The 72,089-nt window shown below is 35.4% G+C and overlaps 1 non-coding gene across 1 annotated transcript; it reads left to right on the forward strand.

Annotated features, from left to right (window-relative positions):
• Positions 1-33,763: 33,763 nt before the first annotated feature.
• Positions 33,764-33,888, forward strand: LOC132537907 (small nucleolar RNA SNORD22). Its single transcript, XR_009549319.1, has one exon. It is a non-coding gene; the product is annotated as a small nucleolar RNA SNORD22 (small nucleolar RNA).
• Positions 33,889-72,089: the final 38,201 nt, after the last annotated feature.

Consider the following 72,089-nt stretch of genomic DNA (forward strand, 5'->3'; position numbering starts at 1 on the left):
GTGTACTATAAAAGGAAAGGTCTCACCTGAGTAATGAAGCTGAAGGGTTGTCATTCCACACGTGAAGTCTCTGGACAGTCTGATGTGAAGCATGTTGAGATGGCAATCGTTGTGTTGGTTAGGTTGTGATCGGCGGATGCAGTATTATTTGGTTTGGATTGGGAGATGCATACAGGAAAGTGGGCCCTACCCAAGGGTTCCAGGACTGGGGGAAGTAGGGGCTCTATAGTGAAGATGTGAGGTTCCTGCTGTCTTAGGGTTCAAAAAGACAATCGATAGTTAATGTTATCATCACATTATTTGTTAATTGGGTTAACTTTGAAAAGTCCTTTTGTTATGGTTTGCTGTACAGTACCCAGTATCTTGTATATAGCTGTGCTATTGGAAGCTTCTAATCTACTTGGTCTAGGCTTTTGAGAGAGTCCGCATATCAAATACGTAGCCTATATATTAAAAAGATTCAGTTTGTCTTTTGAGAAACTTTGAGACATACAATTGATTTCCCCCTCTCATATTAATTAACTACTGATTTATATGTCTACATTTTGCTAGGAGTGTACATAAAAACCATTCCCACCACCAAAGGACTGTGACCCATCCCTCCCGCCCACTCCCACCCCCCACTGGCCCAGGAAGCTACATGTCTACCCCTCACCACTGGGTTTTTACTTTGGTGCCCTACTTACAATTTGATCAGGTCCTGCTTTTAGTTTCCCTTTCAGATCTTCTTAGTCAACTTCTGTTGATGAGTGGGATCATCCCATACTCATTTTTATCTTTCTGACTTAGTTCACTTAACATAATTCCTTCTAGCTCTGTCCAAGATGGGTCAGAGAAGGTGGGTTCATTGTTTTTTATAGCTGCATAGTATAGTTTTAAATTTCACAGAGCTATGTCTTCTGTACAAAATGGCCAATAGTTTGCGGGACCCTCCCTGAGGCTTTTATTAACACAGTTCTAGATCACTGTAACTACATAGGGAGATGCTGCCAGTGGTCCAGCTGGTCAATTTATTGAAAGCAGGGCAAAACCCTAGCTTCTATTAATTATCTTTGACATTGCTACAACCCTAAGAAATTGGGTTGCCTGATTATTTTGCTGCATTGCTGAATCTGTTACACGGCAAAAATGGTGAATTCACAAAGTTCATTGAGTTACAGGCCTGGAATGAAACTTTAATGCCTGCTTCATTCATCTCCCTGCCTTAATCCTGGGTCTGAAGCAAAGTAATCCCAAGAAGATAGACATCTTATTTTTATCCTTAAGGAATGAGAATCTGCAATCTTATTTGGGCCCCAAGTCTCACAGCTCTTTATCTTCTCAGCCAAAAACTCTTCCCAAATCTCTATGAGATTTAGCTGAATTACTGTTTGTTATTCCTCATTGTAAATGGATTGAACTTTCACTCCTATAGCATCCTGAAGACTTAATATTTATTACCAGTTTAAAGGTGAATGTGCTTATTATTTTTTCTGATAGTACTTTTATTTACATTATTGTATCTGTGGTGTGGAGAATTTCTAAACCCATTGATTCTCTCCTGAGCTATGGTGCCACCAAATAATTGCTAAATGTTAAAATTATTGGCTAAATTAATCTAGAATGTATAATTTGGAGTATTCCCTTTTAATCACTATATAGCACAACAGTGCTACACCTGCCAGAATTTATCCCACTGGATAAAAGTCACCTCATACATATGTTGGAGACACTGTAAGTATGCACTGTTTTAGTTTTATCTGGTCATTTAACCTCACCAAAATTATTAATGGAACTTTAAAAATGAAAAAAGAAAATAGAATACAGTAGAACAACAACATTAATTTTTCTTCTAAGTATCCTTTTTTCCCCTAAACTTTATTTATTCTTGGATAGAGACATAGAAATTGAGAGGAGAGAGGGAAGGAGAGAAGGAGAGACAGAGAGACACCTGCAGCTCCACTTAACCACTCCTGAAGTTTTCTTCCTACAGGTGGGGATCAGGGACTTGAACCCAGGTCTTTGCTCACTGCATGTACTCTTAATCAGGTACACCACTGCCTGCTGCCCATAAGTGTCCTTTTAAATCTGTTGTGTTTGAATGGTCCCTCTCTGAGCCTTGGATCATATCTGGGATAGGATCTATGACTCTTCTGCTCCCTCAGATAATAAAATGTTGCCTGGTTACCTTACTTATAATTAATTCTTATTTCTGTATAAGATAACACAGAACATATTACTATACAATATGAGTCTTGACATGTTGAATATTTTAAACTGAATTCAGCTGGAGAAATGACAGGTGCAGGAAAGACTCTGACCTCTCCAACCTCCTGAATGTATGTCATAGTACTTTCAAGTGAAAGGTACCTGCCCTATGCCCAGAAGAAAAGAACAACTTTTTTTTTGAATTTTCAAATACTGAAGGATGCTGAGTAGCATCTAAACAAAAATATTTCTGCTGTTCCTCCCCACATTTTATGACCCTTGACTCATATTCTTTTATCAAATGTTCCTAACACTTTCTATTGACCATCAAATGTATCATAAAATATCCTTAGATTTAACAACTCTTTAGGGTCTTATACTATTTATGAAGTTATTTTTTATACATTATACACCCTTTCATGTTCATGTTTTGGTTATATTGACTTGTGCAAGAGACACAAGTAAGAACACCATTTTTTACTTCTTTTTGTTTAGTATTAATGGAATATGGTGGAAAAGGATCTGAGTTGGGAGTGAGAGCATTTATATTTGTTTTACAGTTGTATTATTGTTTATTAATTATTATTTATGTATTTATGATAGAGTCAGAGAAACTGAGAGAGAAGGGGAGGGAAAAGAGGGAGAGAGACACCCATATCACTTTTCCACTAGTGAAATTTCCCTTCTGCAGATGGGGACTGAGGCTTTGAACCTGGTTCCTTTTGCATAGTAATTTATGTGCTCAATGACATCTGACACTACTTAGCCTGAGGCAATGAGAGTGTTCTTCTTCTAGCATTTGCCCTTCTTCCGTAGCCAGTCAACAGCGTCAGGTTGAGCCTGATCTAGTTTCGAGACCTCCTTTGAATCTGGAGAGGTGGCAGTCATTGACTATGTGGGTCATAGTCTGTCTGTAGCTGCAGGGGCAGTTCGGGTCGTCTCTGGCTCCCCAGCGATGGAACGTAGTGGCGCACCGGCCATGGCCTGTTCGATACTGATTGAGGAGGGCCCAATCATAACGTGCTAGGTCAAAGCCGGGTTGACGCTTGCAGGGGTCTGTGATGAGGTGTTTGTTCTTTACCTCAGCTGACTGCCAACTCTGTTTCCAAGAGTCTGGAACAGAGAAGTTCAGTGTAGGCATAGGGGACCAGACCAGATTGGATGACGAGACATCAAGCGTTGGACAGGGTGGGCGAAGATATCTGCGTATATTGGCAGGTCTGGTCGAGCGTAGATGTGGGAAATGAACTTAGATGATGCCGCATCCCGATGAATATCTAGCGGGGCGATGTTGCTAAGAACTGGCAGCCATGGAACCGGGGTGGAACGGATGGTTCCAGAAATTATCCTCATGGAGGAATATAATTTAGAATCGACCAGGTGGACATGGGGGCTACGGAACCATACTGGGGCACAGTATTCTGCAGTGGAATAGCATAATGCCAGAGATGATGATCGTAGTGTGGAAGCGCTCGCGCCCCATGAGGAGCTGGCCAGTCTTGCAATGATGTGATTCCTCGCGCCCACCTTTGCTGCAGTTTTTATGAGATGTTTGTGAAATGACAGAGTGCGATCGAGAGTAACGCCAAGATAGACTGGCTGGGCTTCATGCCGGAGTCTCGTATCGCCAAGCTGCACATTAAGCTCACGCGAGGCCGAGGCATGGTGTAGATGGAAAACAGATGATACCGTTTTTGCAGTGATAGGGATTAGTCACCATTTTTTACAGTAATCAGATATCAGAGACATGTCTTTCGTGAGTGTTTCCTCGAGGATGTCGAACTTGGATGCCTGAGTTGCACAGCAGATGTCATCGCCATAGATGAACTTCCTTGAAGAAGATTCTGGGAGGTCTTTGATGTAAATATTAAATAGCGTAGGAGCCAGAACAGAGCCCTGGGGGAGGCCACTTGAGACAAGTCTCCATCTGCTAGACTTGTCACCCAGATGCACCCGGAATCTTCTGTTTTGGAGAAGAAACGATATAGTGTTGGCCACCCATGGAGGCAGGCATCTTGAGATCTTGACTAGGAGACCACGGTGCCAGACCATGTCATAGGCTGCTGTGAGATCAACAAAGACAGCACCCATCTTTAAATTCTTCTGGAATCCATTTTCAATGTAATTTGAGAGGGCCAGGGCTTGTTCGCAGGTAGATCTTCCTGGGCAGAAACCAGCTTGGGCGGGTGATAGGAATTTCTCTGTAAGAGGAGAAATACGTGACAGAAGCAGCCTCTCAAGGAGTTTGTAACACACAGAGAGGAGAGAAATTGATCTGTAGCTGGTGGCCAGTGTTGGGTCTTTCTTTGGTTTCAAAACCGCTTGACGCCAAACTTTGGGCATAGACTCAGATTCCAAGAGGTGGGACAGGAATGAAGCGAGCCACTTCTTTGCCGCAGGGCACAGGTTAAGAATGAGTTCTGGGGTGATGTTATCATAGCCAGCAGCTGTTCCCGGTTTAACCCTCTTCAAAGCGTCTTCCAGTTCAGACAGTGTAAAGGGAGAGAGTTTTGGAGATGGACAAGATAACTGGAAGTGGGATGACCACTCATGGGAAATTTCTCTTTTCCAGACTGGGTCGATCTTAGCACGTCCAACTTGAGTTAGGTGACTGGCCACTGAGTTTGGAGATACGGGAAGATGGGAGATGGGAGGGGGTTGGCTACCGGCACCCAGACTGTGAAGAAGCTTCCAGGCCTTCCTACTTGAGTGGGTGAAGTTCAGACTTTCCGTGAGTTGTTGCCAGCGGGCTTGGCGTGCTGCATCCAGGGAGGCAATGAGATGGTCAGCCACATCTGGGTCGCCCGACTCATCATACTGCTTTAGTAGTTGCTCGCATTCAGCATCAAGACAAGGCGTATAGTTAGCACGTCACCCACAAGGAATGGCTTGGGAAGCTGCTTTGAAGATGGCTTGGCGGAAGCACCTGTAGGAATCTTCAGAGGGGATAGAGTTAATTGGAATTGCAGGAATAGATTTGTTGGTAAGATCACTGAACAGACGCCAGTTTGCTTTCCGAAAGTTCCATCTTAGTTTCTCCGAGCACAGAATCAGTGGGAGCTGGAGACCAATATGGATGATAGCTGGGCGGTGAGAGTGTTCTGCAGACATCTGTCACAGAGATGAGAAATTGTACCACAGACCAACAACTGCACTGTAAACCATTAATCTGCCAATAAAGTTAGTGATAAAGGAAATGAGTAAAAATTCAAAAAAACATCTTTTATGAATTAATATACACATGCCTTCTCCATATCTTAGATACATGCATGTAGTGGTTGGAAATAGTTGTCAAACACTTTCATATTTATTTTGTTTCTTTTTTATTATGGAGCTTTTGTAAAGGTGTATGAATGTCAAATAATTTTATAGTGAACACTCGTATATAAGTGAACACTGTAAGATTATGCCCGATGGACTTGTCTTGCTTCATCAGATGGCCATGCCTTTATTTATACCTCTACCTATCTGTAAATCTCTTATTATTAATTTCAACCTAAGCTATTGATATTGGTGATTCTAAATCTTAGAAAACATCAGTAATTATAGTTAGATTTTAACTTATTCATTTATTTATTTTTTAATATTCCCTTTTTGTTGCTCCTTGTTATTTTACTGTTGTAGTTATTATTGTTGTTAATGTGATCGTTGTTGGATATGACAGAGAGAAATGGAGAGAGGAGTGGAAGACAGAGAAGGGGAGAGAAAGACTCCTGCAGACCTGCTTCACCTCTTGCAAAGCGACTCCCCTGCAGGTGGGGAGCTGGGGGTTCGAACAGTGATCCTTAAGCTGGTCCTTATGCTTTGTGCCGCCTGCGCTTAACCCGCTGCCCTACGCCTGCTCGACTCCCTATAGTTAGTTTTTTTAAAATCAAATTTTGTTGTTACTAGAGCTTCTCTGCTCTGGGACAACTGTTTTGTATAGGAAGAGAGACTGAAACAGAGAGGCACAGGGAGAAAGGGAAAAACCCTCAACATTCTGCTAGGTGTGGTGCCAGGAATCCAACCAGGAGTCTCAGGCATGCAGGTTTCCTGTTTTACCAGTGAAACTATTTCCCTTGTGACTGTTTCTCAACCATAAATACCTACATCTGTCTCAGAACTTGAAATAAACCAAGGCAAACAGTATGTTCTCTTTGTATTGGTGAGCAGCATTGCATGCATGTCTAGTATGCTAATACAGTCAGTAGTTTGGGGAACTCAGCTGCTTCCACTTTGCAGCCATTTTGAGTAAAATTGCTTTGGAACATAAGGTCATGTCTTGTTTTGGGTACAGATAAATTTTCATTCTGAGGAACAAATACCTACGGTTGAAATTAGTTACTCTATTGGTAACATGCAATTCAGTTATATGAGATGTTACCAAGATCCTACCTAGAGTGATTATATAAGAGCATGATTCCTTCAGAGTCTTAACCAACTTTTGTTTATTATGAGTCAGCTGAATCAGGTGGGCATATATTGGTTCTCTGATTTGTTTTTCACACTCCTAATGATTAATGATACTGAACACCTTTTTTTGCGCTCACAGCATGCTTTGCTTTTGTGGATTAGAACACTCTGCAGGGAGTCGGGCTGTAGCCCAGCTGGTTAAGCTCATGTGGCACAAAGCACAAGGACCAGCTTAAGGATCCCTGTTTGAGGCCCCAGCTCCCCACCTGCAGGGGAGTTGCTTCACAAGCAGTGAAGCAGATCTGCAGGTGTCTGTCTTTCTCACCCCTCTCTATCTTCCCTTCCTCTCCTCATTTCTCTTTGTCCTATCCAACAACAATAATAATAACAACAACAATAATAACTAAAACAAGGGCAACAAAAGGGAATAAATAAACATTAAAAAAGAACACTCTGCAAAAGTCAATTGGGGAAAATAGCTTATTGTTTTCTAACATCTGTCATATATTGGTGTCTCCTTCAGACGATTATGTTTTCAGAATTTTTTACTTTTCCTGGTACACACTTGGCAGTTTTTTTTATTGGATGTTTGAAATGATATGTAAGACAGGAGATGTAAATATCTTGTTTCATTTTTAAAACTGAACTTTCTTTCATCTTGCTAGGTGTGGATGTGTGTATTTCCTGGAACCCAGTCAGGAGGTTATCTTGGTTCTAGGTCCCTTGCTATTATGATCGTTATTATTAGCCACAGCCTTCAAATTCCATTGATGATAACTTGTTTTGGGGTATGTGCTCTTTGCAGTCTTTTTCCTTTTTTTTTATGTTGTTTTTTGTTCCCTCAGTTTGTTCAGAGTCCTTGTCTTTGTGTTTCTTCAGTTCTGTGACCCAATAAGAATCTGTCCCAGCTGTATTCCATCAGTATGTTAGATGAGTGTGGGGGTGACCTAGATGTTCTGATAAAATCTCACTTTCACAGCAGCTGCGTCCCTTCCTGTATCTTTTAATGATTATATTTCAGGGTAAGTAAACTTTTAGTTTCCTGTTTTCATTTGTGTGAGAAAGACTTTGTTTTTCATTTGCTGAGGGTTGTTTTACTGGAAAAAGACTTCTAAGATTTTTTTTCTACACCTTAAAATATATGTTACTTTATTTCTTTCTTTTCTTAAATGTGCAGTCTTTGTCCTTCTGCAGTTTGTGAAAAAAAAAATGGAGTACCTGTCAAACACGAAAGCAAAGCTCAATAAATTGGATGGGCTGTGCTTGTATGAGGTTCTGTGAACAATCATGTAGATTTTTGTTTTTTTTTTTTTTGCCTTTTTGTGAATGCAGCTTTTCGTTTTTTCTAAAGTACATATCTGGGCATTCATAAACCATAAGAGATTTGTTGGTTTTTATATATTCATGCACATATTTACATAAAAGTTGGAAAACACTTTGATCATTACTTAAGTGCTTTCTTATATATTTATTTTTTGACTTTTTTTTTTTCTGTGCTGCCACCAATATTATCTCAGGGGAAAGGTCCTGACCAAGATCTACCCTTCCATATGATCACTTTTTTTCTCCATTATATTTCTTTTTGATGGGGGGCATGGCATAGAAATTTTGAGAGAGACAGTGAGAAGGAAATACATCTGAAATTCTTCTCCACTGCTTAAGCTTCTAGCCTGTAAGTGGGTTCTGGGATTTGAACTCAGGTCCTTGCAGATAGTGTCAAATACATCCTACCAGTGGAGTCTCCACCCAGTCTTTTGATGATTCTAACATACATATATTTGGAAACTTGAAGTTGTTTCAGAGTTTAGTGGTGCTTTCTGTTTTTTGAGACATTTTTCTGTAGACTGTTGGTCATTTACACTGTTAAGTATTTAAATATGTTAGATAGTTGTAGACATTTGTTGAGTCTGTTCTGCTTGCTGTTACTTAATGACTATACCTTCCAGAAGTCCAAATATATTAATAATTGATATTTAATTTGATCTTTATTCCATTCAGTGCATTTTTTTTGTCTTAGACATTGTGTTTTCCTTTGTAGGATTCATATTGGATATTTATTTTTTATAATTTGTATATCTCTACTTAATATGCTAAAAAATATCTGAATTCCCTTGCTGACACTATCATTTCTGTTTGTTAAGTTTATTGTATTATCTTTTTTGTATTTTTACTTGATTTTTAATATCATTTTATTTAGGGCTTAACTGGTATACTACAGTTGTTGAAACATGGGTATAATTTTCAGTCTCCTCTCCTCATGAAGAGTGTATGAAAAATGCTTTCACCCCTCCCAACGTTATATTCCTTTATTGAGATATGTGTAAAATATTTCAAAATATTAAGAATTCAAAGTGTACTGGTTAGTGGAGTTTTCAAGATTTACTTGTTTGTTTAATAAGGAAAGGGGGAGAGAAAACCAGAGCATCGCTCTGGAAAATTCAATGTCAGGGAAAAAACTCAGGTCCTCATTTACTGTGCCACCTCCTTGGTCCCCAATTTAATGGCTTTAAATATATTCAACATATGTGAATGTTTTTATTATTTTTGATAAATTATCAGCACAATCTAAATCTATAACATTTTCATTACTCCAGAAAAAAACCTATATATGTTATCTGTTGTTTAAGACTTAGATATATTTCAGCCTTAGCAAACCACAAATCTATTAACAACTTTCATTTTCTTGCATTTGCCAATATTGGGAATCAGACCTACCTGTGTTCATAACAGGCACAATATTTTGTTTCTAATTTCTTTTACTTGGCAAATTAATGGTTTCAAGATATATCCATGTTTTAAATTATTAATAATTTCCTTATTGCCAAATAACAGTTCATTATAGATATGTGCAACATATTTTATTTCATCTGTTTGAAGAACTTGTCATTCTCTGTTACTTGGCTTCTGAGTATTACTGGCATAAACATTTGGTACGTGTGTGTGTGTGTGTGTGTGTGTGTGTGTGCGTGTATGTGTGTGTGTGTACATGTATCTTCATTTCTATATGTATACCTAGAAGCAAAATTGCTAGCTAACTTGATACCTTTCCTGATATTACTTAGGGAAATCCTGATTGCCAGATAGTTTTTCAAGTTGCTTTGCCATTTTAAATTCCCTTCAGCTTTGACTGAGATTTCTCATGCTCCTCACACTTTCATTAACATTTGCTTCTATCTTTAATTTTATTTATGCCATCTTAGTGCGTTTAAAGTGAAATTTTGCTGTGATTTTTATTAATGAATAATGATGCTAAATATCTTTTCACATGACCCACTGCTCAAAGGAAATGCTTCCTACATTGTTTCATTGTCTTTAGAATCTTTTCCCCTGATTTTTATTTGTTTATTCTAGGAGACAAAATGTACCTAGTTTATTTTAATGTCATTCTTCCCCAAAGCAGAATTGTGACATTAGATAAAATTATTCTAATAATTCATAAAGATCAACTGGATTGTATTACCTTTATAATTGCTTCAAAACAAGATAAACAGTTATAAATTGGGCTGGGTGGTGGCACACCTGGTTGAGTGCACATGTTATAGTGCACAGGGACCTGGGTTCAAGCCCCTGGTTCCCACCTGCAGGGGGAAAGCTTTGTGAGTGGCGCAGGTTTGCAGGTATCTCTCTGTCTCTCTCCCTCTCTCCCTTCCCTCCTCCTCTCAATTTCTGGCTGTTTCTATCCAATAAATAAATGAAGATAATAAAATTTTTAAAATTATTTTAAAAAATTAAAAAATAATAATAATAAGTGTATCTTGTGGTACAAGTTACCAGAAAAGTGTTATCCTGATGAGTGACCTGAATTGTAGATTTAGGAAAATAAAATATAAAATAATCAGTTCCCTGATATTTTCCTTTAAATTCACAGTTATGCATATTTGAAGATATTACATTTCTAAATACTGAGGTTATAATTTAATCATTTTAACTTATGTTTAATAAATTTCTAGCTGTAGTTTTCTTGGTTACTTAAATCACATACATCAGGTAAATATAATGGTAATACTGACCATTTGAAATTGTAGGTTCAGGAAATTGAGTAGTGAAATAACTTCATTTAAGTGTTGAAAATTTCTACATATTGAATTTTATCTTCACAAAATTCATATGTGGAAGATCTAACTTCTAACCTTGTTACTTCAAAATGAGATGCTACTTAGAGACAGACTTTTTGCAGAGGTAATTTAAAGTGAGTTTAGTAGGGCTAGCCTTCATACAACAATGACTAATGTTTTTATGAGAAGGAAATACTTGGATGCCGAGAAAGGTCTAAGGAAGGTGATATGGAGACAGAAGGAGAATTTGTCTATCAAGAAGCCAAGGAGAGAGGCCTTAGAGTCTTCTTTCACAACAGTTATATGGAAAGAAAGAGAGAGAGAGAGAGACAAGAAAGAAAGGAAAAGATGCCAGGTTAGCGTGAGGGTGTTTCTTCCCAGAATGTGCTCTCTGGGTTGGAGAGAACTCAACCTGAGCCAACCTAGGCTGCTGCTTACTCAGTGACTTGGGAGAAAAGGAACTCATGGTGGAGTGGGAATGCAATGCAATGCAATACCTTTATTGATCAGAAACAAGGCCTTAATATCTTAGAAACCAGAAGTGGCAAATCGGAAAATGAAATGGCTAGGAGAGGGGGTGGAGAAAAGAGCTGGAAGGTAGAAAGCTTCCATAGCAGCTGTTGTGAAGGTTCTAACCAGTGGGATTAAACAGTACTCTGCAGGCAGGGCAGGTCTCAGGCAAAGCAATGATAATGTAAATAGACCACAGCATCAAGCAATGCGGCATGGAGCAAGGGGGGTGCTGGCGTAATGCCCAACAAAAAGAAAATTGTGTTGACTTCTTGATCTTAGACCCATAACTTCCAAAATTGTTAGGCAGTAATTTATTGCTGCCTTAGTCAGTCTGTGGTTTTCTGCAGTGGCAGCCTAGCAAACCTTCATGAAAGAATACAAGATGGTTTTATTTCTGGAACCCAGTCGTTCTTTCACCTCCATTACTTTGCCCTTTGCTATTACTCTATTAGATATTCCTTAGTCTTACAGTGAACTACAGAACAAATGTTGACTTTTCTACAATGCTGACACCATGTTAAGCCCCATCTGCACTTAGCAGGTATTTTCTTCCCTAGAAAAGAACATTTTACCCAGTGACAGAACCCGACACAAAGCAGCAGCCTCCTAGAAGCTTTAATATATCTATAGCAACAAGATTGGAGTGTGGTTTACTGCTAAAGTTCAAATCAACAATTCTAGAGGGAAGACAAAAGGCAAACATCTAAAAAACAATTTTATACATAGTATACAGGAAACCAGTCTTTTTCTTTTGTGATGAATTGTTTTTAATAACTTTTAAAAATAATTTTTAAAAAAGGCTGTATAGTAAGATAAATCTTAAACTGTCAGTGTGCCTCTGCTTACCAAAATAGAGACATCTATTTGATTTTTCAAAAGGAATGATTATAAAAAATAAAAGAAAAGGGGAGTTGGGCAGTAGCACAGCTGGTTAGGCACATGTGGCGCAAAGTGCAAGGACCAGCATAAGGATCCTGGTTCCCATCTGCAGGGGAGTCACTTCACAGGCGGTGAAGCAGGTCTGCAGGTGTCTTTCTCTCCCCCTCTCTGTCTTCCCCTCCTCTCTCCATTTCTCTCTTAAAAAAAAAGAAAGAAAGAAAGAAAGAAAGAAAGAAAAATAAAAGGAATTAGAGAAATAAGTCATTTCATATTTTTACATATCTGTATTTTTACTTACCTTTCATATACATTTTTGCTCTTAAATAATAAAAATATTATTTTGCTGAGCATTAGGATTTAATGAATCAGAAAAAATTGATTACTACCTCTTCATTGTCATATGTGTTAATTTTACTTGCTATATTATGAATTTAGAGTTTTATATATGTTCTTGAAAACAAGTAAATATGGCAAATAAGTTACTTGAAAATCCAAATACTTTAAGATATACTTAAGTATATGTTTCTTAGACAAGAATAAAGTTTTCCCATATCTGAAAGTGAGTGCTGGATTCAAAATGCAGGTTTTACTAAGTCACTCAGTAAATTCTGTGTGAATATCCTACATTTGACCTTATTAACACAGTAATTCCAGTCATTATCTATCTAATAGAATTGTAACTTCAAAATAGTCTAAAACTGAAGAAGGTACATTTACAGATATTATAGAAGATATAAAAGTTCATGTCAAAGTAAAATATTTTGAAGTAAAATAATTTGGTTATGTTTTTATTCTTCACAATCAAGTAGCTATTCTAGGTATTTTGAAATTTCCCATGGATACATTGTATTTGGTTTGCTAATACCTACCAAATAGCAAAAAGAGATTTTGTTTATGATGTGTTTGTTCCGTAGACAAATTTGAGAAAATTGGCATCATAAAATACTGAGTTTTCCAATCCATTACCATGGAACATTATTTAATTTATTTAGGCCTTCTTTGTTTCATTTTATTATGATATTGTAGTTTATAGCATAAAAATTCTGTACGTACTTTGTTAGATTTATAGATATTTGACTCTTGCTATTTTAAATATTTATTTTATAAGATGCCATATTCAAAGTATTTCTAACTCATTCTAACATGCTTGAGAACCCAACAAAAGGAGGAAAGCTTCAAGAGCAGTGAAACAGTGCTGCAGATATTTCTCTTTTTTTAATATTTATTAATGAGGGTAGGAGGAGAGAGAGAGAGAGAAAGAGAGAGAAACACCAGACATCAGACATCACGGTGGTACATGAGCTGCTGGCAATCAAACTCAGGACCTGACACTTGAGAGCCCAATGCTTTATCCACTATGCCACCTCCCAGATCACTTTCATATATGTATCTGTCTCCCTCTACCTTCCCCTTTATCACCATATTTCTCTGTCTTTATCATAATAAAAATAATGGATACTGAGAGTGGTGGAGCACTAAGTCTAGTGACTAAAAAAATAAATTATTAAAAACAAAGTATTGCTTGTTTATAGGACAGCAATTGAATTTCACATGTAATTTTTTTTAAATATTAAAACCTTACAATTGTACCTTATTATCTCTTTACCTGCTATGGAGTCATCTACAGTAAGGATCATTCATTTTTTTTTTTATAAAAGTAGAGAGAAATTGAGATGGGAGGGAGACATAGAGAGTGAGAGAAACAGAGACACAGCACTGCTTCACAGCAAGTGAAACTTCCCTCCCGCAGGTGATGACCAGGGCCTTGAACCTGGGTCTTTATGCAATGAAGCATACACACTCAACCAGGTATTCTGTTGCCCAGTCTGTGATCATTCAATTAGTTAACTCTTTTTATTTCTTCTTTTTAAATATACACAGACATTATTTATTTTTATTATGCTAGTTAGAACTTCCAATGTGATGATTAATAGTAATGTTGACAAAGTGTTCCTTCCTTTTCCCTAAACTTAGAGGAAAAAAAATGTTAGTTATGTATTTTTTTTATATTCTTCATGAAGATAAAACCTTTTTTTTTCTATTTCTAGTTTCTGAGATTTGTGACACAAATCATTTTGTTAAATACTATGTCTTATATAGCCTCAGTTGAGACAATCATTTGAAATTTTAACCTGTTAATACATTATCAACGTATTGATTTTAAATGCTAATACAAATTTTCATAACTGGAATAAATCACAGTCATGATTTATAATTATTTTTCTACATTTCTGTATTAAATTTGCTAATATTCTGCTGAGTCATTTGCATCTCAGACTTCTGAGGGATACTCCTCTATAGTTTCCCTACTTGTATTGTCTTTAACAGGTCATATCCGTAGTCAGTGCTGATCTCATTGGATGAGTTAGGAAGTGTTTCCTCTGCTTTACATTACTAGAGATTGTGAGAACTTGGTATATTTCTTCTTTATATATGAAAGAATTTACCAGTAAAGTCACTTGGCCTTGGAACTTTGTTTTTAGAAACTTGGTGAGTACTGATTAAATTCCTTCAGTAAATACAGGCCTGGTCAAATACAGTCCTAATCAAGTAGCCTATCTTTTTGATGGGTATTATTTATGTCATGTAAGAAATTTGTTCAGTTCATCTGAGTCATAAAATTTGTAGGCATGTAGTTGTTAATAACTATCCTTTCTCATCTCTTTAATGTGCATAAAATGGATAATGGTAACATTTATTCATTTCTGATGTTAGTAATTTATGTCTTTTTTTTCTTAGTGAGCCTGAATGGAGCCTTATTAATTTAATAGCTCTTTACATAGAAATGTTGTTTTTTGAAATTTTCTCTATTGTTTTCCTGATTTCAATTTCATATTTTTTCATGTGTGCCAATTTTTATTTAATTTTCTCTGCTTACTTAATTATTTTTGCTCTTGTTCCTAAGAATGAAGTCTATTTATTTTAATGTTTTCTCATTTCTGAAATGATTTAATGCTATAAATTTTACTATTTCACTAAATAGTCATTATTTCATTCCCAACTTAAAGATTTATGAATTTCATGAGGATAGGGTGGGGGAAAGGCCAGAGCATCATTCCAGTATATGTACTGCTAGTTACTAAACCTGGAACCAAAATCATGCAGGTTCTGCTCCCTACTTGCTGATCAGTGTCACTAAGTTTTTTAAATTTTTACATTTAATGAGGCTGCTGCATAAATTTGAAAATGATACACATACGATGTACTTTTCTTGCGTTTATTCAACTAGATATTCTCTAAACTTCTTGAAATCTCTAGTTTTCTTTATGTAATTAGTATTAAATATTCCCAAACCATTATTAAAACAAATACTTATTTCCTTTACTCCCTTCTATCTTAGTATTACAATTATGCATGTTTTATATATTTTGAGTTTTCCCTGTAGTTCTTGGACATTCTCTTTTTCCCTTTCTTTAAGCTTCAGGTTGGTGAGTTTATATATCTGCCTGTCTTCTACTCTGTTCATTTTATTTTATCAATTTCCAATCAGTCAGTGAGCTTTACAAATGCATTTTGTGTTTTCTGTTACTTTTTTTTTTTATTGAGGGGTTAATGCTTTACAGTGCAGTCATTGTCAAATGCATATAATTCATTATGCAGCCAGCTTCTACCGGCTTCTTCTCTTACATGAATCTTATCTCCTATCCCCCAGAGTTCCTTGCATGCCCAGTTCATGTGTCCTTTCTTTTCTTTTTTCCCAGCTTTTGTTGCCCTTGTTGTTTACCCTTGTTGTTGTTGTTATTGCTATTGTTGTTGCTGTCCTTGTTGTTGGATAGGACAGAGAGAAATCGAGAGAGGAGGGGAAGACAGAGAGGGGAAAGAAATACATTTTCAGACTTGTTTCACAGCCTGTTAAGAGAACTCCCTGCAGGTGGGCAGCCAGGGGCTCCAACCAGGATACTTAAGCCAGTCCTTGAGCTTCCTGCCATGGGTGCTTAACCCGCTACTCCACTGCCTGACTCTCATGTTTCCTTTCAATTCCTTTTTAGTTTTTCTGTATTTCTCCTTATATTACTTATTTGCTTTCTGTCTTCTTCATGGGAACCTTTATCATATTAATCAGGATTATTAAAAGCTTTGCATACACTGAATTCAAAATCCGTGACATATCTATGTTTGGTACTAATGTTTCATTTGTTTTCTGTAGCTTATGATTTTGAATTTTGCTTGTCTTTTTGTTGTCTTGCCATTTTTTTTTATTGCAAGTTGGACATGAAGTTTTAGCTTAACTGAGAATGTAAAAGTCATTAAGTCACCTAGTATTTGTACTGTTTAAACTTTTCTTTAGCTATGTATAATAATCATCTGGTTTCTCTATTATAGTTTTTATTCTATTGTAGCTGTTCTTAAGTACTTTTCTCAAAAATTATACTTCATAAAGTTTTTTTCAATTGTAATACATTATTATTATGCTCAAGCCCTGCAGTTTTGTTGTTCATTCAAAAGGAAAAAAAATAAACAAACTTCCACAATCTTATAATTGCATCAAACTTTTTTATTTTTATTGTATTTATTTATTTTTCCTTTTGTTGCTCTTGTTATCTTTTTATTGTTATTGTTGTCTGTCATTGTTGTTGGATAGGACAGAGAGAAATGGAGAGAGGAGGGGAAGACAGAGAGGGGGAAAGAAAGATAGACACCTGCAGACCTGCTTCACCACTTGTGCAGCGACTCCCCTGCAGTTGGGGAGCCTGGTCTCGAACTGGGATCCTTACGCAAAGTCCTTGTACTTTGAGTCAAGTGCACTTAACCCGCTGCACTACCGCCAGACTCCCTGCATCAATTTTTTTTAAGTGATAGGCCATGCGATCTTTGCAAGACAGTCTTAGCTCCTCCGTCCCCTTTAAATGAGATATGTGGTAGATGCTAGAATGGTAGGATATCCCTTTTATCCAAGTGGAAGAAGTTTCTCCTAAGTTTTTTACTCCTGGAAATTAGGTCTTTTATATGAATTACAAGAGTGTCCTATTTTTGTATGATTGTAATTTCTTTTGCCCGCCAGAGACATAACCTGTCCTTCTTGACTAAAGGTGCAAACCTGATGCAGAGGACCAGGTGGTGACTTACTTGACATGTAAAGGGACCGAAGTAAAGGGACCTCTCCTCACCAATAAGGAAGAAGCTTCATGGAAAGTGAAGCAGTACTGCAGGTGTCTATTCTCCTCTCCCTCTTCTTCTTCTTACCCTCCCCTTCGCTCTTCTCTCTTATCCTCTACATAAGTAGTGGGCACCTGGAAGAGTGAAGCTGTACATTCACCAAACCCTATCCAAAACAGGTGGAAAACAAACAAAACATAGTTTGGTTTCTAAGGTGAAACCTATACACGTGTCAGATCCCTTCTATAAGACTTCTCCCTCTTTCTAATACTATTCAGCTCCCACCAGTTGTTAAAATTAGTATTATATAAAATTATCATTTAAGTGTTTCTATTATTGCTTCTGCTCAGCAGATAATAACATTGATTCTCTGCATTCCCTTGTTTTACAAACTGCTAGGTGTCCTGTAGACTTGTGATACGGTTATCTGTGTATCCAAGTAAGTCTCAGGCTTCTATTTTACTTAGCATTTTTCTTGGGCATGTGCCGGGCTAGCTTCACAGGGGGGAGAGAGAGATGACCAGGGACTCATGGCTGAGTGGGGAATGCAGTTCAGTCTTTATTCATGTGGAATGCAGTGCAATCTAAGCTATCTCTAATCACAATTCTGTCCTTATATATCCTAAGGCAGAAGTGTCAGGTCCAAAAAGGATGTATGTAGGATAGGGGGTGGGGAGAAGGAAAAAAAGTGCAAAACAGTGAGGATTAAACCAATGCCCTGGAGGCAGGGTGGTGCTTAGTTAGTTAACAGTGGTTATGTAAATAGAAAACAGTGTTAAGCAGGGGGGTTTAAACCAATGAAACAGAAGGGGTCTTAGAAGCAGAATTTAGAAGAAGGCCAACAGGCATGCAGAATGATAATTTTCAAAGTCTTTTAATTTCAGAAGTGAAAGAATGTTTAATTTAAAAACTTCAAAATCCAGGGGTCCGGCAGTAGCGCAGCAGGTTAAGTGCACAAGGCTCGAAGTGCAAGGACCAGCATAAGGATCCCAGTTTGAGCCCCGGCTTCTGACCTTCAAGAGGGTAGCTTCACAAGTGGTGAAGCAGGTCTGCAGGTGTCTATCTTTCTCTCCCTCTCTCTGTCTTCCCCTCTTCTCTCCATTTCTCTCTGTCCTATCCAACAACAATGATATCAATAGCAACAACAATAACTACAAAAATGATAAAAACTAAGGCAATAAAAGGGAAAAATAGCCTCTAGGAGCAGTGGATTCATGGTGCAGGCACTGAGCCCCAGGAATAACCCTGGAGGCAAAAAAAAGTTCCAAATCCAGGATTATTTTTGTCCATGTATATTTACACATTATGATGGTTATAAAACCTTAGTTCATATTAGTGTACATGGAAATATATTATTAGATTAACAAATTTTTATGATATTGTAGATAAATTTTGCTCTATGTTGAGTATTTTGATACCATTTTTGTATCTGTTTTACATCATGTTTTTTTTTTTAAGAATGATTGACAAGACCCTAGGATAAGAGGGGTACAATTCTCCACAATTCCCACCACCAGAGTTCCATATCCCACCCCCTTCTTTGGAAGCTATCCTAATCATCTGGGAGTATGGACCAAAAATCATTATGGGGTGCAGAAAGTGGAAGGTATGGGTTCTGTAACTGCTTCTCCTCTAAACATGGGCATTGGCAGGTAGATCTATACTCCCAAACTGCCTCTCTCTTTTCCAAATGGGGCAAGGGTCTGGAGAGGTGGGAATCCAGGAGATATTGGTGAGGTCCTCTGCCCAGGAAAGTTAGGTTGGAATCATGGTAGTATCTGCAAGTTGGTCTAGTTGCATTCATTTATTGCTAACAGTCCAGTTTTACTCATATAATTTATTTTGACATTTTTTTATTGCTCCAGTAATATAACCTAAATTCATCTATTGTAAATTAACTGGAAATATATATATATATATATATATATATATATATTCATTTACTTCTGAATTCACATTTTTCTTACTCCTACATACATTAAGAATTTTTATGCCAATACCATATTTTTTGATCAGTATAACCGTGTATTATAGTTTGGACTCAAGATATATACTGCTATATTTTTAATCAGGATTGATTTGGCTATTTTGTGGTTCTATACAATTTCAATAATGGTCTTACTGTTCTATTGAAGATACCATTGAAATTTAATAGAGGGTATGCTGATCCTGCATATTACTTTAGGTAAGATTGTATGAGTAGTGAATATTGTTCTATCTTTATGATTCTTTATGATTCTTCTGTTTTTCCTGACAATGTCTTCGTTTTTGTTGTTGTTGTTGTTATTGTTGTACAGGTCTTTCAATTTTGTCAAATTTATTACTAGGCACTTAATTCTTTCGATGTGATGATTGTGCATATATATCTTTTGTGGCTCATTTGTCTTCTAGTTAAATATTTCCTGCAGAACTGCAGTTGATTTTTGTGTGATAATTTTGTATCTTGAAGATATTTTACTTTTTGTTTCTAGTAGTGCTTTTAATAAAATATATAGTATTTTCTATGCATATTGTTATGTCCCCTGTAAATAGTGATAGCTTTACTTTTTCCCTCTATAGTTTTTATTTGTTTTACCTGTTTTCCTCTCTAATTGTTATAGCTAGGGTTTTTCATAATATGTTGAATAATGCTGGTGAGAGTGAAACACCTTGTCTTATGTCTGATCTTAGAAAAAAACCTTTCATTCTTTCACCATTGAGTCTGAAACTGTTTTTTGGTTTAGTCACATATGATTTTATTATGTTGATATATTTTTTTCCTTGTCACAATTTATGTAGTGTTAGTAATAAATTATGGTTAATCTCATCAAAAGTTTGCTTTTCAATTATTGATATGATCTATAAAACTTTTCTGTCCTTTTATTGATGTGGTGTTGACTTGATTAAATATGGAACTATACTGAATCTTTGAAATAAATTCCATTTTCTTATGATATATGATCATTTTTATGTATTTTATGTATTATTCAGATATTATTTTTACAGGGTAATGATGAAATTTTGAAAGACTTTAAAACATTATATTTTTATGTATTGGATGGAGAGAAAGAAATTGAAAGGAAGAGGAATATAGAGGGAATAAAAGACACCTGCAGCACTGATTCTCCATTTGTGAAGCTTCCTCTGCAGATAAGGACTAGGGACTTGATCCTGGTTCCTTGTGCATTGTAGAAATGTGTGCTCAACCAGACTACATCATCCTTTAAGATTCAGTGGAAATCATTGGAGAAACCATTTGATTCTCTGTTTTATTTGATGGAAGATATTCACAATAGTTTTGTATAAATATAAACTTGGAAAAAGTATTTTGTCCCAGTCTCCAGAAGGCAAAATGTGGTAAAAACACTTTGAAAAAAATACAATCGGGCAGGGATAGCTAGCATAATGGTTAAGCAAATAGACTGTCATGCCTGAGGCTTCGAAGTCCCAGGTTCAATCCCCTGCACCACCATAAACTAGAGCTGATCAGTGCTCTGTAAAAAAAAAAAAAAAAAAAAATACAATCATTGTAACTTTTACACTCACAAAAAATTATTTAAACCACCAGGGGGAAGTCAACAATTTCCACAGAAAAAGTTAGGGGAAATTAATGATGAAATTTATTTAGTTTATTAAAAACACATTTACTTATTATGTGTGGTGGGGAAGAGATATATGTTTTCATGGGAGGCAGAGAGAAACAAGTCAAAGATCACTCCATTTACATCAAACACTGGAGATCAAATCTTGACCCTCAGGTATGCAAATATAATATTCTACCAGGTGAATCACTTCTCCTCAATCTAAGAATCCAAGATGTGTGTGTTTAAAACATTTGCAATAATGAATGCTTCATGCTCCACCATGGGTTTTGAGCTTGTGGATCTCAAGCATCCTAAGTCAAATCTCTTGCTGTGGGCTACCACTTCGACTGGCTGGTTGCCCACGGATTTTTTCATTTCCTACTTTCTCTGGAAGAGGAAATAAATCAGTGAAGGTGACTCGTGCTTGCCTTAACCATTTTACCACTCTGCTACATCCCTGGTTCTGTCTTGAGTGATTCTTCTTTACCCATAATGAAATTTATAAAATAGAAAAGTCTGTGAATATGGGGTTCATTTCATTATTTTTTTTTCTTTTTTATGGGTGTCTCCAGGGTCATTACTGGAGCTGGGTTCTTGCACTACAAATCCACTGCTCCTAGAGGCCTCTTTTCCTCTTTTGTTGCCCTTGTATATAGTTATTATTATTATTACTGTTGTCATTGCTGTTGGATAGGACAAAGAGAAATCGAGAAATGAGGGGAAACAGAAAGGGGGAGAGAAAGATAGACACCTGCAGACCTGCTTCACCCGCTTGTGAGGTGGCCCCCCTGTAGGTGGGGAGCTGGGGGCTAGAACCCGGATCCTTAAGGTATTCCTTGCACTTTGTGCCATGTCCACTTAACCAGCTGCACTACCATCAAACTCCGCTCATTTCATTGTGCTTAATCACTATTGAGTTAAAGATCTGGATCTAGTACCCTGGCGTCAATGCATCAGCAATTCTTGACCCTAGTAATATACTCATAATACACTGACCAATGAACTTTCATATCATGGTCCACACATTCAAGATATTTTGATTGGTAGTCATCTATTTGAGTCTATGTGTATTTTCATAGGAATAGAGCCCTTGGAATTTATCCTCAGTGCTACTGACGGGAGAATATGCTTAAAGTTCCAAACAAACTTGGGGAGACTTAAAGTGGATTTGGTTTTAAGTTACACACAATGTGTTTATAATTGGCTATTAAAAGATCACCGTGCAATATAGATATGTTTAAAATATTTGCAATGGTAAATGTTTCACTCTTCTCCATCGGTTTTTGAACTTGTGCAGCTCTGCTTTGATAGTCCAAAAATCTACCTGTGTTTTACCACTCTGGCTGATGGGTTGGCCATATATTTTTCATCTCTTTCTGTTTTCTCTGGCAGATGAAATAAATCAGTGAAAGATGTCTTGTGCTGGCCCTGACCTTGATACTACTCAACTACTGCTCTGGCTCTGCCTGTGAGTGATTCTTCTTTACTCCTAATGGAAAATAGAGAACTTGTAAATCTTGTGTTCATTTCACTGTCTTTAACCACCATTGAGTTAAAGATCTGGTTCTAATACCCAGGCAAAACAATGTGTGAGCAACTCTTGACCCTAATAATGCACTCATAACACACTGACCAATGAACTTTCTTGTAATGGTCAATACATTCAAATTATTTTGAATAGTATATCATCTTTTATTTGATTCAATCCGCACATTCATTGGAATAGAAATACACTTGAAATGTATTTTCAACACTACTGATCCCAGAATATGCTTAAAGTTCCAAACAAATTTGAGGAGACAAAGTGATTTTGATTTTAAGCTACACACAATGTGGTTATAAATTGGCTATTAAAAGATCACCATACAATTAAACTTTATTTCACTATTCTTATTTTATGATATATATATATATACATATATATATTCTAATTAACAAAGTATTGTTCTTTTGAGTACAGTAGCATTTAGTATATTTTAGAAATTCTTATTTTTACTTTCATTAAGTTAAACATCTACTTTGAATTTCCTCCATATCCTAATTAGGTGAACTTTTTACTTTAACAGTAAATTGGTGAATATTTTGTAAACATTATATTAATCCTTGAAATATCCAACAAAGTCCACATATAAAAATAAAAGTCATTCAAAAATTTTATAAGTAAATTAATTATATTGCAGCTATAACTTAAAAAGCATAGTTAACACTGATTTCCACTAGCAATTAGAGTTGTGATTTTCTTTAACTCTTAAGTTCTTTATAAAGATTTATTGAAATATAGCATTTATATAGGTATGTTCCTTAAACATTTTACTTCCAAGTAATTTTATACGTATGAAAGATTCTATATTGATATTGTTGGGGTCAGTGTATGAACAAGAAACAGGAACAACCAGGCCTGGAAACCACAAGCACCTGGAATGTGAGCACCTAGATCATGGACACTTTGCTACACCATGCCTAGCCACACATGTTCCTCATGACAGTGGGGAAGAAATTAAATGTTGCACAGGAAATAGGAGTGGGACTGGTTGTAAAAGCATAAAGAAAATACTTTGCACATTGTGGGAGAAGTTTTTATTATTTCTGCAAACCAAAGGAAAACTGGCCTTGGAGTAAAGGTGATGGCCATGTTTTTATTGCTATTAGACTTAAATCTAGAAAGATAGTCTCTGTCTCCTACATCATGGAGTATTCTGCCAATATTTACTTCTCCAATTTTATGGTTTCTAGTCTAGTACTCATGTCTTTGATCAGTTCTGAATTGACTTTTGTTTATGGTGAGATATAATGATCCTGTTTGTTTTTCTATTTGTAGCTACACAAACCTATTTATTGAAAAGACTCTCTCTATTTTATACTGTAGTCCCCATTGGTAAATCAATTTTATCTTAAGGGCATGAACAAACAGGAATGCTTTTATAAATGATGATATCAGCATGAAGAGCCTAGGAGGATAAAAGATTCTATAAGGATTGGGAAGATAACATAATGGTAATGCAAAATACTTTATTGCCCAAGGCTCTGAGGTTTATTCTCCAGTACACCATAAGCCAGAGCTAAGAAGCTCTGTATCTCTCTAACTAAAATAAATATAGTTTTAAAGGAAAAAAAAAAACATGAGGGAGACAGCATAATGGTTATGAAAAGTTACCCTTATGCCTGATGCCTCAAAGTCCCAGGTTTAATCCTGCTCCTTCCAGTTGAGCAGTGCTTCAGTAAAAATAAATAAATAAAATAAAAACAAAATTTATAAGAGATAAAAACTATAGCTAAGAAAATCTTGTTTTTCAGCTTACTTGTGGGTGGGGTGTGATGCGAATATGTGTGTGTGTGTGTGTGTGTGTGTGTGTGTCTGTGTGTATGTATATGGCTTGTTTGAGAATGGACAAAACAAAATGATATATGGGAATACATTAACATATAGAAATAAGTTCCAGTTTTGTCATATATTAATTATTCCTTCATTTCCATTAAAGTTATTAAATAGTATATTCATAAGTACTAAACACTTTATTTTAAAATATTTAAGCACTTAAAAAAATAATGATAGAACACCAACTTTCATATTGTTCTTATACATTAAATTCTACTTTTACCTTTTTTTAAATATTTATTTAATTTATTTATTCCCTTTTGTTGCCCTTGTTGTTTTATTGTTGTAGTTATTATTGTTGTTGTCGTTGTTGGATAGGACAGAGAGAAATGGAGAGAGGAGGGGAAGACAGAGAGGAGGAGAGAAAGATAGACACCTGCAGACTTGCTTCACCACCTGTGAAGCGACTCCCCTGCAGGTGAGGATCCGGGGTTCGAACCGGGATCCTTATGCCGGTCCTTGTGCTTTGCGCCACCTGTGCTTAACCTGCTGTGCTACAGCCCGACTCCCTAAATTCTACTTTTAATAATTCACATCAAATCATGTTTTATTTCTGTTCTCTATCTCCTTTTACATCCTCCATCCTCAATGAACAGTGAAAATCCTATCATCATATAATTGCATCTACAAACATTGGATGAGTTATATAACTTAGCCTATACTAGTGGTAGGACTTTCCTCTAGTGAATTTAAGATTTTTTAATGCAATTTTTCAATACTCAGAGCTAATATTGAATATAGAAATAGAGGTACAAATTACATCTATTCTACTTCTATTTCACTATTCTCATTTTATGAGGTTTACTCTTATTTCTAATCATGAAACATTTAAACTGGAACAATACATTAATATTTACTTGCTCTTTATGTCTTTTGTTGTTGTTAATGGATTTGGAGTCTTAATGTCTGGAATGAATATGTGTTGCCCAATTCTTTCAACATGCTATTTAAGTTTAAGAAATAGTAATAATATCTTAAATATATGTGCATAGTGATTGCTTATGATGTATTTCTAATAACTTGTTTGAAAATTAATATGGAATTCTTCATTGTTATAAAGTAAATTATCATTTTGAATGAAATCTAAATTTTGATTTTAACTAGTCATGCAGTCCTGCTAAGATCATATAACATCTGAGCTTCAGGCAAGACGTCAAGTATAGTACAAAATAAAAACTGCTGTGCTTGTGCTGTGGGGTTTAAGAATGCAGGTTTATTTAGGTACATAAAAATATGATGGGAAAATAGTCAAGAGATAAAGGCTAGTTAGACATGTGGCAGGAGCCGTGAGTCCTTTAAACTTAGTTTACCAGCATTTAACTATAACACATTCAGGTCCTAGGGGAAATAGCATCTTCAGGCCCAGGGAGAATATCAGACAGGAAGGACAATAGTTGAAGGGCGAGAAGTAGGAAGTGAAAAGGAGAAAAGTCAAGAGGGTGAACTCCAGAAGGGTAATAGTCTCTCATACAATTTCTTGTGAGTCTACCTGTGTCTGTTGTATGTTTTTGATCTCAGTCATATATTAATTACATTCATGTCTTATAGTTCATTGTGCTCACTGTAAGTAGAACAGAATTCACAACATTGCCCCACTTCTAGTATAAAAATGGACAAAGATGCTCAGAGTATATATGAGTTCTGTAGAATAGGCAAATCTTCTGTGTTGCTGGGGTTTGCTGTGTAAGTCTTGAATTGTAAGGTATGCCAGTTATGTGCTTAATATTCCATTTAGAGAAGAAATGAACCATAGTCTAGAAGCATATGCAGGGCCATTATCAGTTTTAATTATATGATGAATGTCTTTAGGAGCAAAGACAGAAGGTGTTCATGAACATGGGTTGCCTTTTTGTGAAAAATGGCATGTGTAAAATCTGGAAAAGTATCCAAGGAGACATGAAATAATTTTAATTTCCCAAACTGAGGGATGTCTCTTTGCCACAATTAATTACTAGAAAAACATCCATAGAGGTAGAGGTATTATGAGTAGTAGTTTGACAATGTAGACAATAAGGAGAGGTTGCATTCCAGGAATTTTTGTTAATCCAGAAATATCAGTACTTCCAAATGTACCATCAGCTCTAGGGAGATCATTTGATGGTTTTTGTAAATATGGAAGAGGGATTAACTGTGCAGCTCAGGTGTCTTGACACAAATGACAATTTTTTTTTTACCAGACAAATTTTTAATATGTCTTTATAGTCATTATTGATAATCCCAGGATGCACTTGCACATTTTGAGAATTTGAGAACACTTTGAGAACTAGAATACCCTAGCAAAAGATCAGTAAAACCTTTGGGGAAAGGACTCAGGACACTGGTATGTGTAATTTCTATTTTACCTCTTTCATTTAAAAAGTGTTCTTGAGAAATGATAAAATCTAATCTTGAACTGCCCAGTGTGGAAGCCATAAAATCAGTCCCTGAAAGACCAGATTGAGAGGAGCCCATCTGGACTGGAGCATAGGTATCAGGTCTGTTACCACTCATTCCTGCTGTAGTTGGCTCTTGTGAGCCTCCTGACATCCCCTGTTTTGAAGGCTGGAGGTTCTGGGGCCTGGCCACTCATTTCCCAGTAGGAATTTTTCTTCTGCAACAGTTCTTGATGGACAATGAAAACTTCTTTGACATTTCATTTTGAACATTTAGTAGAGGGAAGTTTTGAATATCTGTCATCTCTAGATACCCTAAAATGAGGTTATAGGAGATATTCTTTACAATTTCTTTGTGTATGACCCTTTGTTTTGCTGGATTTAAAGTAAACCTTGTTTTGCACAGGCTGTGCTGAGCCTGCCATAAATGTGACCTGATTTACCTTAGCCATAACATATGCCTCCTGGGTTTGAGTCCCTACCTCAATACCTGCTTTTATAATTTGAAGAATATTCAAATTGTCACCTTTAAGTGTTCCAAGAATTCCTTTATAACCTTGGTTTACATTATCATAGGCTAATTGTTAATTAGGACTTTGGCTGCCTCTCTATTGTCTATTTGTAAACCTATAACTTCTTGTAATCTGTCTACATAGGATTTCATGGTTTGCGGAAAAATAGAGCTAAAGGACCTGACAGGGTTATCAGGGTCTGGTATCTTATTCCTTGCCCTGATTACAACTTTTTTAGTGAAAAAAAACAAACAAACATTTTTTCCAATGTTCATTTACTCACTGGGAGAAACAAAGTTATTCTCACTCACTAACTGATTGGATCAGTTATCTCTAAGAACCTGATAGGGCAAAGCTTCATATTTCATCTCAGTTCCGTCTCCTTCAGTGAAATCAAGAAAGGAAGGTGTGTGAGAAGGTAGAGAAGATTTGAGTGAAGCAGATTCACCTGGCATATAAGGTTGAGGGGGTCATGGAAATTAGTTTGACATCATAGGAAGAGGATGCAGAAGAGGTGAAATAGCCAAAAGGGTAAACTCCAGCCAGATGCTTGAAGTTTATACGTGTTTGCCCTGTGCTCTTGACATCAGTCTGACTTAGCCATATGCTAATTATATTCATGTCACGTAATACATTTTACTAATCATAAGTAAAAAAGGTTCCCAACATCCAAGGAGTTGTGTTTGCTTTGCAGAAATTTCATGGAAATGAAAATATGTGAAGACCCTAAAATACTGTTTAATTTGGTGCAGATTATAAAGTAAAGGCAAAATTACATGAAAATATAGGGGGATGGCACACCTGGCTGAGTACACATGGACCCACTGGCAGGGGCAAAGGTTTGTGAGTGGTGAAGCAGTGTGGTAGGTCTCTCTCTGTCTCTGTCTCTGTCTCTGTCTCTCTCTCCCTCATCTTATTCTCTTGATTTCTGTTCTGTTCCATATATATATATTTGAGGGGGTTGACAGATAACTCACCTAATAGAGTACATGTTCTAATGTTAGTTCCCAGATGAGAAGCCCAACATCACATGGAAGCACCATAGAATGCACCACAAAATTTCTATAAACTATGGAACAATGTTATGGTATCTTTTCCATTTTATGTATTTTTCCGTATTTCCTTTCTCCCTCTTTCTCAAAAAAAAAAAAAAGAAAACTTAGACCAAGGAGACTGGTCAGTAGAACTATATATATATATATATATGTGAGACCATGGATTGTTCATTCCCAAATAATATGAATTCACTAAAATATAGCCTAATTATTGTATTATATAAATATTTTGAATGTCATCAAAATTATTGGAATTAATTTGTTTAAGCATTTAGAGAACTGGATGTGGAAGACAAAAATATAAAAAGTCATCTGTTAAAATGATTACAATTCTGTTAATAGTGCTCAAATACTTGCAATTTTCCCAAATTAATTTTTGAAAACTTGTTAAAATATAAATTCTATAGGCTTTTCATTCATACCAGTTTCTCCTAATATGCAACTCATATGCGACTTGAACATGTAAAATTTACTAAATAAGCATAAGGATCCCGGTTTGAGCCCCCGGCTCCCTACCTGCAGGGGACTCAGATCATAGGTGGTGAAGCAGGTCTGCAGGTGTCTATCTTTCTCTCCCCCTCTCTGTCTTCTTCTCCTCTCTCCATTTCTCTCTGTCCTATCCAACAATGATGACATCAATAACAGCAGCAATAATAACTACAATAACAATAAAACAACAAGGGCAACAAAAAAGGAAATAAAAAATTTACTAAATAAATTATTTTTAACAATAAGAATGAAAAGAACTGTGCAAGAACATTAGTTGCTGTCATATCTACATATATGATTTTAGCTATATAATCAATGAAATATATGATATAAATATTCAGGATTGTAAATAATAACCATGGCATTTTTATTGTAATCATCTCACTTTATCATCTTAAAATGCTAAATCTCAGTAATTAAATTTTCCTCAGTGATGTCTTTGTATTGTTAGAAACTGCAATGAAAATGAACTAATTACTTGAAAGGAAATCAATTAATACATATGCTACAAAATATTCACAAGGAGAATAACATGACCAATATCACAGAACATTATTATTGTCTCTGTATTAGGACATACAGAGAAGAGTGTGCTGCTCATAGAAAACTCCTAGTACCACTAAAATTGACAGTGGAAATAATGATTCTGATGGGGACCAAAATAACTGCAAATATGAGAAATCCTCCAGTTCTGGTTATTAATGTAATTGATGCCAATATATATATCTGTGACATATTGCTTAATGACCACAAAATTCTTCAATGTCAGTATGCATCGCATGTGCATTATGCCACTGCTGGTCCTCTTATCCAGAATAGAGCTTACAAATCTTTTTTAAAGATTTATTTATGAAAGAGGTAGAAGGAAAGAGAGATAAAGAGACCTAGGGCATCTTTCTGGTACATGTATTCCTGGGAGATTGAACTCTGGACTGCATGCTTGATGTGCAATGCTTTATCCACTGTGCCACCTCCAGGATCACTTCATTGTCTTAGACCAGCTAAAAGTTACTAATACTATATGTATTTAGGAGTCTTGTTTCAAGACACCACTTTGGAACCTCTATATTTCCCACCTCTTAACATTACTGAGGTGTTAACAAACAAAAAGCCATTGGGCTAATTAAAAATGAGAGTTCACATGATGCCTCAAGTAACAATCAATTCTAGTAATCATTATGATTCAACCAATCTTATTTATATGTCTTATTCCAGCCATTTCCATCTGATTAGACAGCAAATGGAACAGAATAAAAATGAAAAATACTACCATTATGTCAATATATATTAACAAGTAAATTTTATGGTAGCATAGTATACAATAGAAAATATAGATAAGGCATTAATTTTCATTAACTTTTTAATACATTTAATATTATTCTCAAAGTCTATGCTTTGTTAATCAGACAACCATGCACACTATTTCTGAATGTTGGTAACAGAGACTTGATTTGAATGACATTCTTCATTTACAGAAAAATGTTTAGGTTTTCAGTCAGGTATGAATCTGCAATGGTAGTGTCGGCACATAGTATAATACAACTACAATAGTAGTTCTATAATTGGAAGTTAATATGTTAATTCAAGTTAGATGAACTTTCTAATATGTAACTTTTTCAGGTCAAAAGAATTGAATTGTGTTATCAAGATGTTATTTAGTTTATTTTATGCAAACCCACTATCTAACCAGTTAGCTATCATATACGAAGTGTGTTGATGTCATTTTTAAGAATCTATAATATGTTGAAATTTTTATCATAAATATTTTACTTTAGTACAGCATATGCTTTTTTGTTTGGTTTATTTATTTTTTTAGTTGCTAACATGGTTATTGCTGGGGCTTAGTGCCAGCACTACAAATGCATCACTCCTCCTGGAAGCCTTTCCCCCCTATATATTCCATTGTATTTGATAGGACAGAAAGAAATTGGGAGGAGAATGGGAGATAGAGAGGGAGAGAGACAGACAACACTTGTGGAACTGCTTTACTGCACATGGGGAGTGGGACCTTGAATTGAGGTCCTTACACATGGTAATATGTGAGCTTAACTAGGTGCACCATAGCCGAGCCCCCTAGAGTAGCTTCAGTTTATAGAGAAATTTTTATATAACTATTAGCCATTCTTATTATGTTTATAATTTATACTTGTTATAGTTAATAAACTCCTATAATATGTTAGTAAGGGAATTAAATACTTTATTCAAATATACTATATAATATAAGCTAATTTTCTTATTATGTATGCTATATTACATTAGATCCTTATGTCTCTTTAGACTTTGTGCCTGTGAAGGTTTTTTGGAATTTCATTGTCTTTGATGCTTTTAGCTATGCTTGTCTTTTATTGTAGATTATCCCTCCAGCAGAAATGTTCTGATGTTTTCTTTATTATTCATCTGGGGTTATGAATTTTCAAAAGAAGGACAACAAATGAAAATATCATTTTATTATTTAGCAATACAAAATTATCTTTTGGCTCAAAAGTTGGCCTAAAGCCATAGAACACAGACTTGTATGCATGAGACTTGGGTTCTGTCACTAGCACTACATATGCTAGGTCTCTGTCTCAGAAAGAACTATACAGGTGAATGAATTTGGTAAAAATGAAGTCTATAAATTTGAACTATTATAAATACTGTTATTATTTTTAACTTTTGCTACCAAGATTATTAATACTGTAATCCCCTACTCCTGTCAACAATTTGTTTTTCATTTTATTTTTTACAGAGAGAGAGAGAGAGATAGGAGAGAAAGTGATAGATAGACATACATTATCCTACAGCAATATCCTACCACTCATGAAGATTCCCCTTTGCAGGTGTGGATCAAAGACTTGAACCCTGGATCTCATGCATGATAAGGTTTATACTCTGCTAGGTGTGCCATCACCTGACTCCTATTCTTGAAATTTTTATTGTTCCAGGCTCATGAGAACTTTTCACTACTTTACATCTTAAGAATAGTAATAAGTTTACTTCCAGACATTTGTCATTATCTTTGGTGATATAAAGGAAAAATGAATTGGGTAATAACTTAATGAAAGGATCATATTACTCGGTGAGCTAAATTAGCAGAAACAAGATCATTAATCTTTGAATGAATTTATGAAGTCCTAATTGTTATATGATACATTCTTCTTATTTTATTGTTTTTATCCAGAGCACTACTCAGCTCTGACCTATGGTGGTGCAGGGAATTGAACCTGGGGCTTTGGAGCCTCAGGCATAGAGTCTTTTTGCATAACCATCATTCTATCTACCCCTACCCAATATGATACATTATTAACAAATCTTGCTTGAAAAAGCTTAATTGAATGAACTTTTGGAAAGTACTACTCAAATTATTATAGTATTTATACCTAATGTTTCAAAGTGTGAATGTCTATATGATACAAAAAATGAACTTCAAGTTTTGCCCAACACTATGTCTTGATATTGTTCTAAGTTCATAGTTAATGGTAAAGTCTAAAAGTAGAAAACTTTTAAAGAAATGCATGTACTATCTTATGTAAAAAGCAAGATGTTTTTCATTCTGGATTCAGAGAGAAGTAGGTATTACAGAATAAAGCTATATAGCTTATTCTTTATTGATCAAAACTTTTAAAAATCAAAATTTAAAAACTCAAGGGTGTTTTTAAACAGAACGGCAATACTAAGATAACATAAGAAAATGCTAAAAGGACATGAGGAACTAAGATCCCAATCCATTACTGGTGAGAATGTGAAGTGTTAGAAACCACTTTGGAGAATGTTTCTTTGTTTTGTATAATTTACATATCAAATCAATTTCACTCATAGCTACTTATCTGGGGCAAGGGAAAAGTGTGTGTATGTGTGAATGTGTATGTGTGTAGTCACAAGAAAACTTTGCTATTAATGTTGTAAAAGGCTTTTTCATTATATTCCCAAATTGGAAACAGCTGGTCATCAACAGGTGTCTGTGTTAGTGAAATATCTGTAGTTTTACATTGCGATATATATATATATGTGTGTGTGTGTGTGTGTGTGTATCTATCTCTCTCTATATGTAAACTTGCAATGAAATAATACTCAACAATAAAAAGGTGTAAAGTACAAAAAACAAAGTAGAAAATCATTTTGGTAAATGAAAGAAGTCATGCAAAAAGAATACATAATATATATTCATATGAACTTCTGAAACAGATATATTTAATATAATATCACAGTCAGATAAGTAAATGTCTCACAACAGTTGATTGTAAATGACCTGTAAAGGAAAATAATGGAAGTTTTTGTTTAATTAATATGCTCTATTATATGTAATGGTTGTTATATAAGTATAAATATTTTTAAAATGCATTAAACTGTAAAGAGAAAATATTTCTATTATATACTGTGTCAGCAGTATCTCTATGAATTGAATATACAATTTATTATTAAGGATGTACTTTATTTTTCAATTATTTATACTATTTATAATCATGTCACCTCAAGACTATGATCAATTACGGAAAAGAACATTCTACTATAAACTATAGATTTATCATCACATTAACAGTAATGTAAATTGCACTTTTATAATTTCCAAAGGATGTGGATATGACTTTTTCTCCCACTAATAGATATTTCTACGTTCTACTGGATGTATAGGAAACACAAGAGACAATTTCAGCAGCTACTTAGGAAAGCTTTTAAGTATGTATAATGTTTGCTACTGTTTTAGGTAGTGTTCAGACAGCTATTCTCACAATCTCTTCAAGTTGTTGTCCATTCAGAAGGTACTATTCATTTGATCAATACTCCATACTTGGTCTTGTTTATCAGTTATATGTTCACTGTATTGGTTTCTGTGATTAGTTATTCTTATTTAGTATGAAGGGTACCTTTTACTCTAACTTACACCTTTTAGATGCCAGAGAAATAGCTAATCAGGTAGGATGTATGCCTTGCTGTATGTACAGACAAATTTGAAACCTGGTACCACATGGAAATGTCAGACTTCAGAAAGCTCTGATACTGTGATGATTACTCTCTGCTTCTCTCTATTTGAATGAGAAAAGAGAATACTTGTACCATTTATTATCAATTTACTACTTTAAAATATTCCTGAGATACTTGATAAAATAGTTATGTAAAATGACTTTCATTCTTGAGGCTTGAAACACTTAGGTTCAATTCCAAGCATCATAATAAGCCTGAGCTGAGCAGTGTTCTGGTAAAATATAAATACATAAAATAAAAATGAAAATTATTACATTTATTTCCTTTCACTATCTATTATTTATGTTTGATTACATAGATTAAAAGTCTCTTTCCGGTGACGAAACACCCAAATGTCTCACCTCCTGTCCTAGTCCCAGAGCCTGCAAAGGTGAACCCACTGGGACTGGCTGGGGGAAAAGAGGAAATTTGTTCCAGAAGGAACTGTCTGAGGGACTAGCTGTACTCTGCTAAATACATTAAGTAGTGATTTCTATCTAATAAACACTTTACTGTCTCTTTATACAGAAAAATAAATAAATAAAATAAAAATAAAAGTCTTAAATTTTAGAGGGCTGGCTGTCTTTTTTGTGATTTATGCGTATTAATAGATATGTAAATATTAAGCATATGTATTGTTATAAATTAGTCATATGCATATGTGACATTTATGATATATAATAAAATATCTAACTCTGTAATGAGTAAAGTAAGAAGACATTATAAGCTATTTGTGAAAACAGTTTTATTTAGTTATTTGTAAATGATTGAACTGATTTTACTTTTGAAATAATGAAAATATTTACCTTAATAACATTTTATTAATTACAAGAGATACTAGTTTGCTGAACTATTGTTATGCAAATAATAACTCAGGCACCATAAGTAAAATTTTTAGCTTGGCTCTCTTAAGTTTTCTATTAGACTGTAATGTTTAGTGTGAAAGGTACCAAAATATTTTCTAATTTGTTTTGGCTTTCATTACAGAATGTTTTACAGCACAGTATTTGTCTCAGTGGTACAGTGTCACATCTCCACAAAATGTGTGTAAACACTCCTTCCCTCCAACAAAATCCCATCCCCATTCTCTGTATGATACAGTTCCCCAACCACTCTTTTGCTGTCTGACCCCTTCCCCACTAGTGTCCTCAGATCTACTGATATAAACCAAAGGTTGTTGTTCTTTTAATATTTTATCCATATTTCCCCTTGTTGTATTTCTTAAATCCTAGAGATTAGTGAGAATATACCTTGTCTTTCTCCTAGTTTATTTCATTTTGCATAGTCCCATCTAGGTCCGGCTTTAGCATAGCACAAGGAATGGTCTCACCTTTTCTTATAGATAAGTATTATTCCATTGTGTATGCATACATTATAATTTTAAAGGATTTCTATGTATTCATTAGGTATGCAACAAAACTGAAACAAGTTGTACTAAGCCTTCAGCATTCTCCTATTTTATTTCAATGTAATTTTTTTTTATTAAAATGGTTCATCTTTCAGGCCAGATTCTACCAGCTCCTATGATTTTAATGATTCACAATTTCTATTTAATTCATGGGGCAAACATTGAAAAATCAGAATAAGACTAAACTCCACATAAATACAACATAATTTCAAGTGTTAATTCATACCACTTTGTTCAATATAAAGTATATTTAAAACCTCACTAAAATTAACAAGTCTTTTTTTTTGTAATTTTATTTATTTATTTTCCCTTTTTTTGCCCTTGTTGTCTTTTTATTGTTGTAGTTATTATTATTGTTGTTACTGATGTTGTCGTTGTTGGATAGGACAGAGAGAAATGGAGAGAGGAGGGGAAGACAGAGAGGGAGAGAAAGACAGACACCTGCAGACCTGCTTCACCGCCTGTGAAGCGACTCCCCTGCAGGTGGGGAGCCCGGGGCTAGAACCGGGATCCTCATGCCGGTCCTTGCGCTTCACGCCACCTGCGCTTAACCTGCCGTGCTACCGCCCGGCTCCCAATTAACAAGTCTTTTGAGGAAGGTAAATAATGTAATACCTTTAACTGATAAAAGTTAAAACTGAATTTGAGTCTTCAAAAATGAAATCTTATTCTCACTGTCAGTTTGTTTCCTGTGATATAAGCCTTCAACTCCTTTTGAATAGCTTATTTATAATATAAATAACTTCTCTTTAGTCAGTGGAAGTGATTGTATTAGCAGACATCTAAATGCTTGTATTCCTTCTGGCTATGATTCACACACACAAAATTTTGTATAAGTGGTAGAGCTTCAGATAAGTACAGTATTTGATTCACTTTGTGTCAATTAAATTCAACAAACATTTATTGAGTCATAATATGTGTTAGACAGCATAAAAGTGCTAGATGAACAGATAAATATGGAACACTGCTTGCTCTCAAGGGCACACAGTTAAGGAATACAGATAGTGATGTAAGTAAATCATTGGAATAAAATGTGTTAAGTGCAATTTTGCAAGTATTTCTAAAAGAGAATTTTGATACAACTCTCAAGTCATCAACTTGAACATGTAAGGAATATATTCAAGAAGAAGTATTTTTATATGGCTCAGAAAATAGGATTGATATAATTTTCCAGATGGGAGCAAAGTCGGTTTAGGTTGATTATGAAAAAAACAATGTTTCAGGAGGGAGACAGCATGTGCAAAACTAGAAATTCATTAGGAAGTTAAGGGAACTGTGGAGTTCTGGTCTTAAAAAAAACTACACTATATGCAAAGGAAATTAAGCAAAGGTGAAAATTTGGATAATATCTTATGCTATTATAATGAGTTCTGAAGCAGTTAAGCACTAAAAACATAAAAAAGAGAAAGTTATGGTGCTGGCTGGGTGGGGCTCACTTGGTAGAGCCTCACATTATCATGCATGATGATGTGTGTTTAAGACTGTGGTTGACAGGGAGGAAGCTTCAGTATTGATGAGGCGGTGCTCCAGGTGCCTCTTTCTCCCCTTTACCTTCTCCTCTGCCAGCCTTTCCTCCTCCTTTTTTTCCCTTTCTCCCTCCATTCCTCTCTTTCCCTCCTTCTCTTAATCCCTCTCATTCTCTTATCTGGAAAAAAAAAAAAAAGCAAAAACAGCCATCTAGAGTGGTGGAATTGTGCAGGCGTAAGTCCCAGTGATATCTCTTGTGGAAATACAAAAAAAAAAAAAAAAAAGAATTTTAAAGAGGGAATACATAGTCATATTTGTATTTTAACCCAGTTACAGTGAAGATGGGATGATAGATTAGCCAGCTGTAGATAAGGAACATGAATGGAGGAATTGTGTTTGAGGAGAGAAAAAGGGAAAATCTGATGGAAGCCAACAATCGTTTCTTCATATTTAGTCATAGAGACACTGATTTTGTAAAACCCATGGAACTCAAAGATCCTTGAAATGTGACAGCAGGAAGAGGAAAGGGTATAGAGGTTCCTTGCATTTGTGACTTGACTGATTAAACAGATGAATGATTTGTTGAAAATGGGAATGCAGGAGCTAGAGAGAAGAGTTCACAAGGTAAGGTACTTGACTTATGTGCTCAGTGCAAAGTCAAGCCTATTTGTAGTTTATGAGAGGTTTTGTTGTGCTGGCGGATACCCAGGTTCTGTTGCTTCTGTTCCTTTCTCCATGTCTCTTTATCTGAAAAGAAAAATCACAGCCCAGGAGTAGTGGAGCCACACATGCTGGAAACCCTTGCTCTGAAAACAAACAAACAGAATGAAGAAGATATTTAAATTTGGTTTTGGAAATGCTGTGTCGAAATTTGTACATTAAAATATATTCTAAAAAATGGTCATTAATGTTTGCTGTATATTTACAGAGGCAATACTTGAACTACAGCTCAGAGTTCTATGTTATTAGCTTCATGTTTCACCTACTGGTATAAAATCTTACATTTTATTTAGACAAATATTTTTAGTCAGCATTATTAGTGCTAATAAGAATACTCAGCTGATTACACTGGCCTTCCCAAACAGCTCTATTATTGTGTCAAATGCTTTTTCTTAATTTTTTTGCTTTCATGTTCTTTTCTTCATAATTGATAGTACAGAGAGAAATTAAGAAGGGAAGGAGAGAGAGAGAGAGAGATACAGTACTGCTTCATCAGTTGTGAAGCTTCCCCTATGAAGGTTGGATTGGGGCTTGAACTGAGGTCCTTAAACATAGAAATGTATGTGCTCAACCAAGGGTGTGGCTGCCCACCTCTATGTCTGTTGCTTCTCATTGCATAATGTTTCTTTCTTTTTTAAAAAAATACATTGCTAAAGGGAAAAATGTATAGGAAAGGAAAATCATATTGTTTTCAACAATTTGGAACTCACTTGGAGCTATATTGTCTCAGCTTTAATTTAAAAGTAACACGTTAGAATGCCTGATTCAAGGTAGAAAAAGGAGCAGATTGTTTCCATTAAAGTCATACATGCTAGTTTCTAAAGTTTGATTTTAAAACTATCTTCTCACCTTCTTCCCAACAGGCAATTACACTCTTACTGTGAATGCAGAAAAATGCTGATTTCATTAAATTAAAATATGACATTGAAAGACTTTAGATGTAAATGCATTGCTGAGTGTTACTATTTTAAAGAAGCATAACTTAACGAAAGTAGTTGCTTGTGTCTAATATGGCTACGCTCCCATTGACCGTAATATTAACACCTCATTGAGCTGACAAAGTTAAGGAAAGGCTGAGTTCACTTCATTGCCACTGTTATTCATCTGGATATGAGTTCCATTAAAATCATTATTGGTGACTTTTATTTATATGAATCATTGAAAAGTACAATGTGACTCCTCCTACCTATCAGTTTATTACTTGCAATGAGCAAAAGTTTTTCTCTTGACCTAACACTTAGAGGGAAAGTGTTGACCTATTTTCTTAGTGGATACTTGTTAATATATAAACTATGTAGGTAGTTTGTTCAGAACACCCAAAATGTCTTACATTCTTTAGAATAGTTTGCTTTAAGTAACCAGTACTTTATCAGTAAGTTGCAAAAGCTATCAGTCATTTGGATTAACAAGATACTTTAAAGTTTATAAATCACATTTTACATTGCTGGAAAGTTACATATGATTAATTAGAGAACAGGAATATTAAAAGTAGCTTGAGGTATGACAGTACTGTGTGACTGAGTTCCTTGTAATAACTGAGTAAGACTCTCTTTAGATATATCTGAAACAATTGGATCATTGAAGGGCACTTAGTACTCACATGAGATATCCCTACAGGAATGACACTGGCTTCTTTATCCATAGCCCTCCCAAAGGTAGCACTCATTTTTACTATTAGAACTAATCCTAAAACAAACAAGCAAACAAACAAAACAAAAAACCTCTCAAAGGAGTGTGAATTAACTCACTTGGATAAAGTTCTGCTTTATGTGCAACCCAAGGTCGAAGTTGGCTCCCACCACATTCAGGGAAGTGCTATGGTCTTATTCACTCTCCTGCTACTTCTCTCTTTCTGTCTAAAATAGATATAAATAAATAAATAAACAATCCTTTAAAAGCTAGGGGAAAGTGAAGTAGGAGCTCAAAGAATTTGAATGGGAGAAGTCATAAGTTTTATTCCTGGTTCTATCAATTGTCAAATCATAGCTGAGTTCTAGTAAGAAGCCAAAATCAAACCAAACCAATATAATATAAAATAATTAATTAAAAAGCAGTTTTTTCCCATTTATTTGTCTCAATGCTATTACCTACCATAAAAGTATTATAGTTTGAACTGTAGTATCTTTCCTTTTTCCAAAAGGTAGTCTTTTCATTTTTACAAGTAAAATGGTTACTACCTAGAAAAAATGCACTTTTCTTAAATAAAATTATCTAATGACATATCTTTAGCATAGTTACTGATCTCTGAGAGAAAACTCAAGGTTATTCTTCTGTTAACAGCAAAGAGTACTATAACACACATCATAAGTTATATTTTTGTTTTAAGTCAAAATAACAACATACCTTAATGTTTCTTTCTTTCTTTCTCTTTTTTTTTTCCCCTTTCCATTCATGAAAAAATGTCTCCAGGAAATCAGCAAATAAATCTATAGTCTGGAGTAGAATACATGAATGCTTTTGGTTTCTTTTTCTTTTTAATTTTTTTTTTACTTTTTTTTTTTTTTTGCCTCCAGTGTTATTGCTCGGCTCAGTGCCTGCACTTTGAATCCACTATTCCTGGCAGCCATTACTTTTATTTTTATTGGACATGACAGAGAGAAATTGAGAGGAAAGGGAAAATATAGAGGGGGAGAAAAAGATAACCTACAGACTTGCTTTACCACTTGTGAAGCAACCCCTGCAAGCAGGGAGCCTGGGCTTGAACTGGGATCTTTGTACTGGTCCTTAGGCTTCAAACCATGTGTGCTTAATGCCATTGCTGGGCCCCTGGCTTCATTTTCTAATAACCTCTCATACATTATCATGGTCACCTGGTCTTTAACAAAAATATAAGTAAGCAGATAAAAGTGACTGATATTTCCAACACTGAAAAAAAAGAGATTATTATTTATTTCTTATTTTATTTTTTGTATTTCTAAAATGTTTCCATGTATTTACTGGGTAGAGATAGAAATGAAGAAAGAAGGGGAAGACAGAGAAAGAGTGAGAAATACCTGTATCACTAGTGAAATTCCACCCTCTGCTTGTGTATGCCAGTGACTTGAACCTGGATCCTTGAACACTGTAATATCTACACTTAACCAGCTGTGTCACCACCAGACCCTCTTTAAAAATATTATTATACATTTATGTATTTATTTATTTGGATAGAAACAGAAATTGAGATGAAACAGAGAGAAAGAGGTCAGAAAGACACCTGCAGTGCTACTTTATTATTGTGAAGTTCATAGTTTCTATGACAATTTTCAAAATAGCTCAAGTTAAAAAAAAAGTGAAAACCCTAAGATAGTCCAAATGGTGAACTGTGCTTCTACAACTGCTGGTATTTGAAGCCAGATGTAAATATGAACAAACAGAATACAAAGGCATATATATATATATATACATATATACATATATATTTTTTAAAAAGCAATGAAATGAGGACCAATCTAACCATTTTCTTCACCTTCCTGTTTTCTTTCTACATTTTTAGAGATATATATATACTTGAGTACTTACTCTCTTTTTATGTGAATGATAAAAATACTTAGAAGATTATTTTTTTACTAATAATTGTAAATGCCTATTACTATGGGTATGTATTTGCAATAGACTTATTTACTAGAACTATAAAATGCCTGATTATTCATGTCAGAAATTATTTTTCTTCTCTTGTTATTCTGTTTTCAGCCTCCAGGGATGATTTGGCTAACATCAAATACAAATAGTGAATCAAAAGGCCCAAAGACAAAAGTGCCTTTTCTGATACCCCAAATTCAGTCTACATTCTTGTGGTAAGGCCAGAAATTCAGAGTAAATATAGAATTTGATGTAATTATTAGAATTTGAGGTGGTGCACCTGGTTGAGTGCACGTGTTACAATGCATAAGGGCCGGGGTTCGAGCACAAGGTCCCCAGCTGTAGGGGGAAAGATTCATGAGTGGTGAAGCAGGGCTGCAGGTGTCTCTCTGTCTCTCTCCCTCTCTATCATTCCCTCCCCTCTCAATATCTGGCTGTCTCTATCCAATAAATAAATAAAGATAATAAAAAATAAAAAAAGAAAATGAAGTAGCAAGTCTGATGTAGAGTGATTTACATACTAGGAGATTAAATATTCAAATGTATAGTTATGATATTTATACTTGACATAGCTATTTTGATGTATGTATGCTCAATAAAAAGAGAGTTAAGGATAGGGAAGAATAACATAAAGGTTTTGCAAACAGATTCTCATGCCTAAGGCTTCCAGGTCCCAGGTTCAATCCCCTGTTCCACCATCAGCCAAGGCTGAGCAGTGAGTGCTTTGGTAATTAAAAAAAAAAAAAAAAGACAGAGACAGAGATTTTCATAGGATATGGTGAAATTCCCTTGTTAAAAGTAAACCAGTGTTCATTACCTCAGGACTTCAGGATTCTTCTCTCACCATTAGTGGTATTTGAAGTAAGTTATTTGATTCAGGTTTCACATTAGAAACCTTGGAACCCAGCAATAAGTTAGAGAAAACCAGTGAGAGCAGCTTTTATGTAATTTTAAGAATTACTTATTTTTTTAATAGAGAGAAAGAAGGACAAGCATTTAACTCACCAGGATGGTAAAGCTGCTCTGCTATGATAGTCATGACCCAGGTTTAAACTTAAGACCTACCACATAGAAGGGAGTTTTGCTATTATTGGTATCTTTCCCTTTCTCCATTTGTTTCTCTGCTTTTGTCATTTTCTATCTGAAAAAGGTGACTTGGAGCCATGAGGCCTGATGAAACACACTAGAAAGAGATCCGAGCACTATTGCCCTATTCTGGCAGATGGTTATATGGTGTGTGTGTGTGGGGGGGGGGGGGGGTGTCAAATTTAACTCAAATGGACATGTAAATTGTGTGCACTGAAATTCTGAGCTATCTCCCTATCATCTATTTCTATTTGTTTCAACTGTCTTTAAGAAGAAAAACAATTGGGAGCCGGGTGCTAGTGTAGTGGGCTACAGACACATGGTGCAAAGCACAAGGACCAGCTTAAGGATCCCATTTGGAGCCCCTGGCTCCCCACCTGCAGGGCAGCCGCTTCACAGGTGGTGAAGCAGGTCTGTATGTGTCTTTCTCTCCACCTCTGTCTTCCACTCCTCTCTCCATTTCTCTCTGTCCTATCCAACAACAAAGATAACAATAATAACTACAACATAAAACAATGAGGGAAACTAAAGGGAATAAATATTTTAAAAATAATTTTAAAAATGTTAGAAAAGAAGATAAATAATTATTACAATATATATATGAACTGATTAAATTATGTATCAATTGGAAAATACTTTGTTTATACAACAATTTTTCTAAATATTCAACTAATACAATTGTTTATGTAATCAAGTAAAAGAAAAATGTACTTCCTCAAATATGCTATATTTAGTAGGGAAACAGATATAGATACTTAATCATAGGATGGATACCTGGATCAGAGTAGGGGAATTTTTGGCCCAGGAGGTGGCACAGTAGTAAAATTCTGAACTTAGAAGCTCAAGGTACTGCATTTGATCTCAAGCATGACATATGACACTTGACAGCCTGGTTTTCATTGTTTTTGTCTCTCTTTTTGTGTTTACTTAACTTAAATAAAATAAATCTGAAGAAGTGGAATGGAGTTTAGAACAGTCCTTTGATTTATGAGACTCTAAGGAGGAATCTGGGAGGTGCCTCATCTGATATAGTTCAGAATGAAAAAGACAGGCTAAAAAGTCTCATTGTGCATGGCATTTAGTGACAAAGTAGAATGATCATAAACTTTGTCATTGAGTGAAGGCTGTCTCATAAAGCAAACAAAAGTTCATCATGTTCATGATATAATTCAAAATACTTTCAACAGTGAAATGAAATTTGAAATTTTCAGTTAATCCTGATGTTTGTGAAAAGAGTTGAAGTGTTTAAGTGTCATGGCCGTCAGTGGTTCTCATACATTACAAATACTGACCTGAATTTTTATTTTTCCTTAGAAACACAGAAGTTCTTTATAGTAAGAAATCTAGACCATATCATTATGAAAAATCAAATTTCAAGATTTTAGTTTACTATCATTTTAATTACATAATTTGGATGTATTCATAACTTTTTGTGATATATCCAGCTATAAAATGAAGCAGTGCAAGAGTCTAGGGCTTGAAAACTAGAGGTTCTGATATTGATCCCCAGTACCAACTGTGCCAACATGATGATTTGGTGTCCTCTCTCTCTCTCTCCTTTCTTTTTCTCTTAAATAAAACTTTAGTAAATAAGTAAAATTTTGTGGCTCACAACTTAATAAAATATGCAGAGCAAATTGACTAGCATTAGTAAACATTTATACTTAGAACACTGTAGACATAGATTGTTCTTATTTTTTATCAGTGTTAATGAGAGATGAGTCTGGTGGCTGTTATTATTGCACAGTTTTTAAAAAATATTTATTTATTCTCTTTTGTTGGCCTTGTTGTTTTATTATTGTAGTTATTGATGCTGTTGTTGTTGAATAGGACGGAGAGAAATGGAGAGAGGAGGAGAAGACAGTGAGGGGAAGAGAAAGACACCTGCAGAACCACTTCACTGCTTGTGAAGCAACTCCCCTGGAGGTGGGGAGCCAGGGTTTGAACCGTGATCCTTACTCTGGTCCATATGCTTTGCACCACATGAGCTTCTTCTTCCAGCGTTTGCCCTTCTTCCGTAGCCAGTCAACCGCGTCAGGTTGAAAGCTGTCAGGAGCTGCTTGTTGCTGGCTTTGAAAGTGACTGGGATCCATGTGGATTCAGTCGGCTAGGAAGGATCGTCAGTTTCCCCAATGAATGGGTACTCACGGGATGCACCACGAGAAGGTCGATCCAATGCATCCCACCACATGCGCTTAACCTGCTGCACTACTGCCCGACTCCTACAGTTTTCATTTTTATATAAAATTCAAATGCTGGATATATAACAATACCAGCAACTATTTTATGTCTCTTTCAACTTAAAATGGGAGAGAGGAGAATGTTGAAAAGGGTTACAGTACCCAGTGTCCTAGGGTGGATGGAAATGACAGTGAGGTGGTTGGTAAATTGTGCTGATACATATCTTGGAGAGGTATGACATTGTATTCCCTCTGACAGTAGACCTGCTTCACTGCTTGTCAAGTCACCTTCCTGCAGGTGGGGAGCTGAGGGCTCAAACAGGGATCCTTGTGTGGGTCCTTGCACTTCATGCCATGTGTGCTTTACCTGCTGTGCTAAAGCCGGGCCCCATTGAGCATTTTTCTAACGCTGTTGGCCATCTAAATATCTTCTGGGGTGAAGAATCTCTTCAGATCCTTCCCCATTTCCAGTGGGATGCAATTTTATTGCTGTTGTAGCTTCTGCTGCTGAATTTTGTGAGTTATTTATATATGTTAACCATATTTCCTTTGTCTTATATGTCAGATATATAACATGTTTTAAGAAAGGTTGCTTTTCATTTGTTGGTGGTTCCCTTTGCTGTGCAAAAGCATTTCAGCTTGATGGAACCCCATTATTCTGCTTTTGTTTTTCTTGTTATTGAACTAAAGTCGAAAGATATTCCCAAAGTCGACACCAAGAAGTCTTATGTCAATATTTTCTTCTATGTACTTAAGATTACAGTCCTCATTTTAGACTAGTTTATTATCATGTCATGTGTTCTGTTGATACTGGAAATTACTCATGTGTTTTCTAAATAGGGTAGCAAAATATTAAACACTCTGAACTACTAAAAGTTTTTGTTTTTGTGCATAGTAAATCTATTGCAGGATATCACCCAAACCATAAAACTTAAAAGATATAAAACCACAAAATGCATGTTGATATTTATTCTTAGCTCAAGAATCAATACTACATTAGATGCAGCCTTTGCATTATCCTGAAAGCTTTCTTAAGATTTTATTCATTTTTGTTAAAGGTAGAGAATGTCATAGGGGGGTCTGGAATAGATAATGCTAGGAACTGAACTTAGAATGTCTGGCATGCAAATCCTGTGACTCATCCCTGATGTATTTCTCATGCCATATCATAAAATCTGACATATTTTTGATAATGAACAAAAACAAATTTGCTAAAGAGAGAACATATCCTGATCAAAATCTTTATTAATTTTGCTGTTATTTCAACAGCTCAATATTACATTTCCCAGGTTGATGCTATCAAAATATTCAATAAATATGCATGATAGTCTTAGAATCTTAAAACAATTCTGTATTTATGCTTTAAAATTATGCTGAAAGAGTTACAGAGACTAAAATGAAATTATATTGTTCAATTAAAAAGATTCCTTTTGTGATGATAATTTTCTTACAAAACAGCTGATGTCTAATAGCAAGGTGGTTTTTCCATTGTGTTGTTTCAGGATTAATTAAAATCCTTGTTCTAGTGCATTGCAAATGGAAATCAAGTATGTCACTGATGAAGGTTGGTTGCACTGGTGATGAAGGTTGGTTGAACTGCTGATTATAACTGTAATTATTCTATGGTTTTCTCATGGTCAGAATAACATAATTCAACTTTATTCTCACAATATATTTCCAAGCTTAACCAAAAATGCCCAGATATGTCATAAAATCATAAGAGTAAGAATTAAAAATAAAATAAAAAAGACTATTCTTACTTATGACTGCATTATAAAAATGTTACACTGATCACATTGCTGGAAAACTTTATTATAGTAGTATATTTCATCTGAAATGTTCAATAAATATGTTCACAGAAATAAAGCTGAATTTTTTCAGATAAAATTTTCATTCTTTTGGCAGTTGGGCGGTAGCGCAGCGGGTTAAGCACAGGTGGCGCTAAGCACAAGGACCAGCAGAAGGATCCCGGTTCGATCCCCTGGCTCCCCACCTGCAGGGGAGTCACTTCACAGGCGGTGAAGTAGGTCTGCAAGTGTCTGTCTTTCTCTCCCCGTCTCTGTCTTCCCCTCCTCTCTCCATTTCTCTCTGTCCTATCCAACAACAATGACATCAATAATAACTACAACAACAAAACAACAAGGGCAACAAAAGGAATAAATAAATAAATTAATTAATTTAAAAAATTTCATTCTTTTGACTCATTCATGCCCTAAATATATTTTCCTTTACTTCTATAAACTATTCATTTCCCCCTACATTTCTTAGGTGATAGCTGGTTTGATTGGAATTTAACTCACTGTAATGTTCTTCCATTCTCTTGCTTGATCTATTTCCTTTTTCTCTTCCCCACCAAATCTTTTTTTTTTTTGTCATAGATTCTGATGTGATAGGGATCAGGCCTTGTCATGTGTGTATCTTGGATTTTATTTTATTTATTTTTTTAATTTATTTTTATTTTTTTATTTAAGAAAGGATTAATTAACAAAACCATAGGGTAGGAGGGGTACAATTCCACACAATTCCCACCACCCAATCTCAATATCCCACCCCCTCCCCTGATAGCTTTCCCATTCTCTATCCCTCTGGGAGCATGGACCCAGCCAGGGTCATTGTAGGTTGCAGAAGGTAGAAGGTCTGGCTTCTGTAATTGCTTCCGCACTGAACATGGGCGTTGACTGGTCGGTCAATACTCCCAGTCTGCCCCTCTCTTTCCCTAGTAGGGTGGGTCTCTGGGGAAGCAGAGCTCCAGGATACATTGGTGGGGTCTTCAGTCTAGGGAAGCCTGGCCGGCATCCTGATGACATCTGGAACCTGGTGACTGAAAAGAGAGTTAACATGCGAAGCCAAATAAATTGTTGAGCAATCATGGACCCAAAGCTTGGAATAGTGGAGAGGAAGTGTTAGGGGAGTACTCACTTCAAACTCTAGTGTACTTCTACTTTTAGATATATATTTTGCAGTAGTTTACGATACATGTGAACATATGCTCTCTCTCACAGAAACTGGTGTATATCTAGGTTTTGGGACTTTGTTAGAAAGTGAACCACCTGAGATGGAATTAGAGTATACTATGAAAGGAAAGGTCTCACACAAGTAATGAAGCTGAAGGGTTGTCATTCCATACGTGAAGTCTCTGGACACAGTCTGAAGTGAAGCATGTTGAGGGGGCAATCATTGTGTTTATTAGGTTGTGATTGGCAGATGCAATATTATTTGATATGGATTGGGAGAGGCATACGGAAAAGTGGGCCCTATCCAAGGGTTCCAGGACTGGGGTAAGTAGAGGCTCTATAGTGGAGATGTGAGGTTCCTGCTGTCTTAGGGTTCAAAAAGACAATCGATAGTTATTTTTATCATCACATTACTTGGTAATTGGGTTAACTTTGAAAAGTCCTTATGTTAGGGTTTGCTGTACAGTACCCAGTATCTTGTATATAGCTGTGCTATTGGTTCCATCTGATCTACTTGGTCTAGGCTTTTGAGGGAGTCTGCATATCAATTACACAGCCTATATATTGAAAAGATTCAGTTTGTGTTTTGAAAAACTTCAAGACATATAATTAATTTTCCCCCTCTTGTATTAATTAACTAGTGATTTATATGACTACATTTTACTAGGAGTGTACATAAACACCATTCCCACCAGTAAAAGACTGTAACCCATCCCTCCCACCCACTCCCACCCCCCACTGTACCAGGAAGCTGCATGTTACCCCTCACCACAGGGTTTTTACTTTGCTGCCCTACTTACAATTTGGTCAGGTCCTGCTTTTAGTTTCCCTTTCAGATCTTCTTCCTCAACTTCTGTTGATGAGTGGGATCATCCCATACTCATCTTTATCTCTCTGACTTAGCTGACTTAACATAATTCCTTCTAGCTCTGTCCAAGATGCGTCAGAGAAGGTGGGTTCATTCTTCTTGATAGCTACATAGTATTCCATTGTGTATATATAGCACAGCTTTCTCAGCCACTCATCTGTTGTTGGGCACCTGGGTTGCTTCCAGGTTTTAGCGATTATGAATTGTGCTGCTATGAACATAGGGGTACACACATCTTTTTGGTTGGGTGTTATGGAGTCCTTGGGGTATATCCCTAGTAGAGGAATTACTGGATCATATATGGAAGGTCCATGTCTAGCCTTGTGAGAGTTTTCCAGACTGAACTCCACAGAGGCTGGACCAATTTACATTCCCACCAGCAATGTAAAAGGGTTCCTCTATCCCCACAACATCTCCAGCATTTGTTGTTGCTGTCCTTTTTGATGTATGCCATTCTTACAGGAGTGAGGTGGTATCTTAGTGTTGTCTTAATTTGCATTTCTCTGACAATCAGATACCTAGAGCAGTTTTTCATATGTTTGTTAGCCTTTTGGAACTCCTCTGTAGTAAATGTTTTGTTCATATCCTCTGCCCATTTTTGAATGCGGTCATTTGTTTTTTTGGTGTTAAGTTTGCTCTTTTGTTTCTGGTGAGATAAAGTGGTTCAATTTCATTCTTCTGCATGTTACAACCCAGTTTTCCCAGCACCATTTATTGAAGAGTGCCTCCTTTTTCCATTTAATCCTTTGGGCCCCCTTATCAAAGATTAGATGTCCATAGGTGTGGGGATTTATTTCTTGGCTTTCAATTCTGTTCCACTGGTCTGTGTGCCTATTTTTGTTCCAATACCATGCTGTTTTGATGATCATGGCTTTATAATATAGTTTAAGGTCTGGGAGTGTGATGCCTCCATTTCTGTTTCTTTTCCTCAAGATGGTTTTGGCAATTCTAGGTGTTTTCAGGTTCCAGATAAATGATGGTAGTGTTTGTTCTATTCTCTTAAAGAAGCTTGGTGGAACTTTGATGGGTTTTGCATTAAATTTGTATATGGCTCTGGGGAGAATATTCATTTTGATGATATTTATTCTTCCCATCCATGAGCATGGGATATATTTCCATTTCTTGGTATCAGTTTCTATTTCCTTGAGTAGAGACTCATAATTTTCAGTATATAAGTCTTTGACTTTTTTGGTCAACTTTATTCCTAGGTATTTGATTGATTTTGCTGAAACAGTAAATGGGAGTGATTTCTGCATGTCTTCTTCTTCAGATTTAGTGTTGGCATAAAGAAATGCTGCTGATTTTTGTACATTGATTTTGTAGCCTGATACCTTGCTATATTGCCTAATAACTTCCAGTAGTTTTCTGCTGGATTCTTTAGGTTTTTCTATGTATACTATCATATCATATGCAAATAGTGAGAGCTTGACTTCTTCCCTTCCAATCTGTATTCCTTTGATTTCTTTCTCTTGTCTGATTGCTATGGCAAGAACTTCCAATACTATGTTTAAGAGTAACGGTGACAGTGGACAGCCCTGTCTAGTCCCTGATCTGCGGGGGTCTGCTTTCAGCTTCTGTCCATTGAGTATGATGTTGGCTGTAGGTTTGCTATATATAGTGTCCACTATCTTGAGGATTTCCCATCGATTCCCATTTTCTGTAGAGTTTTGAGCATGAATGGGTGTTGGATTTTGTCAAAGGCTTTCTCTGCATCTGTTGAGATAATCTTGTGGTTTTTGGCTTTGCTTTTATTGATGTGGTGAATGGCATTGATTGACTTATGGATGTTAAACCAGCCTTCCATTCCTGAGATGAATCCCACTTGGTCGTGATGAACAATCTTTTTGATATGTTGCTGTATCTGGTTGGCCAAGATCTTGTTTAATATTATGGCATCTATGTTCATCAGAGATATTGGTCTGTAGTTTTCCTTTTTTTTCTGTCCCTGTCAGCTTTTGGTATCAGGGTGATGTTGGCTTCATAGAAGGTGGAAGGGAGTATTCCTGTTTCTTCAATCTTATAGAAAAGCTTAAGAAGTATGGGTATTAACTGTTTCCTGAAAGTTTTGTAGAATTCATTGGGGAAGCCATCTGGTGCAGGCCTTTTGTTGTTGGGGAGGTTCTTAATACCAATTTCAATTTCTTTGTCTGTGATTGGGGCAATTAGATTTTGTAGTTCTTCTTGGTTCAGTTTTGGAAGGGCATATGCTTCTAGGAATTGTTCCATTTCTTCCAGATTCTCTAGCTTGGTGGCATATAGTTCTTTATAGAAGTTTCGCAGGATTCTCTGGATTTCTGTGGTGTCAGTTGTGATATCTCCTCCATCGTTTACAATTCTATTAATTTGAGTCTTCTCTCTTTTTTGTTTGGTGAGTCTGGCTCGGGGTTTGTCAATTTTGTTTAATCTTTCAAAGAACCAACATTTGGCTTCATTGATCTTTTGTATGGTTCTTTTATTTTCGATGTTGTTTATTTTTGCTCTAACTTTAGTGATTTCTGTCCTTCTGGTTGCTTTAGGGTTCCTTTGTTCCTCTTCCTCTAAGTCCTTGAGGTGTGCATTAAAGTCATTCATTTTAGCTTCTTCTTGGTGTTTAATATGTGATTGTATGGCTATAAGTTTCCCTCTCAGTACTGCTTTAGCTGTGTCCCAACTATTTTGATAGGTTGTGTCTTCATTTTCATTTGTTTCCAGGAACATTTGAATTTCCTGTTTGAGTGAATCTCTGACTCAGTGGTTCTTGAGGAGTATATTGTTTAGTTTCCAAATTCTGTGACTTTTAATAATTTTCTGTTTGTTGTTAAATGTTAGTTTTACTCCACTGTGATCTGAGAAGATATTTGGGATGATTTCAATGTTCTTGAATTTATTGATGCTGACTTTGTGGCCTAACATGTGGTCTATCCTTGAGTATGTGTTATGTGGATTTGAAAAGGTGTATTCCAATTTTTTGGGGTGAATGACTCTGAAAATCTCCAAGAGGTCTAGTCTGACCATCTCTTCATTCAATTCTCTTGTATTTTTGTTGGTTTTCTGCTTTGTTGATCTGTCTAAGTGTGAGAGTGGGGTATTGAAGTCTCCCACTATTAATGTATTACTATTGATGTATTTTTGAAATTCTTTAAGTAAGTGCTTGACGTATTTAGATGGTCCCTCATTGGGTGCACAGATGTTAATAATTGTTAATTCTTCTTGGCTGATTGATTCTCTAATCATTATGTAATGATCTTGCCTATCTTTTATTACTTTATTTAATTTAAAATCTATCGTGTCTGAGATGAGAATGGCTGTTCCTGCCCTTTTTTGTGGTCCATTAGCCTGTTTGATAGTTTTCCATCCTTTCACTTTAAGTCTGTGTTTATCTTCTTGTGACAGATGGGATTCTTGCAAGCAGCATATGGTTGGATTATGTTTTCTGATCCATCCCCCAACTCTGCCTTTTGATGGGTGAGTTTAAGCCATTGACATTTATTGATATTATGGATTTAATGTATTGTAGTGCCATTGTTCAAAAAAAAATTGTTTGCTCTGATATATTGCCAGTATTATAGTGATGTTCTTGTTTATAAGAGGTCTTTTAGTACCTCTTTCAGGGCCGGTTTGGTGATGGTTGCCTCCTTTAACTGTTGTTTGTCTAAGAAGGTTTTGATCCCTCCATCTAGTTTGAATGAAAGTCTAGCAGGATATATTATCCTTGGTTGAAACCCTTTTTCATTCAGGGCTCGATAGATATCTTGCCATTCTCTTCTGGCTTTTAGAGTCTGAGTGGAGAAGTCTGCAGATAATCTTAGGGGTTTTCCCTTGTATGTGACTTTTTGTTTCTCTCTTGTAGCCTTTAGGATCCTTTCTTTATCCTTACTTCTTATTGTGACTATGATGTGTCTTGGTGTCTTCAGGTCTGGGTTGATTCTGTTTGGTACTCTCTGGGCCTCTTGTATCTTGATGTCCTTTCTGTTATTCAGGTCTGGGAAGTTTTCTTCTATTATTTCCTCTAGAATGTTTGCTTCCCCTTCCTCTCTTTCTTCCTCTGGCAGGCCAATTATACGAATGTTACTTCTTTTGAGATCATCCCATATGTCTCTGTTGTTGTTTTCAGTGTCTCTCAATCTCTTTTTAAGCTCTTTCACCTCTTTCTTAATTTTCTCTAACTCATCCTCTGTCTGACTAATTCTGTTTTCTGCATCTGTTAATCTCCTTTCCCTTGCCTCAGCTTCTTTCTTCATTATAGCTATTTCAGCTTTCAGTTCTCTAATTGCCTCAAGATAATCAGTATTTTCGTTGGGGGTCTCAACTGTTATTTCCCTAATACTGCCATTCCTTTCCTCCAATGTTGTTTTCATTTCTGTGATAATAAGTTTATTATTGCTTGCATACTTTTCTTATCTATGGTTACTTCTGGCTGATTTATAGTTTCCTCTGCGCTCTTGTCTTCATTCATTGGGTATCAGTTTTATTTGTTTTTGATCTACCTGTTTTTTTGATTCATGTGTTTCTTTTTTTATGCTCTATTGTTCCTCAGTTGTTGTGTCTTGAGTACAAGCAACACTGTACTAAATACCTTTATGACAATTGCACTCACCAACCTCAGGAAGTACAGTAGCAACTGAAGCAAGTATTGAGGCAGTTCAATCACTACCAGTTAGCCAAACAAATTCTCCTGTCTGTGAAAAAATAGTAACCAAATCCCAGTGAATAAGAAAGAGAAAAGAAAGAAAGGATAGCAAGAATAGACAGTTATGCAAAACTACTATCCACTGTATATTCTAGGGGTAACAAGAGGGGAAAGGGAACTAGAGCAGAGATACACACATACAGAGTCCACTCTGAGTCAGATTTCTTCCCCCAAATAATTCACAAATTCAGAAAGGCAAAGAAAAAGGAAGGAGTGTATGACAAGATAAAAAAAAAGAAAAAAGAGACAAATGAGAGAAAAGGGAAAAGATAAGAAAGAGCTGTAATTAAAGAGCAGTGAAAGGAAAGGTTTTTTTTTTGATTACTTTATTTTTAATTTAATTTAATTTTTTTTAATTAGCTAGGAGGAGGAGGGAGGGGAGAGTCTGTAGAGAAGGTAGGAGTAAGGAGGCAAGTTCCTCCCACAATAGATAATATGCCCACGACCCTAGCAATGAAAGATACCCTAAGAGTTAATTCTGATCAACCTAAATGGGGGTAAGATATATGCCTTTATATAATATTAATAATAAAATAGAGAAGGGTAAAAAAAAATCCTGTCTCAGATTACCTCAAACCTCATGATCAGAGGCAGCTGATTGTTAAGAATGAGAAAAAAAAAAAAAAAAAACCTCAGGACTAGACAAGGATAGCTGAAATAGACAGTTATGCAAATCTGCTATCCACTGTATATTCTAGTGGTGGCTAAAGGAGTAAGGGAAGTTGATCAGAGGCACTTGCAGTGAGAGTCCACACTAAGTCAGAATTCTTCCCCAAAATAATTCCCATATGTGTATCAGTGAATTCAAAAAAGCACACTGTTTGGTGGTGTGGGTGCTGGGGCCTGTGGCTTTGGAAGCTGTAGGATTAAGGAAGAAAGGATGACAAGAATGAGAAAAAGAAAAAAAAAGAAAGAGAGAAATATGAAAAAGATAAGAAAAAGAACAGTCATAAAAGTGCAGTGAAAGGAAAGAGTTATTTATTTATTTATTTATTTTTAATTATTTAATTAGCTATGCGGGGTGAGGTGGGGTGGGTTGGCTACTTAGAAAGAAAAAAGGCCAGAGGTTTCAGAAGGGTATATACTTAGAATGAATGATACTCCCTGGTGGGATAGGAATTTGGTAAAGACAGAAGCTTAGCAGAGGAGGCTGCTAGGAGCTGGTCCCCAGGGATTGGTTATGGTGGGGGAAGGGGGAGGGGGTGTGCTTAATAATTAAAAGGAAAAAAATTTATTTTTCCTTTTTTTCTACTCTATTTCTTAACCCAAATTAAGTTATAGTCACCCCCTTGGTGTTACCGCTAGGACCCCTTATTGACTGGCCTACTAAAGGCAGAAAATCCTACAGTTTCCAGAAGATGTGGTCAGAGCTCAAGCCACTAGCAGCTTCTCAGTCCGACATCTTCCAGGAACCTCTCCGTATCTTGGATTTTAACCCTGACATCACACAGGGGTATTACGTTGGAGGAATCTCAGTGATGTGATATCTCTTCCTCTGTCTGAAATAAGAATGAAAAAAGGTTGGGGAATGTTGAAATTGTGCATGTATGAGACCCTGGTGCTCAGGGCTTTATCCCTCTCTCCTTTAGAAAGCCATCGAAGAATTTTCTAGGCACCTGTAGATAGTACCCCAAGTCTGTGCCAGGTTTCCTTTTAAGTTACCTTCTGTGTACTAGAGTTAGAGTATCTGAATTAGCTACACAGAGGACATCCTCCTTATTAAAAGACATTTAGCAGGGAAAAAAGCACTTAAAGTAATCCCATTTAAAACTGAAATAAAAAATTAATAAGCTGTAGTGACAATGACAGGTAGAGAGAAGGGTGAGGGTTAATAGAAAATTTAGATGATAATGAAATGAAAGTTTAAAAACACAACTTTTCTTTGTGTAGTTTAACAAGACAGCATATAAAGAAATTGTATCTGAATTTTAAATACATTTTTTTTTTAGATAGAGGCAGAAAGCAGAGACAGAGTGAAAGAGTCTATGGCACCAAACATCCTTCTAGATGTTGGGAGACAGGCTCAAAACTGCCACATGCATGACAAAGCAACAAGCTATCCAAATGAGCTATTTTTTAGGCCTTTTAAATACATTTCAAAATATTTTTTTACATAGAATATAGCTGACATTTTATTCTTAATCCCAATTTGAGTTATTAAAAGGATAATAAATGTCATTGTTAAAAATGTGAAGTATTCTTTTATTCTTCAAGACTGAAATCTTTCTCAAAACTTTAAATCTTATTTCTAAAATGTTGATTCATAGAAAATCTTTATAGTATATATTTTCATTATTACCTTTTTCCATTTATAACTACTCATTCATTTAAGGTTTTCATTTGGCTTTGTATGTGACAACCCATCAACAAAATTTTGTTGACAAAATGAAAATGTGATTCTTAAAGACACATCCTTCCATTTTCTAATTAATTTGCATTGTATTTGTATAGCATTGACTTTTGTTTATAAACCTATAGTAGGGGTTCAGATTCATTGATGAAAAACTTGGAAGGAAGAGCAGAATTTCTCAGCAATGCTAAGTGGTTGACAAGGGAGGGGGGAAGGTATTTAACTAAAGAATATTTTTATATGTAGTCAGTTCTTTGGGAATTATTTTCATAGAATAGAAAACATTTCTTTTCTTTTCTTTTTTTTTTTTTACCAGAGCACTGCTCAGCTCTGGCTTATGGTGGTGCAGGGGGTTTAACCTGGGACATTGGAACCTCAGGCATGAGAGTTTCTTTGCATAACCATTATGCTATCTACCCCTGCCCGAAAACATTTATTTTCTAAGCTTCTCAACTGTAGGGATTCAGAGAAGGAATGGATAATGAGTATACACTGTATTTTTAATTTGTGTTCTTTTACTGTTCTCATCAAAGCCTTGGTGTCCTATTAAAATCACCAGTAGACTCCATCTCTAGTTAGACTTGGCTAGTTAATTTGTAATAAAAATAAAGCAATGGCAGCCATTATAACTATTGAATGTGATATTTGCTTTGGATAAAAATTATAAGAGCTTTACTTGACTCTATTTTACTTATATTACTTGAATTTATTTCCATTAAAACCACTAAAAGGCATGGAGCTAGGGAGATTGCATAATGGCTATGCAAACAGTTTTGAGATTTCCCCAGCCCCACCACTGCATGGGAGGAGAGTTCAGTACCATGACCTCTTTCATTTTGTATCTCTGTCTCTGTCTGCCTCTCTGAAAAAGGCTAACTAGAGTGGTAAGGCTCCAGTGAGAAAAATAATAAAAAATATTGTTAGGGGAGAGAGAGAGAATGAGGGGGGGAGAGAGACAGAGAGAGACAGAGAGAGACTGAAACTACAGTACCTAAGCTTCTTATCAATGTAGTGGGGCCAGGCTCAAACCTGGGTGACACACATGGCAAAGCAGCACATTGTCCAATTTGGCAATGACATAATACCACAGCTTTTATTGGATGATGTTTCTTTTTCATTAAAAAGGGTGGGGGGATAGATAGCATAATGGTTATTCAAACAGACTGTTATGCCTGAGGCTCTAAAGTCCTGGGTTAAATCCCTCATACCACTATAAATCAGAGCTGAGCAGTGCTCTAGTAAAAAAAAAAAAAAAAAAAGCCATAGATAATTGTGTGTCCTTTATTGAAACTACACTGAGAGCCACAAAATGTCTAGTTGTCTCTTAATGATTTAAAGTGTTGATTTTGTATTTGAGTGGTCTCTTGCTTTCTTATTTCATAGAAAATTTTCCTTCTATATTTAAAAGCAAACTGTCCTTTTTGGTATATTCCCCTTTCTGCTTTGGTTCACCCACTTTTCTGAGAATTTCATTTGGTTCCTCCTTTTGTAGTTGTGGCATATTATGAGTATATGTCTGCTCCAGCTGTTTCTAATCTAATAACTCTGGTTGTCTCTGGGAAATGACTTGGCAACTTTACTCTTGTTTAAATGAAGGCAGAATGCCCTGATATATAATCATTATATGTTAAACTTTTCCCATCCTACATCCTTTGAATAAGACAAACACATATTTTCACAGTTGGATGATTAGAGGGAAGAAAGCATTGTAGTTTTAAATGTCATATCATTTGAAAGAGAATAGATTTTACAGTCCATCTAACTACAATATACACATATATACACACAAATTAAAAATAGGATTGATTTCCTTCTCTAAAAATTATTTTTAGTAGTTTTGTCTATTTCGATATCTGTAGATAGCGGCCAATATGAAAAATTTCAATGACATATTTTACTCTCTTTAAAATACCATCTGTATACTGTGGAAGTTTTTATAGTTTGTCAAAAAAACAAGAGAAGTATATCTGCTTATAAAAACTATAGATTTATATGTTTTTCTTTATTTTTAGTTGTACATAGACTGATAGCTGTAAATTATACCAAATAATCAGATTCTAAAACAGCGGGCTTTAACAATACGTGAAACTTTCCCTTTCTTATAAAGATGATCAATTTTTTGAGTCACTGAATAAAGTGCAGTTAGGTTTTATTTAATTAAGAAACAAGGAAATTCCTAATATTTATTCCTTAAATTAACATTTGGAATGTAGAACAACCTCATCTATGTTTTATAATAGGATTTAAGTTTAGTTATATTAAAATACATTAAGAATTATTAAAACATTTAAGTCCTGGTTTCTCTCAGAAATTTTAAGTCTATCTCTTTGTTGTTGTTGTGGTTTTCTCACCTACTACTCTGCACTTGTTTCATGTTTTCCCTGGGTGTCTTTGCCTATAGGCAGGCCTGTGACTAGTAACCAAATAGTACTTTTTGAATGTTTCTAGAAATTATGAATATCCCTCTATATCTTTCTGTATCTACAGTACTGGTACTGGTGGGAATATTTAACTTGTAAAAATATTTCTGGTATCTTTGTAGGGGAAAGATTGTGTGATTGCCTTTTATAAACAGATTTCACCTGAGATAATATCTGTTGTATTTTACATTAAAGAATCATCTTCTTGTAGTTTTTTTCTTTGAATAGATTGAAAGAAGTCTTAAAAACAGAGGGCAGCATAGAAAGCTTATAAAAATCAGACAGTATCAGTAGACATTTTCAAAATGTCCATTTCCTTCAAATTTAAATTAGATGTGTGCTTTTGCAAAATATGCAGTGAATAATGAAAATAATTATACAACACAAAACTGAAAAACACTTTAAATAAGATTAGAACAGGATATAAGTAAGCTTTGTGAACAATTGTTTCAGAAAATTTATATAATATCATAAATGTAACAACTATTTGAATACACAAATAGTTCCTTCATCTTTACAATTAAATCACATTGCTTAGAGATGACATAATAGTATCTTATTTTTCTTTTTTAATTTTTTATATTTATTTATTTATTTTCCCTTTTGTTGTCCTTGTTTTTTGTTGTTGTAATTATTGTTGTTTTGTTATTGATATTGTTGTTGTTTGATAGGTCAGAGAGAAATGGAGAGAAGAAGGGAAGACAGAGACGGGGAAAGATAGACACCTGCAGACCTGCTTCACCACTTGTGAAGCGACTCCCCTGCAGGTAGGGACCTTTTATGCCAGTCCTTGTGCTTAGCGCCATGTGCGCTTAACCTGCTATACTACTGCCCAACTCCCAGCATCTTATTTTTCTATCCACTGTGAAAATCTGTTTTTATTGTGCAAAACCACATTTTCTTACTTTATTTTCCTTCTTTCTGCACTTTAATTTGAGAATTATATTAATCTACTAGGGCTGGCATAACTATTGTCTAGTTACCATAAATAGTTGTAATGTCCTCAATTCAAGAACATGAAGTGGACAGGATTGCTGTATTTCTGAGGTTTGTCAAGAGAAAAAATGATATTTGAAAATGCAATTGCATTTTGTTGTATGAATATACTGAATATTGTACTTGCACTGATTTATCAATGGACTATTGATCCCATTTTTGACTATTGTAAGCAGCTATATCCACATTCAAATCAATACTTATTTTCAAATTTTGTTTTTGTAAAATAGCTATATTGGTTAATGTCAAATGGCTTTACTTAGAATTTTTGATTGACATTTTCCAATTAATAATGTTGAATGTCTTTTGATAATTTATTTCTGTCTTTGTTGAGTTGTTATTATTGTTGTAAAACTTTTTTTTTTTAACCAGGGCAATGTTTTGACTTATGGTGGTGTGGGGCCTTGAACTTGGGACTTCAGAGCCCCAGACATGAGAATCTCTTTACATAACCATCATGCTATCTCCCTTGCCCTATTTTTGTTATTGTTGAATTATAGTTTTTTTCTAATTGTTAGATATGAGTCTTAGTCCATTATCATCACTATGTTTTGCTAATATTTCCCTAATTCTTTGGAAGTGTATAAAGTAATAATAGTCTATTTTCAAAAAATAAAAAGGGTAGAAAAAGACATATTATTTTAGTGTTTGACACTCTACACACACACACACACACACACACACACACACACACACACACACACACACACATACCTACACACCTACATACCCACCCACCCATGCCAGGATGTGAGTTCATTAGACTTGCATAGAAAGCTTATTTTACAAGAAAAGCCAATTTCTGTGTCCCCACCAACCCACCCCAAGCTAATTAGCTTCAGATTAGGAGAAGACATCTTTATCAGTAACTAAAGAACTAAGGAACAAGGCAGAAAGAAGTAGCTGTTAAAACCTCTCAGGCTTGGGTCCCTATCATAATAGGAAATTTTTTTTTCTATTGTTAGATGCCACTCAGATCAGATTGTAAATTCCACAAATACCCAGCCACTGGGAAAACTGGAGGAGGGATTTTTGCTTCAGTATATATTTGTTATGTCAAACCTAGCTAGGACTGTCAACATGGCTGATTCAGGTTGAGCCAGTCCCAGATTCTTCAGAATAGAATAAATGTCACTTTCCACCTTTCTTCAGTATTCCGAGTATGTTCCTGGGTGTACAGGTTAAATTATCTCTGATAGAAGTAATGCTTTCTCTTCTGTTTAATAATCAAAAACATTGTGAAGGGCTTTAAAAATTATTGGTAGAATTCACTGAAACTATTTGGTGCTTTAGGGATGTTTTTGTTGCTTATTCCTTGTAGGTCTAACTATGTTTAAAATTTGTTCTCAAGTCAATTGTGGTAGCATGTATATTTGTAGAAAGATTTTAATTTCCTCTATAAAATCTGAGTTTTTGCAGTAATAATTATTCATAATACATATATAGACATATAAATATAATGTTTTTGGAAGACTTGTAAAAATTTTCCAATTTTCTTTTTTTATTACTTGTGCTTTTTATATTTCTCTTTTTCTTTAGTCTTGTTAAATGTCAATAAAAAAATTGAAAAAAATAGAAAATAGGCTACTAATATATATATATTATATATATATAGAGAGAGAGAGAGAGACTATAATAGATTATACTTTCATATTTTGGGGGGTAACTATGTGAAAATTATAATGGAAAATTAGAACCAACAACAAAACAATTCTTCTTTCAACTAAATAAAAGACAAGTTCTATCATTTCATTATACTTTTATATATTTTTTATTCTATAGTTAATTTATTTCCAGATTAAATTATTATTTCACATCTTCATATAGGGTTATCTTAATTTTCTTATAGTCTTTTTAAAGTAATACAACTAATTTGTTGATTTTTGGATTTATTCTTAAACTTTTAAAGAGTTCTCGCTTACCAATGAGAGAGATGGAGTGAGAACCAGAACATTATTCTGGCATGTGTATTGCCAGTGATCAAATTCGGGACATCATGGTTATAAGTCAGGCATTCTAACCTATCCAACACCTCCCACTACACTTGACTTTAACAGGTGTTCATGACTCTAAATTCCCAAAAGAGCACTGACATCATTGCATCCAAAATTTTAGATGTGTTGTGGTTTAGTTATATTTGTCTCAATGTATTTTCTAAACTGTTGTGATTTTGACCCTCCTGTTGTGTCTTTGACCCTCCGATTGTTTAAGTGCATCATTAGTAGAACCCACATTTGTTGGAACTATACCTCCTTGTCGAAGACAGTGTAACTAAGCAAGTGGAGATAAAGGAAAATAGTGTTGAGAAATTGGAGCCAGGCAGTAGTCTACCTGGTTAAGCTCTCAAATTACAGTGTGCATGGACCCAGGTTGAAGCCCCTGGTCCCCACCTATAGTTTAAAATATCTATCGAGCAGTACAAGAAGTTGGTGTAGGGGATAAAACACTGGGCTCCAGTTAACTGTTAATCTCTTCCTGGTGCCAATAAATATTTTATTTATGTATTAATGAGAAAGCTAGCCGGGGGTGGGGGGAGGGCGGGGACCAGATAACACCAGATAACATGGTACATGTGCTGCTAGGGGTTGAACTTGGGACCTTGTGCTTGAGAGAGTCTAATGTTTGAACACTGGATTAAAAAGAAGACCTAGTTTAATCCTTTGTATATATCCCACACTAAAAAGTGGGAATGGCAAAAAAAAAAAAAAAAAAAAAAAAGCCTTACATATGGGCTTTTAGGTATATGTTTGAATCTTGAAAACATATGTTCGATATATGTAAGAGACTATATATAAAATCTAAGAGAACTAGGGCCAGGTGGTGGTGCACTTGGTTAAACACACACATTACAGTATACAAGGATGTATATCCCCTGGTCTCCATCTGTAGGGGGAAAGCTTCACTAGTGGTGAAGCAGTGATGTAGGTGACTCTGTCTGTCTCTCTCTCTCTATCTTTCTCTTTTTCTCATTCTACCTCCTTCCCCTCTAAATTTCTCTGTCTCTATCCAATAATCAATGATTTAAAAAATATTTTTTAAAAAAGTAAAAGAGGGTGGGGGTATAGCATAATGGTTATGCAAAGAGACTTACATGCCTGAGGCTCTCAAGTCCCAGGTTCAATCCCCCACACCGCCATAAGCCAGAGCTGAGCAGTGCTCTGGTAAAAAAAAAAAAAATAATAATAATAAAAATTAAAAAAATAATAAAATAAAATAAAAAGTAAAAGAACACTGAGGAAGGTAACGTTATTTTAGAAATGATTTGAGTAACTACTATCCCCTTCCCCAGCACATTTTATGATGGAGAGTCAACTCAGGGCTTAATGCTTTTAAGTCCAACACTGTAACCATTGTACTGCATTTAGACAGCCTTAGTCTATTTTTTTTAAATAGATGGTGGTGTTAGTAGTGATTGCGATGATGATATATATTTTTAGTACTTTTTTACTATTAGCTACTTATCATATATTTGCATTTTTCCCATTCCATGGGTTACCTATTAACTCATTAATTGTTTTTGAGAAAGAATTAAGTGGGATTTTCTACCATTTTCAGTTATCTCTGTTGATAAAATGCTACTTGTAGTTGTGGTCTATATACACAGTGGACTACTATTCAGCTATTAAAAATGGTGATTTCACCTTTTTCACCCCATCTTGGATGAAATTTGATGGAGTCGGGTTAAGTGAGATAAATCAGAAACAAAAAGGATGAATATGGGATGATATCACTCATAGACAGAAGTTGAAAAACAAGAGCAGAAGGGAAAACACATAAGTAGAACTAGGACTGGAGTTGGTGTATTGAACCAAAGTGAAAAACTGGGGTGTAGGGAAGGGTTTAGGTCCTGGCATGATGGCAGAGGAGGACCTAGTGGGGGCTGTATTGTTATATGGAAATCTGGGAAATGTTATGCATGTACAAACTATTGTATTTTACTGTAAACTGTAAACCATTTATCCCCCAATAAAGAAATAAAAAAATTCTATTTGTATAACAGTACTCTGAACTGAAACTGATTTCTTAGTTTGCTTATATTTCCACTCATTTATCTCCTCTTTATTTTATCGCTCCAGTGAAGAATGCAGAGAAGTAAAGGACACATCAGTTTAGTTAATAGGAAACACTAAGAAGTAGAAATGAAAGATAGAAGGAATCTTTGGTATCTGCATTTATATGCCTAGAAATATGACCTAATCACAAACAAATGACTGGAAAAGCTGTATACAAGGGTACAATCAGAATGGAAGACTGAAAGTAAATTACTTCTAAAATTATTTGACACCCTTGGAATGTAACTTCAGACTTTCTCCTTGCAAATGATAACATGAGATAGTTAATTTTTTAAGTAAACAAATCACCTTAATTGAATCATTTTCAATTTAAAACAAGTTCTGGAACTTAAAACTGAAGTCCTCCAGAGAAAATAACCCTGTGATTTATATCAGCACTGCTTAAATTCAAAGCAATTTGTGAGGTTGCATATGAATAATGCAGGGTGAGAACAGCACAGGAGGAGACCATTGAAAGAAAGTAAATGAAGTCCTTTTAAAATGGAATATATAGGAAACTATTTAATTTGAATTATTCACCAGCACCAGTGATATTACAGGAATAACCAGAGATCAGTGAATATTTCAATATTTAAGATGGGGTCATACTGTTTCTTTTATATATGGAAAAAAGTCGCAGAGACCAGGAATGGAAAAGAGAATGATAAATGCATTATTCCTGTGCATATGCACAAATGTTCTGGGTCCCATCTGAAAAGAAGAGAAAGGTGGCTCCTTGAACTCTATGACACACAGATATATCTGTTGACTCAAAGTCTATAGAGGCGTTTTCTGCCAGCTTGAGAGGTCAAATGATCAACAGATAATGGACCTATTAGGTATGTCTTAACTATTGCTGAATCTAATAATAATTTTTATGATTTGGAGGAATTCCAAGGACCTTACTTTACATATAGAAAAGTAATTCACATTGTGTCTTTTTTGTCTTGCATGATCCTAAATGCTATTATGTCCACTGGTTTAATATATATTTCAACAAAGTGAAATGAGAAAGTAAAAGGTTAGAATGCTCAATAGTGTAGTAATTACAGTACAATTAAAATACTATTTGCTATTTGTTCCATTAAAATTAAATAGAGAATCTTATCATCTTCTTGTCAATTAATCCTGTTTAAAATTACATATTATTTTAACTTTAGCAGTCCATTAGCTATATACCTACAGTACATAGGCACATTGCTTTAAAAATCACAGAGCCGAAAAATCATCTTTTCTATAGAAGTTTAAAATCAATAGTCATTTAAAGTTAATAGTAAAAAAATGCTAAATGGCCTGGGCAAACAGCCAGCTGACCAACATTAAAGCAAATAACTAGGCTCGATATCTGTATGGAGTGTATCTAACTAGAACTCAAGTAGCCATAGCAAAAGTCATTTAATTCAAAGATCTTATTTTATAAGGAGGTATGGAAACAACCTTAAACTCTTCAGTTTGAATACTTGTGGAAATCAATGACTGCTGAGAGGGTATAATATACATTTGGAAAAACTCAGCTGTTAGAAGGATTTGAGTGATACAGAAAATAACTTGAGTTTGTATGATATAAGGTTAACAATAAAAGGAAATGGAAAGCATTCAACTAGATGGTACTTAATATTAAGATCAAAATGATATATATTTTTTCAAACTGTTGTCATCACTACTAATCAATGAAAGTAAACCAGTTTCTTTCACTTTGAATGTGTAAGCCTGTTGTATTAAGGTAACTTGATTTAACTGATTTTGACATCAGCTTGGATTTCAGAGATCTTGTGACTGAATGACTAATGTTTGTTTTGCATTTGTATGAGAAGTTTTCCTCATTTTCATACTTCAAGGTCTATTTTTATTTCATAGTATACCTTGAAAATCCTCTAGAAACCACATTTTATTTATATATTCTGGATGTTCAGCGGTGACTAGGAAAGACTGTAGGATGTTTGGTGAAATTTATAGACATCAAGGGACTATAATATTTCAGAACTTCGCAGTATGTTATCTACATATAATAAAGGATTCTGGGTTCTTTTACAGTGAGTAATAAAAAAAATCCTTTGAAAGTTAAAAAAGCTTTTTAGGTAGTCAGTAATTCTTGAAAGTAACTTCAGTGCTCTTGCAACTTCACTAACATGGATGGCTCAAGTCTTTATTCATTCAGTTATAACTCTTGAATAGGCCACTTGTGAAGTATACAGAAGGTTACTAAGAAGTGATGTTTACCAGAGTTGGGCAGTAGTGCAGAAGGTGAAGTGCACATGGTGCGAAGCGCAAGGACCTGCTTAAAGATCCAAGTTCGAGTCCCTGGCTCCCCACCTGCAGGGGAGTCACTTCACAGATAGTGAAGCAGGTCTGCAGGTGTCTTTCTCTCCCCCTCTCTGTCTTCCCCTTCTTTCTTCATTTCTCTCTGTCCTATCTAACAATGATGGTATCAATAACAATAGTAACTACAATGATAATAAAACAAGGACAACAAAAGGGAAGATAAATAAATTTTAAAAAAGAAGTGATATTTTTACTCAATTTCCATTAGTTTGTTATTTGCATTAAAATAATTCTTAGTAAATCAAAGGGATTTAGCATAGCTGTAGCCTTTTAGATTCTTATCAATTTAGTTTGTTATTTGTTTTTGAGGTACAAGGAGTCATGCTTAATGATAAGAATTTGAGATCAAAATCACAAATACTTTTACTACTTAGACATAAAATGAGATAGATTTTTAAGATAGGTAAGATTTTTCATAGTAGAAATACAAAAATAGCTTGATTTTGTGTATATGATATGGATAAGGCATCTATATATAAAGCATTATACATTAACATGGCAATTAAATTTATTAAATCACCCTCAAATAATATATAGCCTGTGATATTTTTTAAATTTTTATTGGGGAATTAATGTTTTACATTCCACAGTAAATACAATAGTTTGTACATGCATAACATTTCCTAGTTTTCCATATAACAATACAACGCCCACTAGGTCCTCTGTTATCCTTCTTGGATCTGTATTCTCCCCATCCATCCAAGCCTGTAATATTTATTTATTCTTTTCATATATATATATATATATATATATATATATATATATATTTATTTATTTATTTTGGATAGAGACAGCAAGAAGTGGAGACAGTAGGGGGAGAAATAGAGACAACTGCAACATTGCTTCATCACTTGTAAAGTTTCCCTGTATAAGTGTGCCACTGTCCAGCATGTGATATTTAGATATCTCATAAAAATGTGAAGAACCGGGAGTTGGGCTGTAGCGCAGCGGGTTAAGCGCAGGTGGCGCAAAGCACAAGGACCGGCATAAGGATCCCGGTTTGAACCCCGGCTCCCCACCTGCAGGGGAGTCGCTTCACAAGCGGTGAAGCAGGTCTGCAGGTGTCTATCTTTCTCTCCTCCTCTCTGTCTTCCCCTCCTCTCTCCATTTCTCTCTGTCCTATCCAACAACGACAACAACAATAATAACTACAACAATAAAACAACAAGGGCAACAAAAGGGAATAAATAAATAAAATAAATATTAAAAAAACAAAACAAAAAAATGTGAAGAACCTAGAGAATGAGGGCTGATTGTCTATATTTAAGTTATGTCTCAAAAACATTATGAACCTGGGAAAATCACTGAATACCTGTAAAATGTTGTAAATACCACTTAGCCTTGTTATTGTTGTGAAATAAAATAAAATGATCAGAGACTATTACTGTACCTGGAACTTAATAAGCATTCAAAAATATTTGCTCTTAGTATTGGCTTATGTTATTTCTGGCATCAATATATGATAATATTTTAAATTAAATTCTCAACTGGAATATGGATTTTTAAATGCTTTCATAGAAATTATTGAAAAGCTCCACCTATGCTGAAGTCAACCATCTTTATTTTATTTATTTTAACCATGATTTCTGTACTAGTTAATTATATTCTCAATAATGCTGTGTAATATGATTTCTCAACATTGAGTGACTTTAAAAAGCCATTGCTCTCTCTCATGCATCTGTATTGCTTCTATGTATCAACATGTCTTGACTGGATTCAGTTTCATTGTGGCAGCTTTATTTTTTCATGTGGAATCAACTAACTTGGGTCGTCATTTGAATTAGCCTCACAACTGCTCCACATAAGCACACTCCGTTGCCCAAGAGGCAGGAGTACTTTTCCCATGAACATAACCAAGTTGCTTCTATCTCACTAACACCACTAACAGAGTGCAAGCCTTTTCACATCACATAGTTGATATTCTACTGACTAAGGTATGCCACCAAGATCAATATAAGAGGGTCTTTTATTCCAAATAATATTATTGGAGTGGGGGTAATGATTTAAAGTAGAGTTGTTCACACATGGGCAAACTTTATCTTCCCATGATAGGTGTTTGTAAAACACTCTCAACACCCAACTTAGATCCAGTTCCGCCATTAAGTATGGAGACAGAGAAATAAATATCTTTGAAAAAATATTCTAATCTGCTGTACTCTCTTAATTTGAAGAATGGGGTAGAGTAATATAATTTTGACTACTTAAGAAAGGTTCATAGCTAATACTCTGACTTGAATATTCATGAGCTCTTAATATTTTAGAATCATTATCTCATAAATTTTCATAACAATCCTTCCAGGCAAATGTGACAAAATTGTGTCAGTCTGTGTGTGTATGTGTGTGTGTGTGTGTGTACATATATTCTGCATAGCAATTATTAAACTTTAGTACAGAGTACAGGTTCTTTATTAGTTTATTAAGATTATCATAAGTAGGCCTGGCACAATAGCTTTTTGTCATATATGTGATCCAGTTTTGAGCTCAGCCTCTACAACACTCAAGAAAATATTGGTGCTGTTGTCTCTTTCACTCTTGCTCTGCATTTCTGCCTTCTTTGTCTCTAAAATATGATGACCACAAATAAACTTATATTAAGATACTTATTATATTTTCTCACAGTTTTGAAGACTGATAGTCCAAGATCAAGGTGAGGGCTCTGTTCTTGTTATGTAGATATCCAGTTTCTTGTTAGCTTCATGGGTTTCATGTAGTTAATCCTCAGTTTGTGCATGGGTTGTGTATAAATATTGTCTTCTTATAAGAATATCAGTCACATTGGATTAGGGTAAAAATAATCTTAGTATAAATTAAGTCACTCTTTAATGACCTTATCTTCAAATATGATCCTACTCTCAAGGTTATAACCTCATTCAATATAGGAATTTGAACCAAGAAGACAAGTCAGTCTATCAGGGTTTGAAAAAAAGATTGTTGATGTCGAGAAACTTTAAAAAGGTTAATATTTTTGTTTGTTTATTCAATAGCAAACCAGTTGAGAGTATTAAAGTATGCCAGTATCTTGTCCTTATTCAGCTTTTGCAGTCCTTGCTTTGATAAGGTTAGCTTTGGAGTGAGAGAACTGATAGGAAGTATATGTGGAGGGTATCTAAGTCTAAGAAGACAGTATTTCATTATGAACTTTATACTGACTCACTACAGACTATTGTGTATTTTTGCTTTCAGCTATATATTTTGTCCTAGTTTACGGATACATGTGAACATATGTTCTATCTCATGGGACCTGGTCTATATCTAGGTTTTGGGACTTTGTTAGGAAGTGAACGGCCTGGAATGGAATTAGAGAATCCTATGAAAGGAAAGTCTCACCTGAGTAATGAAGCTGAAGGGTTGGCATTTTAAACCTGAAGTCTCTGGACACGGTCTAAAGTGAAGCATGCTGAGGTGGTACTTGTTGCGTTGATTAGGTTGGGACCCATGGATACGATATCATTTGGTATGAATTGAGAGAAGCATGAAGGAAAGTGCGCCCCCACCTGGAGGTTCCAGGACAGGGGGAAATATAGGCTCTATAGGGGAAATGTGAAGTTCCTGCTGTCTTAGGGTTTAAGAAGACAATGGATAGTTATTGTCATCATCACATTATTTGGTAATTGCGTTAACTTTGAAAAATCCCTTTGTTAGGATTTGCTGTATCATACCCAACATAAACATAATTCATGTCCTTTGACATTATTTGTATATAGCTGTGCCATGAGTTGCTTCTGTTCTCCCTTGTCTGGGTTTTTGAAAGAGTCAACCTATCAAAGACTCAGCCTATGTATTAAAAATATTCAGTGTATACTTTTAAAAGTTTGAGACATACAACCAATTTTTCCCATCTCATTAATTAAATAATGATTTATATGACTACAAATTATTATGAGTGCACATAAACACCATTCCCCCCACCAAAAGACTGTGTCCCATCCCACACACCTCCCGCCACCCTGGGAAGCCAATTATCCACCCTCACCCTCACCCTCGCCCCAGGGCTTTTGCTTTGGTGCCCTATTCCAGATTTAGTCAAGTCCTGCTTTTTGTTTACCTTAATGTTCTTCTTTCTCAACTTCTGTTGATGAGTGTGACCATCCCATACTAATCTTTATCTTTCTGACATAGCTCACTTAACATAATTCCTTCTGGCTCCCTCCAAGATAGGCCAGAGAAGGTGGGTTCATCCTTCCTAATTGCTATGTAGTATTCCATTGTGTATATATACCACAGCTTTCTCAGCCACTCACATTTTGTTGGGCACCTGGGTTGCTTCCAGGTTTTAGCTATTATGAATTGTGCTGCTATGGACATATGTATACAAATATCTTTTTGGTTGGGTATTATGGAGTCCTTGGAGAGGAGTTACTGGGTCATATGGAAGGTCCATGTCTAGCCTTGTGAGAGTTTTCCAGACTGTTCTCCACAGAGGTTGGACCAATCTACATTCCCACCAGCAATGTAAAAGGGTTCCTCTGTCCCCACAGCCTCTCCAGAAATTGTTGCTACTGTCCTTTTTAATGTATGCCATTCTTACAGGGGTGAGGTGGTACCTCAATATTGTCTTTATTTGTATTTCTCTGACAATCAGCGACCTGGAGCAATTTTTCTTGTGTTTGTTAGCCTTTTGGATCTCTTCTGTAGAGAATGTTTTGTTCATATCCTCTGCCCATTTTTGGATGGGGTCATTTGCTTTTTTGGTGCTAAGTTTGCTGAGCTCTTTGTATATTTTGGTTATTAGTCTTTTGTCTGATATATATCATGTGAAGATCTGTCATTGTTTGTGTGATAGTTTCTTTGGCTGTACAGAATCTTTTCTTTTTTTTAAGATTAAAAAAAAAATATTTATTTATTTTTTTCCCTTTTGTTACCCTTGTTGTTTAACATTTTTCTGGTTATTGATGTCTTTGTTTTTGGATAGGACAAAGAAATGGAGGGGAAGAAAAAGACAAACACCTGCAGACCTGGTGTACCGCCTGTGAATTGACTCCCCTGCAGGTGGAGAGCCATGGGCTCGAACCAGGATCCTTATGTGGGTCCTTGTGCTTTGAGCCAATTGCACTTAACGCGCTGTGCCACCAACCAACTCCAGCATAAGCTTTTCAATTTGATGGAGTCCCATTGGTTTGTTTCTGCTTTAGTCTTCCTTGCAATTGGGTTTGTTTCATCAAAGGTGACCCTGAGGTTTAGGTGAGAAAGTGTCCCACCAATGTTTTCCTCTAAGTATTTGTTAGTTTCTGGTATAACATCCAGGTCCTTGATCCATTTGGAGTTGATTTTTGTTTCTGGTGAGATAAGGTGGTTCAATTTCATTCATCAGCATGTTTCAACCCAATTTTCCCAGCACCATTTATTGAAGAGAGTCTCCTTCCTCCATTTAATACTTTGGGCCCCCTTCTCAAAGATTAGATATCCATAGATGTGGGGGTTTATTTCTGGGCTTTCAATCCTGCTCCACTGGTCTTTGTGCCTATTTTTTGTTCCAGTACCATGCTGTTTTGATTATGATGGCTTTATAATATAGTTTTAGATCTGGGAGTGTGATGCTTCCATGTTTCTTTTCCTCAAGATTGTTTTAGCAATTCTAGGTGTTTTCTGGTTCAAGGTAAATGATTGCAGCTTATGTTCTATTCTCTTAAAGAAGCTGGATGGAACTTTGATGGGTATTGTGTTAAATTTAAATATGGCACTGGGGAGAATATTCATTTTTATGATATTAATTCTTCCAGTCAATGAGCATGGAATGTCTTTCCATTTCTTGGTATCATTTTCTATTTCCTTAAACAGTGACTCAGTTTTCAGTATACAAGTCTTTTACTTCTTTGGTCAGCTTTACTCGAAGGTATTTTGTTGATTTTGCTGCAACAGTGAATGGGAGTGATTTCTGGTCGTCTTCTTCTTCTGATCTGGTGTTTGCATAAAGAAATTGATTTTTTTACATTGATTTTGTAGCCTGACACCTTGCTATATTGCCTAATAACTTCCAGTAGTTTTCTGCTGGATTTTTTAGGTTTTTCTGCATATACTATCATTTCATCTGCAAATAGTGAGAGCTTGACTTTTTCCCTTGCAATCCTTTAACTGTTGTCTTTCTGAGAAGCTTTTGACCCCTCCATATAGTTTGTATGAAAGTCTAGCAGATTATATTATTTTTTTGTTAAAACCCTTTTTCATTCAGGGCTTGATAGATATCTTCCCATTCTCTTCTGGATTTTAGAGTTTGAGTGTAGAAGTCTGCTGATAGTCTTATGGGTTTTCCCCTCTATGTGACTTTTTGTTTTTCTCTTGCATCTTTTAGAATCCTTTCTTTATCCTTGCTTCTTTTCATTATAAATATGATGTGTCTTGGAGTCTGCAGGTCTGGATTGATTCTGTTTGGGACTCTATGGGCCTCGAATTTCTTTTTTGTTTTGTTTTGTTTGACATTTATTTATTTATTCCCGTTTGTTGTTCTTGTTGTAGTTATTATTACTGATGTTGTTGTTGGATAGGACAGAAAGAAATGGAGAGAGGAGGGGAAGATAGAGAGGGAGAGAAAGATAGATTCTTGCAGACCTGAAGCATCACCTCTTTTGAAGTAACTCTGCTGCAGGTGGGGAGCTGGGGGCTCAAAGTGCTATTCTTACTGCTGGTACTTGTGCATGTGCCACGTGTACTTAACTGCTGTGCTACCGCTCGACCTCTGGGCCTCCTGAATCTTAACGGCCTTTCTGTTGTTTAGGTCTGGGAAGTTTTATTCCGTTATTTCCTCTAGAATATTTAATTCTCCTTCCTCTCTTTCTTCCTCTAGTAGGCCAATTATACAAATGTTACTTCTTTTGAGATAATCCCATATGTCTCTGTTGTTGTTTTCAGTGTCTCTCAATCTCTTTTTGAGCTCTTTTACCTCTTCCTTAGTTTTCTCTAGCTCATCCTCTGTCTGGCTAATTCTGTTTTCTACTTCTCTTAATCTGCTTTCCCTTTCCTCAGCTTCTTTCTTCAGTTCAGTTATAGTATTAGCTTGTTCTGCTAGTTGGCCTTTTAGCTCAGCTATTTCAGCTTTCATTTCTCTAATTACCTCGAGCTAGCTTGTATTTTCTTTGAGGTTCTCCTCTGTTGTTTCCCTAATTCTGATAGCCCTTTCCTCCATAGTTGCCTTCATTTCTGTGATTATTAGATTTATTATTGCTTGCATGCTTTTCTTATCTTTGGTTACTTCTAACTGATTTGGAGTTTCTTCTGGGCTCCTGTCCTGATTCATTGTGGTAGCAGTTTTATTTGCTCTTAATTTAACCATTTTTATATTGATATGTTTTTTATTTTTCTGTTCTGTTGTTCTTCAGTTGTTTTGTTTTGAGCACAAACCACACTATACTAAATACATTTATGAGAAATGAAGTCACCAACCTCAGAAATTACAGCAATAGTTACTGAAGGATGGATTGATGCAGTTCAACCAATACCAGTTAGCCAAACAGCACCTTCAGTCAAAAAAAAAAATAGCAAACAAACAAAAAAAAAGAAAAGAAAAGAGACAGTAAAAAAGGGAAAACAATAATAGGCAGTTATGCAAATCTACTGGCCACTATAAATTCTAGGGATAGAAAGGGAAGAAAGGGAAGTAGAGGAGACACA

The sequence above is a fragment of the Erinaceus europaeus genome, chromosome 3, assembly GCF_950295315.1.
Source record: "Erinaceus europaeus chromosome 3, mEriEur2.1, whole genome shotgun sequence".
NCBI lineage: Eukaryota > Metazoa > Chordata > Mammalia > Eulipotyphla > Erinaceidae > Erinaceus > Erinaceus europaeus.